This window comes from Capra hircus, chromosome 20 (assembly GCF_001704415.2).
Source record: "Capra hircus breed San Clemente chromosome 20, ASM170441v1, whole genome shotgun sequence".
Classification (NCBI taxonomy): domain Eukaryota; kingdom Metazoa; phylum Chordata; class Mammalia; order Artiodactyla; family Bovidae; genus Capra; species Capra hircus.
Genome location: NC_030827.1, coordinates 66,649,407 through 66,720,897, shown reverse-complemented (window position 1 = coordinate 66,720,897; position 71,491 = coordinate 66,649,407). Strand labels below are relative to the sequence as shown.

The 71,491-nt window shown below is 50.0% G+C and overlaps 1 protein-coding gene across 1 annotated transcript; it reads left to right on the top strand.

Moving 5' to 3' along the window:
• On the top strand, positions 11,875-68,468 carry UBE2QL1 (ubiquitin conjugating enzyme E2 Q family like 1). Its single transcript, XM_018065751.1, has 2 exons — positions 11,875-13,087; positions 67,106-68,468. The coding sequence occupies exons 1-2, from the start codon at positions 12,296-12,298 to the stop codon at positions 67,235-67,237; spliced, it is 924 nt and encodes a 307-aa protein (XP_017921240.1). The 5' UTR covers positions 11,875-12,295; the 3' UTR covers positions 67,238-68,468.

Sequence of the window (71,491 nt, the reverse complement as noted above, 5' to 3'; positions counted from 1 at the left end):
CTCCACTTAAAAATAACTTTTAAAAAATATAGGCTTTTCTATTTAAATATTCATTACTGGATTAATTCATTTAGGCGTGTATACAATTATTCAGTAAAAAACAATGTTCAGAAATGCCATCCCCTGAAAGACAGCAGGGCAAATTTTATCTCATGCTGCTTTTGAAGATATCTGTTGTATATATTAAAATCTCTTTTGCTGTTCTTTCAGCTTTGTTTCCTCAGACGGTGGTTCTCTGTTTGGGTGGTTTTTTCTCAAGCCTTTGGTGGCGTTTCATTCTCTGCTTATGGGATTCTTCAGGAACCCCTGCTCATTCCCCGGGGAAGGCTGAGGCTGAATTTGCTGTCTTCCATGATGGCGGGTGAGGGACATGAACAGAGGAGCAAATTGGCACTGGTCATCCAGAGAGTGTTACTCACTCATTCGGGTCCAACTCTTTGCAACCCCATGGACTATAACCCACCAGGCTCTTCTGCTCATGGAACTCTCCGGGCAAGACAACTGGAGTGGGTAGCCATCTCCTCCTCCAGGGATCTTCCTGACCCAGGGATCGAACCCAAGTCTCCTGCATTGTAGGTTGATTCTCTACTGTCCAAGCCACAAGGGAAGCGTATTTGTCCAGATAAGCAGCTTCTAATTCACCCTAGGACCTCCAGTAGCTCCCATGCTTTCTCCGAACTTTGGGTACATCTTCCAACACTGCCTGTGGTGGCCCAGCCAGGATCACCTCGGTGACTGTCCGGAGTCCCCATCCTATTCTTTATCTTCAGATCAGTTCAGTCACTCAGTCATGTCCAAGTCTTTGTGACCCCATGGACTGTGGCACGCCAGGCCTCTCTGTCCATCACCATCTCCCAGAGATCCCTCAAACTCATGTCCATTGAGTCGGTGATGCCATCCAACCATCTCATCCTCTGTCGTCCCCTTCTCTTCCTGCCTTTAATCTTTCCCAGCATCAGGGTCTTTTCAAATGAGTCAGCTCTTCACATCAGCTGGCCAAAGTATTAGAGTTTCAACTTCAACATCAGTCCTTCCAATGAACACCCAGGACTGATCTCCTTTAGGATGGACTGGTTGGATCTCCTTGCAGTCCAAGGGACTGTCAAGAGTCTTCTCCAACACCACAGTTCAAAAGCATCAATTCTTCGTCATTCAGCTTTCTTTATAGTCCAACTCTCACATCCATACATGACTACAGGAAAAACCATAGTCTTGACTAGACGGACCTTTGTTGGCAAAGTAATATCTCTGCTTTTTAATATGCTGTCTAGGTTGGTCATAACTTTACTTCCAAGGAGTAAGCCATCTTTTAATTTCATGGCTGCAGTCACCATATGCAGTGATTTTGGAGCCAAAAAAATAAAGTCAGCCACTGTTTCCCCATCTATTTCCCATGAAGTGATGGGACCAGATGCCATGATCTTTGTTTTCTGAATGTTGAGCTTTAAGCCAACTTTTCACTCTCCTCTTTCACTTTCATCAAGAAGCTCTTTAGCGCCTCTTCACTTTCTGCCATAAGGGTGGTGTCATCTGCATATCTGAGGTTATTGATATTTCTCCCAGCAATCTGGATTCCAGCTTGTGCTTCTTCCAGCCCAGTGTTTCTCACGATGTACTCTGCATAGAAGTTAAATAAGCAGGATGACAATATACAGCCTTGACGTACTCCTTTTCCTATTTGGAACCAGTCTGTTTTTCCATGTCCAACTGTTGCTTCCTGACCTGCATATAGGTTTCTCAAGAGGCAGGTCAGGTGGTCTGGTATTCCCATTTCTTTCAGAATTTTCCAGTTTGTTGTGATTCACACAGTCAAAGGCTTTGGCATAGTCAATAAAGCAGAAATAGATGTTTTTCTGGAACTCTCTTGCTTTTTCGATGATCCAACAGATGTTGGCAATTTGATCTCTGGTTCCTCTGCATTTTCTAAAACCAGCTTGAACATCTGGAAGTTCACAGTTCATGTCCTGTTGAAGCCTGGCTTGGAGAATTTTGAGCATTACTTTACTAGCCTGTGAGATGAGTGCAGTTGTGCAGTAGTTTGAGCATTCTTTGGCATTCTTGATCTTCATTCAGTCTCAAATGGTCACAGCCTCTGTGGCAGGACGTTCATGTCATGGATTCACTGAACTGCTTTCCCTGACAACCTGCTTCAGTCGGCTCTTGTCTTTCAGGAATGCCTCCGTGTTTCAGGTCCACTGAGGATCCTCATTCTTATTTTCTAGCAGTTATGCTAGTGGGAGTGGGACACAGTGCAACCAACTTGGAAAGGAGTTTAGTAGTTTCTTGCAGAATTAAACAAAGACATAGCCTTTGACGCACTCCTTGTCATAACCTGAAAGAAGTGAAAACATACATTTAAAAAGACTTGCATCTCGGTGGGCACAGAAGCCATATACACAGTATCCCAGACTGGGACCAACCCCAAAGTCCTTTGACAGGAAAATAGATAAACATATCGTGGTATATTCATACGATGAATCAATGAGCAACTGTTATTCAGTTGCTCAGTCATGTCAGACTCTTTGAGACCCCAGGAACTGCAGCGTGCCAGGCACCTCCGTCCTTCCCTGTCTCCCAGAGTCTGCTCAAACTCATGTCCATTGAGTCAGTGCAACGAATACTACTGATCAATACAACAAAATGCCGATACATGCACGACATCCATGAATCTCACCTTGAGACCATATATTGATTATATATCGACTGACAGACATCAGACACAAAAGAGGACCTACTGTATAATTCCATTAATAAAAAGTTCAAAAACAAGCAAAGCCACTTTATGGTAATAGATACCAGAATAAAGGGTGCCTTTGGTGGAGGCTTAGGGCGGGCTAGACACACCATGGAGGGATGGAAATAGTCCATCTCCTAACTGAAGTCTAAGCTACACAGAGGTCCGTCTAGGCAAAGCTATGGTTTTTCCAGTGGTCACGTATGGATGTAAGAGTTGGACTATAAAGAAAGCTGAGCACCCAAGAATTGATGCTTTTGAACTGTGCTGTTGGAGAAGACTCTTGAGAGCCCCTTGGACTGCAAGGAGATCCAACCAGTCCATCCTAAAGGAGATCAGTCCTGGGTGTTCATTGGAAGGACTGATGTTGAAGTTGAAACTCCAATACTTTGGCCAGCTGATGTGAAGAGCTGACTCACTCGAAAAGACCCTGATGCTAGGAAAGATTGAAGGCAGGAGGAGAAAGGGATGACAGAGGATGAGATGGTTGGATGGCATTACTGACTCGATAGACATGGGTTTGGGTGGACTCCGGGAGTTGGAGATGGACAGGGAGGCCTGGTGTGCTGTGGTTCATGGGGTCGCAAATACTCAGACACAACTGAGCAACTGAACTGAACTGAACTGAAGACACACAAGTGCATACATGCTTGAAAACCCACTCAGTCATGCAATAAAAATCTGTGCACTTAACTGGATGCAAATGAACCATCTACTTTTAAAAGTTTGAAAATAAGATACTATTTTTGAGTACCAAATTTGCAGAGTTTATTTTTAATTATTTTTTTCAAAGCTGACATGAGAGCACGAACACATTTATCGTCCTGCACTGCTGGGAAGCTACTGCTGCTAAGTCGCTTCAGTCGTGTCCGACTCTGTGCAACCCCATAGACGGAAGCTCACCAGTCTCCCCCGTCCCTGGGATTCTCCAGGCAAGAACACTGGAGTGGGTTGCCATTTCCTTCTCCACTGCTGGGAAGATAAACAGCAAAAAAGGTTCAGAAGATTCCTTTATATTCTAATGCTTTGAAAATGCATAAGATAAATATAATACATGCTCTCAGTTTCAGCTAATTACAATATTTCACTCACCACCCCTCAGCTGTGTCAGGAAGCAGGACTGACTTTCTCAGAATACTATATTTAGACCCATATTTAGACCTAATATTTAAGGTAACAGTGAATAGAGACACCTTGACACACAATATCAGCTGTCATTTTACACTTCCATACAATCAGAGAGTAACTGTCTTTGCCTCCAGCAAAGATAAAAAGGGCAGGAGGAATGAGATGATTATCTTTGGAAACCTCTCCAGGACCAAGCAGCTTCTTCTTCAGAAAAGAGTGCATGACTCATTTCATCAGTCAAGCATGCCTTCAACTGCCAAGAGAAAAATCTAAATTCCGTAATCACAAAAGCCATCTCAAACTCTTTCTTCTCTGCTCAAAAAGCTAAGTATAGCCCAAGAGGAAGCCTTTGGCGATGTCGTGGTGATGGTTCACGGGGTCTTCCAGGAGGTCCACACGCTGACCCCCTCTGGACTGGACCACCTGACCTTGGGAGGTCATGAAAGAACAGCGAGGGGATGTTCTGCCAACTCCTGAAAGACGCTGCAGTGAGGGAGGAGGGGAGGCAGCGGTGGGCAGCGACGGGGACCGCCCTCCGCAGCCATTCCAGCACTCACGCAACTCTGGGCGGGTGAGCAGCTAAAACCCAAGGGCAATTCCCCCTTTTTGGCCTCCTCAGCACCCCTGTTTCTCCTGTTGTTTCTCAACATAGCATCTTTGTCATCAGTTTTCTAGATTAAATATCTCCTGTTGAAACACTTGGCTTATCTCTGTGTTGCTGATTTGTTGTTGTTGTGATTCAGTAGCTAAGTCATGCCCAACTCTTTGAGACCCCGTAAAATGCCAGCCTCCTCTGTCCCTTACTATCTCCTGGAGTTTGCTCAAACTCATGTCCACTAAGCCAATGATGCCACCCAACCATCTCATGCTGTCGTCCCCTCTTCTCATCCTGACCTCAATCCTTCCCAGCATCAGGGTCTTTTCAAATGAGTCAGCTCATCAGGTGGCCAGAGTATTGGAGCTTCAGCATCAGTCCTTCCAATGAACATCCAGGACTGATCTCCTTTAGGATTGACTGGTTTGATCTCCTTGCAGTCCAAGGGACTCTCAAGAGTCTTCTCTAGCACCACAGTTCAAAAGCATCCAATCTTGGTGTTCAGCCTTCTTTATGGTCCAACTCTCATATCCATACATGACTACTGGAAAAACCATAGCCTTGACTAGATGGACCCTTGTCAGCAAAGTGATATCTCTGCTTCTTAATATGTTGTCTAGGTTTGTCATTCTTTTCTTCCAAGGAGCAGGCATCTTTTAATTTTATGGCTGCAGTCACTGTCCACAGTGATTTTGGAGCCCAAGAAAATAAAGTCTATCACTGTTTCCGCTTTCCCCTCTCCTATTTGCCATGAAGTGATGGGACTTGATGCCATAATCTTAGTTTTTTGAACATTGAGTTTTAAGCCAGCTTTTTCACTTTCCTCTTTCACCTTCATCAAGAGCCTCTTCAGTCCCTCTCCACTTTCTACCATTAGGGTGGTGTCATCTGCATATCTGAGATTGGTGCTCTTGATTCCAGCTTGTGTGTTCCTGACTGGACCTGGACTAATATGGGATTAGTACCTGGAGTGAGTCCAAAGACTGAGATGACCAGCTAACGGCTTAGACTTGAGCACAGTGATGGGATCGGCGCTGGTGGGAAATGGGAGACTGGCAGTGAGCGGAAAGCAGCAGCAGCAGTCCTGCCGTGGCCAGCATCTGTGCTGCCTGAGACGCAGGATGCACTTGAAAGGAAGGTTGGGGAGTGCACACAGCTGTTGCACTTGACCCTGACGGTAGAGACACTGATGACAGTGGAAAGGCAGAAGATGGGGGGCTCTGCACAGTGGGGAGCGAGCTGGTGGAAAGAAAACAACAGGCTCAGAAATCAGAACGCTCAGCTCAAGAAGAGTCAGAGCCGGCGGGACCCTCCACCATGGCCCTAAAAGACCATCAGGACCCTCAGAGTTGCGGCACTGGAACAGCTGAAACCAGCCCCCAAAGCTGCTTCCTGAGGCTGCGGAACCATAAAGGACACGGGATTCACCGCCGTGCCAGCACTCGGGTGTGAGAGCCGGGTCACGGATCGGGAAAGAAACAGAACCTGGTGACTGAGGCTGGGGGTAACTCCGGAAGCTTTGAGAACCTAGAACCCTAACTGCCCTTGCCTGCCGAGGGAGTCTCACCACACCTGAATAAGGAGACTAGCTCCTACGCCAGGAAAACGTTAGTCGCTCAGTCATGTTCAACTCTTTTCGACCCCGTGGCCTGTAGCCCACCGGGCTCCTCTGTCCACGGGATTTTCCAGGCAAGAATCTGGAGTGGGTCACCCTTCCCTTCTCCAGGGGGTCTTCCCGACCCAGACAGCAAACCCAGGTCTCCTGCACTGGCGGGTAGGTCCCCTACCATCTGAGCCACCGGGGAAGCCATTCCCCCCACGCTAATCATACCCAAGGCAGTCCTCCCCGACACTCACCTGCCACTCCTCCCTGCCCCCAAACCAGAGCCCAGCTCACCCCAAGGGAACACGTGTCAGGTCTGACCCAAGAGGAGAGAGCCTGTACTCTGGGAGAAAGCAGCAAAGCCCTGCCCTGTTTTGGCACAACCGACTGCATGCGGATGAGGCATCTGGCTAAGGCACCAGGCCTGGGGTCCAGGCTCCCTCGCCACCACCTCCTGTGAGCCTGGCAAGAGCCTCACTGCTGTGACTTCAGAGTCTGTGCTGTAAAATGGAAAGCTGAGTTTTCAATTAAATGATAAATCCTTCATCATCCATCATGGGTCTTGGGTAAGTACAGAACACTGTCTGGAATATTCCTGGATGTCCTCAAGCTCTTTCCTTTAGAGCTTTCTAGAGCAACTTTCTAGGGAGCACTCAGAGGGTGATAAAGACGTCCTCCCCAGAACCCCGGCTCCAGGAGGGCCAGACTCGCGCACTGTTGTCTCTGCAGTGACCACATGGAGCGGGTGCTCACAGAGCGACGGTGTGGCACCATCTGTCCAGGTTGGAACCTCGGCTTCACTGACCATTCACGGCATCATTTTGGACCAGGTACTTAATTTCTCTATAAAGTAAGGCTAAACATGCTGCCTGCTTAAGAGGTGTTAGGTCCCATCACTTCATGGCAAATAGATGGGGAAACAATGGAAACAGTGAATGACTTTACTTTGTTGGGCTCCAAAATCACTGCAGATGGTGACTTCAGCCATGAAATTAAAAGATCCTTGCTCCTTGGAAGAAAAGTTATGACCAACCTAGATAGCATATTAAAAAAGCAGAGACATTACTTTGCTAACAAAGGTCCGTCTAGACAAAGCTATGGTTTTTCCAGTGGTCATGTATGGATGTGAGAGTTGTACTATAAAGAAAGCTGAATGTTGAAAAATTGATGCCTTTGAACTGTGGTGTCGGAGAAGACTCTTGAGAGTCCCTTTGACGACAAGGAGATCCAACTAGTCCATTTTAAAGGGAATCAGTCTTGAATATTCATTGGAAGGACTGATGCTGAAGCTGAAACACAATACTTTGGCCACCTCATGTGAAGAACTGACTCACTGGATAAGACTCTAATGCTGACAAAGATTGAAGGCAGGAGGAGGGGGGGACAACAGAGGATAAGATGGTTGGATGGCATCATCAACTCATGGACATGAGTTTGAGTAAGCTCCAGGAGTTGGTGATGGACAGGGAGGCCTGGCGTGCTGCAGTCCATGTGGTCACAAACAGTCGGACATGACTGATGAAACTGAACAGGACTGAAGATTAAGTGAATTAAGATTCAGATCACATAGTGCTTGGTATGACACAAGCTAAGAATTGCCATGGAAGTGTTGGCTTTGATGACTGGTGGAAAAACGAAGGCCATCATAGGTCATGTGCCCAGTGATATCAATGATCAACACTATGCTGCCTTGCAGTGAATTGTTTTAGCAAAAAAATGTTTTTGAATTTTGGTCATGATCTCAACACCTCCGTTCAAGGGAATAAACGATGCCCATGACTCGGGTGCTGACATTTTGAGCTGTTCTGGTTGATGCCTTTTTGAGACTAGACTCCAAAAGAAATAGGACCAGCTGGAAAAAATCGATACAGCCCTTTGAGACAAAAAAATAAATAAACGGTCAAACCCAGTTCTGCATCCTTTTATAAAAACTGCCACTGGAGAGAGCTGGCCCCGACATCACCAACTCGAAGGCTCATGGGCGGGTCATTGGCAGTGCAATCCCCGGACCACTGATGACCACCGTGATAACCAGCTTCCCTTCCCCCTTCCCTTTCTTCCCTTCAAGGCAGACTGGCCTCGGCTTTCTCTGCGGATATTCCCTAGCCGTTCCCCTCCCCATCCCATCACTGCTTGTGGACGGAGAAGGACCTCCGGACCCACAGTTGTCCTTAGAGTTTATCTTCTTTTGCTAAATGCTCACAATTCATCTGTCCTAATGGTGTAAACTTAATGTCTGCTGCTGCTGCTGCTGCTAAGTCGCTTCAGTTGTGTCCGACTCTGTGTGACCCCATAGCCCACCAGGCTCCCCCGTCCCTGGGATTCTCCAGGCAAGAACACTGGAGTGGGTTGCCATTTCCTTCTCCAGTGCATGAAAGTGAAAAGTCAAAGTGAAGTTGTTCAGTCCTGTCTGACCCTCAGCGACCCCATGGACTGCAGCCTTCCAGGCTCCTCCATCCATGGGATTTTCCAGGCAAGAGTACTGGAATGGGGTGCCACTGCCTTCTCCATAACTTAATCTCTAATAAGGTAATTTTTTAAAACTTGTTAACTTTTTTTTTCATTGTAACTGCAACATATTCCTTTTCAGAGTGTTGGAAAATCAAATAAACAGGGAAAAATTACACAACAAAGTGTAACCTCTACACACTGCTAGGCTGGGTAGTTACCCAGTCATTCTTCTAACACAGAACCTTCTAGAATCTCCTGGGGTAAGAAGGAAGGGGTCCTTCCCATTGCTGCCTTTAGCATGCAGTCACTGAATCAAGTCTCTGGGTCCGTTGACTAGAGGGTTGAGGGGAGAGTAAGTTAGAATACCTACCTGTACTAATGTGATAATTGTTACCATTTCAATTTTCCTCCTTCAGTCTTTCTCCCTATACATAGCTTTATGTAGCTGTAGCTACATAGCTATAGTGTGGATATAACTTTTCAGTCTGCTTTCTTACTTGAAATTATTATTAAGTTCATCATAAATATTTTCATTTTGCCATGTAATCTCCATAGCTGTAAGGTTATTACTGCATACTGTTCTCTCAAGTGGATTAGGTATAATAGGTAAGATGACCACAGTCTCACCTGCCAGTCAGTCCTGCTTTGGCCTCTTGCTTCAGCATCAGTATTAAATGAGGTCCCAGGTGGCTCAGACGGTAAAGCGTCTGCCTACAATGTGGGAGACCCGGATTCAGTCCCTGGGTCGGGAAGATCTCCTGGAGAAGGAAATGGCAACCCACTCTAGTATTCTTGCCTGGGAAATCCCATGGATGGAGGAGCCTGGTGGGCTACAGTCCATGGGGTCACAAAGAGTCGGAGGACATGACTGAACGACCACTTTTTTTCACTTTCACTTTTACTTAAAAAAAGAACAAAAAAAGCTGCATTCAGGGAATAAATTATATGATCACTCTAATAATCTTCCCAACAGCTGCCTGGGATTTCAGTTAAACCATTCCCAAACCACACAGGATGACACCCCTGCTTCAGGTGAGGCCTCCCCCAAGGCCCGCTAGTCTGTGGGGGGGACAGTTACATCTACAGAGGCTTTCTCACCTCCAGCTCCAGAACAGGACCAATATTCAACCCAAGCAAAAACCCTGTAGCGCAAGGCACTGTCTAGGACAGCTGGTCAACCCCAGCACAGGACTCGGGGTCACGGGGTCGGGGTGTAAGGCCCAGCACAGGGCTGAGCTGGGCCAGCCACTGAGCTTCTTTGAAACAGCTTATTCATCAATAAAATGGGTCAGGTAAAACCTGAGATGCCGTCTCTGGCCGTAAAATGATAAAACATGAGATGCTTGCCTGTCCCCACCAGCATCACCACCAGATCTTCTAGCATTCCATCTTCCCACAGGTTAAATGAACTCAGCATATTTAGAGACAGACCCTGTCATCTTCCTGCTCCACTTCTCTTTAAAAATCAGAGCTGGATAGAATGGGGGTCCCAGAAATGTCCAGGAGACCTGGACAACTACATCGCAGTCAGTTACAGCGAGACTTGGTCACCAGCCACTGGTCTCGCTTGAGCAGAAGCTCTTGCCCAGTCCCACCCACTGAAAAAACAGCCTCCACGGAGACGCACCTTTGTACCTCGTCCCTCTCCAAGGACCATGTCCCAGGGTGCATGCACTTGCCCCAAGCCAGTGAGGACTGGCCAGCACCCTGCTCTGCTGGGAGACAACCCCAGAAAACCCAACCGCAGCCCATCAGATCTGTACTTAGTTCCGGGGTGGTCTGAAAAGTTACTTTTCACAGTGAAAATTTTTAACAATGTGGAAAAAGTGAAAATGGTAGAGACATTTAGAAACAATCATCATGATTATATTAGAATGAACACGCTGGGCAGATGAATTTAGAGGGTCCTCGAGATAGATGAAAGCCAAACTAGAAACAGCGGCGAAGTCTGGAGTCAGCCCTGAGCCATCTGGGTTTTCGGGCGGGTTGGGGGGGGGGGGGTGTGGATTCCTTCTACTTTCAAAGCTCAGTCGGTAAAGAGACTGCCTGCAATGCAGGAGACCTGGGTTTGATTCCTGGGTCGGGAAGATCCCCTGGAGCAGGAAATGACAACCCACTCCAGTATCCTTGCCTGGAGAGTCCCATGGACAGAGGAGGCTGGCGGGCAAGAGTTGGGCACTACGGAGCGACTAGGCGCACACACACTTCCTGCACCGCGGGGCTCGTCATCGCCCCACTCGGTTCCCGATTGCGCAGCCGGGCCACGCACACCAGACCTGGCCCGCGCGGCGGCGCGATCACTGCAAATATTGCCTCCACGGCTTCTCTGGTTGGTCCAGCTTTGGGGGCTTCTTGCTTGAAATTTCACCAGATAAAAATACTTTTCAGTGGGTTCAAGGCAGAAAGAGAGGGGAGGGATGAAAGCAACCAAGTTGAGGGAGGCTTCCCACACTTCCCGCTGCCGGTCCCGAGGTCACCCGCGGGTACCGGAGTCTGGGGCCCGCCCCAGCACCGGCGGGCGCCAGCGTCGGACGCAAAAGCCAGTGATCAGAGGTCCCTTCCTTCCCCTTTCGGAACGCAGGACCCCTGTGGCGTGGAGGGGACGAGAGGAGCCGGGCCGGGACGCAGGAGTCAATTCATGAAACGGTCATCTTCTGAAGTCCTGACTCGAGGCGTGGTGGGGGCGGGGGGGCGGCCACTCTTTAGGGGCTGGCGGCGCCCACGCTCCCCGAGTCCCACTTCCCAGCCCCGATTCTTTGATCGGTCTTTGGGAAAGCGCTGGTTCCGCAGACCCGGGTCCCAGATTGCCTTGTGGGACCCCAGGCTCCATCTGCGACGAGGGAAATCAGTAAACAGGTTGCTTTCCATCCTTTCCCCGACGTCCTCTTCCCCTCGGGATTGTTCGAAGCAGGGGAAGCGAGGTCGGAGGTAGGTCCCCGGTCGGTGGCCGAGCCTGGATCCCGGGGCGGAAAAATTGAGGGCCTCCGAGACCCCGAGTGCGCGCCCACGCACGCCCCTTGTCTCCCTACTTCGCATCCTCGTTTCGGGTCTGCCGGGCTCCCGGTGTGGCCGGCGCGCGCCGTTGTCTCCCCCCAGCGGCCGTGCGCTTGTAGCCGCCGGAGCCGGGCGGGCGGCTGGGGGGAGCGGAGAGGCTCGGCGCAGGCAGGCCCACGGCCCCGCCCCGCGCCCCCCCGCCCGGGCCGGCAGGACCGCCCCCTCCGCGCCGCGCGCGGCTCAGACGGAGCAGCCGCCTCTGCAATGTCAGCAGCCGCAGCGGCAGCGGCGGCGGCGGCGGAGACGCGAGCGGCAGCGGCCGGGGCCCCGCGGTAGCGGCCCGCGCGGCACGGCACGGCCCGGCGGGCGCGCACGGCCCGAGCCCACGGCCCCTTTCGCTGCCTCCGGGGCGCGGAGGCCGGCTCTGCGCGCCCCGGCGCGGCGCTCGGACTCGAAGCCAGCCCCGGCTGCGGCCGCGCACAAAGGACCGCGGACGCCGGGCTCCGGGGACCGGCCGGGGGGGACGGACCACCGCGCCGCGCGCCCTCCACGCCTCCGCTTCCCCGGCGGCCGGAGCCCGAGCCCGAACCCGAGCCGGCCCCATCATATGACAGCGGCGACCCAGCGGCCGGCGAGAGCGCGTGCTGCCCGCTCGCCTGCGCCACGGCCGCCGGCGCCGGGGGTGGCCCGCGCCGCGCCCCGCTGAGTGGTCGCTGGTCGCCGCCCCGCGCGCCCCTCGGGCTCCGGGCGCAGGAGCCGAGGGGAGCCCCCCGCCCGCGCCGAGCCTAAGATGGCCACGCTGCTCCGCAAAATCGGGCTCATCCGCCTGCACAACCGGGACACCGAGGACCCCAAGCACCACCACAACCACCGCGCCGGCGGCGGCGGCGGCGGCCCGCAGAGCGCGGCGCTGCGCGGCAAGGGCGGCGCCAAGAGCGGCGGCCACAAGCCCCCGCAGCAGCCGCACCCGGCCGGGGGCGCGGGCGACGCCAGCCCCGGGCCCGGCAAGGGCAAAGGCAAGCGCGCGGCGGAGCTGGCCCCGCGCGACAAGGCGCCGCCGCCACCGGCGGGCGCGGCGGGGGCGCCGGGCGCCGGGGGCCCCCGGGAGCGGGCGCCGGGCGCCAGGGCGGGGCCGGGCCCGGCGGCGGCGGCGGCGGCGGCGGCGGGCGGCAGCCTGGTGCCCGCGGCGCGCCAGCAGCACTGCGCGCAGGTGCGCAGCCGGCGCCTCATGAAGGAGCTGCGGGACATCGCGCGCCTCAGCGACCGCTTCATCTCCGTGGAGCTGGTGGACGAGAGCCTGTTCGACTGGAACGTGAAGCTGCACCAGGTGGACAAGGACTCGGTGCTGTGGCAGGACATGAAGGAGACCAACACCGAGTTCATCCTGCTCAACCTCACCTTCCCCGACAACTTCCCCTTCTCTCCGCCCTTCATGCGGGTGCTCAGCCCGCGCCTGGAGAACGGCTACGTGCTGGACGGCGGCGCCATCTGCATGGAGCTGCTCACGCCGCGCGGCTGGTCCAGCGCCTACACGGTGGAGGCCGTCATGCGCCAGTTCGCCGCCAGCCTGGTCAAGGGCCAGGTAAGCGGGCGGGCGGGCGGGCGGCTCGGGGGGCGCGCGGGGCGCCCTCGAAACCTGCCTCCAACGGGGAGCCGTCCCCCGGGCGCCTCCGCTCGACTTGCCTGAGCGTTTTCTCCCTTGCCCGCTTTCCCATCCCGTCGCTCCGGGTCTCCGCCTCTCCAGAATTCGGGCTTCCCCTCCCGCACACCCTCCTGTCTCCTCCTCTGTCCTTCTCGCCGATCGTCCCTCCGGCTCTGCCCGTCCACCTCCGGTCCTCGCCTCAAACCCGCTGCCTGCATCCGACCCTGCCTCTTTCCCCCTTGCCCCTCCACCGTCTCCGCCTCCTGCCTCCCTCTCTGCCCCCGAGTCCCCCTCTCTCCTCCCCTCCCGGCCCAGCCCGCCCCCGCCCAGGCCTCCTTCTCCGTGGTCTCCCCATCTCCTGTAGCCGTAATCTCCCCGAAGGAGAAACTTTATACGGTCTCAGCATCTAAGCGTCCAGCCCGGTTCATCGCCCCCTCGCCTGCCACACACACAGAGGTTTTCCCCACCCCCCAATAGCTCAGGGATGCCTTGCGAGTTCGGGCGGGGCGGGGGGTCGTCTCTGCAGAGGGCCAGCTGCCTGCCGCCGAATCTGCTCGCTGGCCCTGCTTCGTCCTCACCGTGCAAGGTGAAAATTCTGCTCTTGACAAATTTCACTGGAGAGGCGGAGGTGTGGTATGAGCCGTTCTGTAACTGACAAGGCCAGACTCCCCCAGGAAACGCCTGGGACCTGCCTCTCACCAGGACCATTGGCTCCTGGGAGATCTAGCTGGCTCCCTCTCTCAGAGCTGTGAACTTCCTTCAGTTTCCTCATGCCCCCAGGGCTTAAATCCATCATCAGGGTTAAAGATTTTTGACTACTGAAATCAGGGGCAAGCTTGATGTCTGAGCCTTCTCTCCTACTGCCCCAGATGGCAGCTTTACTGCAAAGAACCCCCAGAGAACCTGAGAGCGGAGAATGAGTGAGCCTTCTGAAATCCCTTCCCCTAATCCCAGGGACCGGGGAGCCTGGATGGTGGGCTGCCGGCTACGGGTCGCACAGAGTCGGACATGACTGAAGGGACTTAGAAGCAGCAGTAGCTGCAGGCAGAGGTGTGATGGTTTTTCTCTTCCCAAGCTATATGCTCTTGATCATGTTCAGGTTGGTTGATGTTTTCCTAAATCTCTATTGAGCGTTACTAAAAAAAAAAAAAAAGCATAGTTTTATGTGGGTGTGTTTTAGGTTTATGGAGAATCACTGTTCTGTTTGCTAAGTTGCTTCAGTCGTGTCCGACTCTGTGTGACCCCGTAGACAGCAGCCCACCGGCTCCCCCGTCCCTGGGATTCTCCAGGCAAGAACACTGGAGTGGGTTGCCATTTCCTTCTCCAATGCATGAAAGTGAAAAGTGAAAGTGAAGTCGCTCAGTCGTGTCTGACTCCTAGTGACCCCGTGGACTGCAGCCCACCAGGTCCCTCCGTCCATGGGACTTTCCAGGCAAGAGTACTGGAGTGGGGTGCCACTGCCTTCCCCGACTGTTCTGTTTAGGAGGCCCCGAATGACCTCGATGTGATCATTCTACAGCCAGCATCTTAGAAGCCATCAGTCCCCTGTCACCTGCCTCTTCAGGATCTCTCACACTAATCAGATAATGCTTGTTCTGCCCACTTCACCAGAGGCGGAGCCCCTGGGATTCCACGGCAATCGCCTTGGCACTTAATTCTTGACGAAGGTCTGTTTTCACCAAGTAACTATGCTGCTAGTCCAGCTTTCCTGGGGTTTAGCTTCCGCTTGTTTCTTCAGTTCGAAACAGCATGAATGTGGCAGCTTTAGAAAGGCGAGGTTTAATGCTTTAACATCAGAAATTCACCCTGAAGCTTGTGGTTTAGCGCTGGCTCTGATGTGATGGGAGCCTGCGACGAAATACAAGCCACGAGGGTCAGAGGGGGTCCCGTTTATATTATCAGGATTCGTACAAATGATGGGGAAGACTTTTTCACAGAAATGCATCTGTTGTTGGTATCAGAAAGCTCTGCTAATCAGAACTCTCTAGAACACTCTCTTACCATCTTTTATCCTTCACGGTGATGACTTTGGGGACATGGGGTGGAGGAATCTCACTCTGCCTTCTAATCATAGAATCATAGCATTTAGGTTTGGAAGCGACCCCAGAGGTCGCGTGGACCTCAGCCTGCATTTTGAAAGATGCAGGAAAATAAAGATTTCAAATGACAAGTAAGGACTGTTTTCCCTAAGAAGAGATCTGTCTTAGTAAGTTGTTAATAAATATCTGCCGCGTTCACATCAGTGCTGTGAGTGATCCTTCTGTTGGTGCCTGGGCACTTCTGTTAAATTGGGCAAGTCCTTGGGTATATATTTCTTTCCTCTGTACTCCAAATTGAGAATCTTCATACAGTCGGCAAGCTAGAGACCTCACTGTTGCAAGTAATTATCAACATTTTTATTAGTTTCAAAATCTTAGTTGAACTCAGCACCTCCCCCACCTAGCATATTATGTTATACTTAACCTGTTCTAAAGTCTAGTGTGTGAAATATCTGAAAGGAAGAGGAGGACTCTCTCCTCTTTCTAAAATACCAATACAAATTTCTAAAAATACCAATTCAGTACCTTTGCACTTTTCCTGCTGACTTCAGCATCCAAAAGAGTCGTGTAGGATACACACAAACCACTCAAAATTCAGTGTAAGGACCGGAGGAATGGTCGCTCAGCAGTGCCTCAGGCTTCTGTGCGGGGCAGGATCCCGGTAGTGTTTGGGGGCTCTGTGTGTTAGGCGCTTTTCCTGTTTTTGTGAATTTCCTACCTACAGGTTGTTCATCGCACGTACCTTGGTTACCAAATTATTTCCATAGTTAAAGGTAATAGGCTTTGGGAAAGCAATCAAAATACCTGATGAGGCTTTCAAAGACAACCAAGAATGCTACCAAACCAATAATTACTTTAAAAGGCAGAACGGCTCCATGCCACTTACCTTCCCCTCTCTGTTGGCACTTTCTTTTTTAGGATTCGTTTTTCTTACTCGACAAAGTTAGAAAAGGCTCTGTTTCCTCTTTCGCAACTACTAAGCTTAAATTTCTGAATTGGGGATACCCTAAAGTCAATTTTGTTTCTCTGCCTTTAGACACACATGAAATTCTTATAGCACAGCATGATGAAGTTGCTCAGTTGTGTCCAACTATTGGCGGCTCCATGGACTGTAGCCTACCAGGCTCCTCTGTCCATGGGATTTTCCAAACAAGAATTCTGGAGTGGGTTTCCATTTCCTTCTCCAAGGGATCTTCCTGACCCAGGGATCGAACCTGGGTCTCCTGCATTGTAGGCAGACGCTTTACTGTCTGAGCCACCAAGGAAGACAAAATACTTTTAAGGGTCATACTGAGAAGAGATTGGTCTTCTTAATCAACGGGTCATATAAAGAAGAGATCTGCTTCACCATTTTGTGTCGAGCATTAAATGTTTGGGTTTATCATGAGATGTGACAGGTCGGTCATTTCATGAGTCATTTCACGTCACCTGACTGTTGGGGGCCCCATGCTATCAGCATCTCTGTTTTAAATTAACTTACCAAATATTTCTTCTGTATATATTCTGTGTAGAGATGGTGACATACATACCTTGCCTGTTTATTACCAAATCCTCTTCTGACTACAAAGAGACATTTTAGCTAACTCATTTGTGAAATTAAGAGAAATCTCCATGCCTCGGAGGGTCCTGCGTAGGCCATGCCCTGTGTGTACCGGGTCTCACTCCCGGAATAACTGATGATTCTACAGAGGCCCTCTACTTGCACTTGTCTGAGCAGAAGCTCCCCAGAGTGACTTGTTGTTGTTCAGTTGCTCAGTTGTGTCCGACTCTTTGTGACCCCATGGAATGCAGCACAGCAGACTTCCCTGTCCTTCACGATCTCCCAGAGCTTACTAAAACTCATGTCCTCTGAGTCAGTGATGCCATCCAGCCGTCTCATCCTCTGTCACCCCTTTCTCCTCCTGCCCTCAATCTTCCCCAGCATCAGGGTCTTTTCAAGCGAGTTGGCTCTTCACATCAAGTGGCCAAAGGATTGGAGCTTCAGCTTCAGCAGTATTAGAGTCATAGTGGCTTGAGGGTGCATTAAGTCGGGTTCTATTTTCACATCAGTGTGCCTCCTGAGTGTCTCCTTTTTAATTAGTGAGACATCACCCTGGGCAGGGGAACCAGATGGTGCTTGAAAGAGGGTTTCTTACTCCTCCTCTGCCCCCTTGGTGCCAACCACAGGACTCAACCCAGCAGGAGGTTGATGCATTAACAGCAGTGGCCGCTAGCATGTACTGTTTGCTCTGTGCCAAGCTCTGGGCAGCTGAGCATTAGGGCAATCAGCCTACCTGGTCCTGCTGTTCCAGCGGTCGCTGTACAGGTGAGGGAACCTCAGCTCCACGTGGTCAGGGGAAGTAAATGCAGCTCTGTGTACTAATACCAGCAATGACTGTGAGGCTCTGAGCACCAGCCCATGTTGGTGATGGTTGTCCATGATGGCAGAGTCACACCCAGGCCAGCTAGGACCCTGATTATCTCCAGCTGGTGGTTGGAGGTGACCTATGTGGTCATCATTTGTGTCCACAGAGGACAGGGACACAGTCAGCCATCAGCAGAAGAATGAGAACAGTCAGACTGAAACACCTTCAGTTCTCAGTATTTGAACTAGAAATAGGTAAGCGATTCTGGGGCAGTTGAGTTTCCTGACAGCAATCGTTTCTGGAATTTTGGAACGCAGCAAAGTGGCAGGTGTCCAGGCTTGTGAACATATGAAGAAGAAGGAGCAGGCTCTGCTGATCAGCTTTGTTTGGTGATAAAGTGCATCTCGGAGGTCAGCTTTAGCGCTTCAAGGGTTCTGCATCATGGGTGTTCCTGAGTCTGGCGACACACACGCAGCCCATCTTCAGGATTTCTTCCAAAGTACTAGGCCTGGAAGTGGCTCTCTACCTGTTACTGCACAATCTCCATATCTCCCCAGGTGGCTCAGTGGGAAAGAGCCCGTCTGCCAGTGCAGGAGTCTCGGGTTTAGTCTCTGGGTGGGAAAGATCCCCTGGAGGAGGGCATGGCAGCCCACTCCAGTATTCGTGCCTGGGAAATCCTATGGACAGAGGAGCCTGGCGGGCCACAGTCCAGGGGGTCACAGATGAGTCAAACACAACTCGGCGACTAGAAGCAAGCAAACACAATCTCAAAAAGCAGCAAAGAACAGCCCTGTGGGTTCCTAAAGTGTACTGGCATCTGAGCTATTGTAGTTCACACAACATTCTGAAAGCACTGTGTGGGTTTGCTAAGGCTCTGACCCAAAGTACCTCATTCTGGGGCGCTCAAACAACAGGCGTTTACTTCTCGCCTTCTGGAGGCCAGAAGTCTGAGACCAAGGTGGCAGCAGGCTTGGCTGCTTCTGAGGGGAGGAGGATGTTCTCAGGCCTCCTGCCCGGCTCGTAGACGGCCGTCTGCTCCGTGTCCCCGCGTGGCCTTCCTTCTGGCTCTGTGTCCTCACCTCCCCTTCTTTTAAGGACACTGCTCTTACTGGGTCAGTGAAAGTCGCCCAGTCGCATCCAACTCTTTGCCACCCCATGGACTATACAGCCCATGGAATTCTCCAGGCCAAAATATTGCAGTGGGTAGCCTTTCCCTTCTCCAGGGGATCTTCCCAACCCAGGGACCGAACCCAAGTCTCTCGCATTGCAGGCGGATTCTTTAGCAGCTGAGCCACAAGGAAAGCCCAAGAATACTGGAGTGGGTAGCCTATCCCTTCTTCAGGGGATCTTCCTGACCCAGGAATTGAACCGGGGCCTCCTGCATTGCAGGCAGATTCTTTACCAACTGAGCTATGAGGGAAGCCTATGTGTTATCAGATCAGGGCCCACACTAATGACCTCAGTGTGACATGATCACCTCTGCAAAGACCCTCCACACACCATTAGTTACCTTCTGAGGTGCTTGAGGGTAGGACTCCATCCGATGAGTTTCGGTGGGATCACTGCGAAGCCCCATGACAAGCCCAAACAGGAATTAACCAGTTCAGGCTCTTTTCTCTCGAGGCTGTTGCTGGTTTCCAGAGTAACACAAATGACGCCCACCTGTGTGCACACAGGACCGCACTCAGCGGGGTCAGCTTGGAACAGAGACCGTGGCCCCTTTAAAGGGAAGCTCGGAGAAGCGGGCGTGTAAACAGTGACAGCCGGGGCGTGGGTCATGCCACGTGACTCACCCAGGAGAGCAGATTCGAGTGTTTTGGGTCTTATGAGTCACTGTGTCACTGTGCCCTGTGCCCACGTGTAGGTGGCAGAGGTCATCACCCGTGCCGGATGACTCTGCGGCTTGAGGTCTCCGTGTGCTCGATGGTTCGGAGGAAAAAATAGCTTGTTCCACTATCAAGTAGGGCGGGCGGGAGGACATGGACAGGCCTCTGCATCCTAAAATAGTCCCACGCCAACTTGGCGAGCTCCCACACGCCCGCTCCGCAGCGAGGCTGCTCAGCCCGGGGCTGACGGTGCAGTTCATAGCAGAAGTGACTCACTTTACCCTGAGTTGTTGCCTTTTTAGGATCAGCACATATAGAAAGAGGGGGTAAACACCTTTCTGTTTACTTGTCTGATTTATAGGAAACAATGTAAAAGGTTTGCTTTCCTTTCTCAGGGTCAGGAGAGTTTAGGGGCTTTTCTTTGCTTTTCAGTGGGACATGCCAACACAACTAAGAAGCTGAAGTTTGTTTTAACCCAGAGTCCTGCCCTTTCTCATCCCCACGAACAGTCATGTGTGAGTGCAGGTTTAGAAGGAAAGCAGCCTCAGTGGTACCACTCTAGGGGCAGTAAAGGGGCCAGACAAATGACTTTCATGTCCATTTAAAAGATAAAATTTAAAAAAAAGAAACAGCCACTAAGAGTGGGTTCTCTGAGCCACATTTCAAATCCCTTGAGTCCTAGATTCTTACCGGGTTGATAAGGTGGTGGGAAGGGCTTCACTAGTGGTTCAGTGGTGAAGAATCTGGCTGCCAGTGCAGGAGCTGAGGGAGACACAGGTTCGATCCCTGGGTGGGGAAGATCCCCTGGAGGGCGGCATGGCAGCCCACTCCAGTGCTCTTGCCTGGAGAATCCCATGGACGGAGGAGCCTTGCAGGCTACAGTCTGTGGAGTTGCAAAGAGTCGAACGCAACTGAAGTGACTTCGCACACCCACGCATGCAAGGGAGTGGGGAGATGGGATGGGATGGGGAGGGTGACTCCTGTCCTCTCTGCTGGAGGTGGTTGGCCCCAAGTTCATGAGATGCTCTGGGAAGGGAGTGGGGAGATGGGATGGGATGGGGAGGGTGACTCCTGTCCTCTCTGCTGGAGGTGGTCAGCCCTGGGTTCATTAGATGCTCTGGGAAGGGAGTGGGGAGATGGGATGGGATGGGGAGGGTGACTCCTGTCCTCTCTGCTGGAGGTGGTTGGCCCCAAGTTCATGAGATGCTCTGGGAAGGGAGTGGGGAGATGGGATGGGATGGGGAGGGTGACTCCTGTCCTCTCTGCTGGAGGTGGTCAGCCCTGGGTTCATGAGATGCTCTGGGAAGGGAGTGGGGAGATGGGATGGGATGGGGAGGGTGACTCCTGTCCTCTCTGCTGGAGGTGGTTGGCCCCAAGTTCATGAGATGCTCTGGGAAGGGAGTGGGGAGATGGGATGGGATGGGGAGGGTGACTCCTGTCCTCTCTGCTGGAGGTGGTCGGCCCTGGGTTCATGAGATGCTCTGGGAAGGGAGTGGGGAGATGGGATGGGATGGGGAGGGTGACTTCTGTCCTCTCTGCTGGAGGTGGTCAGCCCTGGGTTCATTAGATGCTCTGGGAAGGGAGTGGGGAGATGGGATGGGATGGGGAGGGGTAACTCCTGTCCTCTCTGCTGGAGGTGGTCAGCCCTGGGTTCATGAGATGCTCTGGGAAGGGAGTGGGGAGATGGGATGGGATGGGGAGGGTGACTCCTGTCCTCTCTGCTGGAGGTGGTCAGCCCTGGGTTCATTAGATGCTCTGGGAAGGGAGTGGGGAGATGGGATGGGATGGGGAGGGTGACTCCTGTCCTCTCTGCTGGAGGTGGTCGGCCCCACGTTCATTAGATGCTCTGGGAAGGGAGTGGGGAGATGGGATGGGATGGGGAGGGTGACTCCTGTCCTCTCTGCTGGAGGTGGTCGGCCCCACATTCATTAGATGCTCTGGGAAGGGAGTGGGGAGATGGGATGGGATGGGGAGGGTGACTCCTGTCCTCTCTGCTGGAGGTGGTCAGCCCTGGGTTCATGAGATGCTCTGGGAAGGGAGTGGGGAGATGGGATGGGATGGGGAGGGGTAACTCCTGTCCTCTCTGCTGGAGGTGGTCAGCCCTGGGTTCATGAGATGCTCTGGGAAGGGAGTGGGGAGATGGGATGGGATGGGGAGGGGTAACTCCTGTCCTCTCTGCTGGAGGTGGTCGGCCCCACGTTCATTAGATGCTCTGGGAAGCCTTTAGATTATTCCAGTGCCCACGTGTGTGCCCAGTCGCTGAGTTGTGTCTGACTCTTTGTGACCCCATGGAATGTAGCCCACCAGGCTCCTCCATCCATGGGATTCTCCAGGCAAGAATATTGGAGTGGGTTTCCATTTGCTCCTCCAGGGGATCTTCCCAACCCAGGGATCAAACCTGTACCTCCTGCATTGGCAGGCAGATTCTTTACCACTGTGCCACCTGGGAAGCCCACATTATTCCAATGCCAGGCCCCCATCATCGAAGATTCAGATTTCTCATGGATAAGATCAGGCCCTAGTAGAGTCCTGCTGGAAAATCTCCTACTTGATTGTAATGGATGACCAGGGCTGGACCAGAACTGCTCATTTATTCCACATCCACCATCTGTGGTCCCTCCTCCCACCAGCAGCCAGAGCTTCAGGCGGTGGTGGGTGTAATGAACTCTTACCTGCCCCCCCCCCACCTTGTTTGAACTCACTGTCCTGTGTCCACCCTGCCCAGCCCTCTGGAAGCCCTGCTTGTGTAGAGGAGACCATCACACAACCCAGGCCTGCTTCCCTGGACTAAGGAGTGGAAACCCTGCAAAAAGGGAGCGTGAGTGTCAGAAACGTCCTCACCTCGGATCAGACACAGCTCCAAGGGTCAGGTGCAGGACCACCCAGAACTGTGGATAACTAGCTGGTTCATGCACTGCAGGCATTGAGTGCCCGCTCTGTGCCAGGCACACACTGGGCACACAGTGAATAAAACTTGTGGAAAGTGCCGGTCACCAAGAACTATCCAGTGATTGCTATTCAGTTACTCCATCATGTCCGACTCTGCAACCATGTGGACTGCAGCATGCCAGGCTTCCCCTCCTTTACTATCTCCCAGAGTTTGCTCAAACTCATGTCCATTGAGAAAGAGGTGCTGTCCAACCATCTCATCCTCTGCCACCCTCTTCTTCACCTGCCCTCAATCTTTCCCAGCATCAGGGTCTTTTCCAGTGCGTCGGCTCATTACATCAGGTGGCCAAAGTATTGGAGCTTCAGCTTCAGCATCAGTCCTTCCAATCGATATTCAGGGTCGATTTCCTTTAGGATGGACTGGTTTGATCTCTTTGCTGTCCAAGAAACTCTCAAGAGTCTTCTCCAGCACCACAGTATAAAAGCGTCACTTCTTCATTGCTGAGCCTTTTGTAAGGTCCTACTCTCATGTCTGTGCATGGCTACTGGAGAAACTGTAGCTTTGACTACATGGGCCTCTGTCAGCAAAGAGATGATTATCTAGTAGGGATGATGCGAAACCCGCTCACATGTGTCTGTGATACGCCCAGCAGCCCTGCAGTTACTGCTTGCTTAGTATTTAGAAGAGGCCCGTTCACTGGTGTGTGCAGACTGGACCCCTGGCCATGGCCTGCGTGTGCACTGGGGACTTATGAGAGGCAGGGTTCAGGGGTCAGCAGGGTTTTCCAAGCTCCTGCGTGACTATCCCAGCAGGAACGCTCATTGCAGGTACCTGACTGTAACACTGAGGGTTAGCCTGCTTTTCTGAGTATTGTTTCACTGCTCAATTCAGTTCAATTGCTCAGTTGTGTCTGACTCTTTGTGACCTCATGGACTGCAGCACGCCAGGCTTCCCTGTCCATCACCAACTCCCAGAACTTGCTCAAACTCATGTCTGTCAGGTCCTTGATGTCATCCGATCATCTCATACTCCTCTGTTGCCCTCTTCTCCTCCTGCCCTCCATCTTTCTCAGTCAGGGTCTTTTCCAGTGAGTCAGTTGTTTGCATCAGGTGGCCAAAGTACTGGAGTTTCAGCTTCAGCATCAGTCCTTCCAGTGAATATTCAGGACTGATTTCCTTTAGGATGGACTGGACAACCCCAGATAGAGAGCATCAGGGGAAGAAAGAGAATTGGGACCAACCAGGTGGCGTTGGTTAGGAGAGGAGGGCCGGCTGGGATCTGGGAGCCGGGGGAAGTGGCCAGAAGGTGCCGCTCCCTTCCTGGCGGGTCTGGGGGTGGTCTAGCTCCTCCTTCCTGTCTCCCAGACTGGCTTCTCCCCGCCCTGCCCTGCTGTCTCCCTACAGGCAGGCGTGCCATCCCCCACTTGGCTTCCTGCGGTGCCCGTCCAGCTGCTCCATCCCCTTCCATCTTCCCTGCGGGCCTTGCTCTGGTTCCTCTAAACCCTCACCTGGCATTCTCACGCCCCTGGTCATGACCATTATAGAATACATCCAAACCCCCAATCAGCGCCCACCCGGGGTGTGGCTCTTCCCACCAGGGCCCCTGGGAGGTCCCTCTCCCACCAGCCCCACCCTCCCAGGGCACACCAGTAGGTCTCCCCTTTTGCTGAGCTCACAGACCCACCCCCATCTAGAAAGCTCCCCCATTCATCACTTGAGCCCCTTCCATCCTCCAAAACCTTGCCAAGAGGCCTTAGCTCCCGCAGAAGTCTCCTCCATGACTCTGCCAATAACGCGAGGGCCCTGTTCTCTAATATCTCCGCGTGGTATGGAAAATGTTGATTTCTACACTGATCCTGCTAGACTGCATTACCTATCTGCAGCTCTGTTTCGCGTTCCCCTCACCCGATACCCAGCATATCATATGTGCCAAACAAATGTGTCCATTACCAATTTGCTCAACTGAGCACACACCCCATCCCTTCCACTCGTAGCTATTTGAAATACAGTAAGACTGTGAATTTGCCAGGTGCTTCCTGCGGGCCGGCTGCTGTGCAAATGCTTTTAGTGGGTCATCTGATTAAATCTTTGCAACAGCCCATGGGGTAGGTGCTGTTGTTAGTCCCATCTTAGGGAAGAGGAAGCTGAGGCTCGCTGAGGTTGAACCTGTGCCTGAGGCAGACGGCTAGTAAAAGGGCAGAGCTGAGAGGTCACCAGGCAGTCTGCCAGAGACACCTGGTTCCCGTGGGCTGTCCCACTGGTGGGTGGAGCCCCCCCCAACCCGACCAGGTAGCACGTGCAGCTTGGTTTTTCCTCATGGGTCCCCATGCTCCTCAGGAATAGCTTTGTAAGGATAACATGCTTGGTTTTGCTACAACTCAGAATTAATACACAAGGGGTGGGACTTGATGTAGCCATCAAATCTAATCTAAAATTCCATAGTTTGTGGTACAGAATTATCCACAAACTTGAACAACTGTATTGGCCCAAATTCAACCATCAGGAGCTTGTATCTATTATGTTAAATGGAAGAATGTTTTAATTCTTTCAGACTATAGGAGAGAGAGAATTATTGCTGCTTTATTTCTTCTATACACAAAAAGGAAAGACAATTTAAAGCTTCTGAAGATAACTGAAGAAAGAAATGCTTTCTCAAGGTAATGGTTACATTGGTGAAGCCACACAGGTTGAAGAAATTACTACTTTAAAAATAGTTTCTGTAAAATAATAATTCTCCATCACAATATTTAGCAAATATCCCCAAGATTTTTTATTATTATTTTCTTGATGAGAGAAGGAAATCCTGTCTTTTAGTGGATCAGATTACATTTTAAAAGTGAATTCAGCTCACTTGGGAATTGGAGAAATTTCCCAGAAAAATATTGTTAAGGGGGTACTTGCCATATTTTGATGGTACAAATCAGACATTTCCAAACATCAGAATATGAAATTACAAAATGTTATTATATGGTGATTATGATAAAAAGCAGCTATTCTTGTTGTGCAAATTTGGTCATTTTGTGCACACACACACATGCACACGCACACACACACAACAATTGCTTTTGCCTTACCAATACATATGAATGAGAGTGATTTTGACTATCAGGATGGGAGCTGGTTTTTCTTCCCAAGAGACACCAGCTAGGAATTGCATGTAACTGTACAAAATAAATTTTCATTGCAGTGAGGATTAACCTGTGTCAGTCTTCCACAATCAGAGGCATAACCTACCCTACTCTGCTCCCCTGCCAGTGGAAATAACATGAAGGAAACTTGAAACTGAATTTGTTACAAGCTTAAATTAATTGTAACAAGATGACATGCACTTTTACAATGTAACTTTTAAAAGTCATCCGAATACTAAATGAATCATTTCTTTAATCTCAGTTTGTACAAGAGGACTATGTCTCAGGGAAGCTTCCTCTGTAGATCGCATGTGAGGGGACACACTCCCCTGAGGTTGGAGCCCCTCCAGTTTGGCCTGGGGAAGGCAGAGCCCTGCAAATATGCGGGTTAGGGTCCTCAGGAACCCCTTCATCCAGTGAACGCCTGAAACTAACACAGATGAGCTGCCCATAGTGGCCCCTGTGGTCCCTCCCTTCACAGAACTGCTTGTTTTTCCTTTGATCACTTTTATAATGCATATTAGGAAATATTGTAATCGTAGCCCATAAAAGACAAAGTTTCTCTATAAGGATCAACTGGTAAAATTACATAAAGCGTAAAGTAAATTATTTTAATTCATAACTAAAACTAATCTAATAAAAAGTGACTTTGAACCCTACTGGATTGAATTACAGTGATTTTTGTTTCAGTAATTTTATTTAAAGGATCCTGGCGTCCGCCTTTTCATAGCCAAGAGAGATGGATGCCTTTTGGTTATTCTTGCAAATCAGAGAAGGAACCAGAGGCCCTAGGAGCCCCTTCCTACAACCTCAGATCCCACAAGGCCACCCTTAGCATCTGTGGACATCTGGAGACCCCTCCTCAGAACAGTGCATCAAATGCTCAAAATAAAATTCACAGGGAAACAGTCAGACTTAGAAATATAGCTATTACCTTTTTTAAATGATGAACTAAAATATGAAGTTAAAAAGCAGGACTTTATTGACACATTTAGTATCAAGAGCTAGTTAGTGGGGTCCAGTGGCTGAGACTCCACGCTCCCAGTGCAGGGGCCCAAGTTCCATCCCTGGTCAGGGAACTAGATTCCACAGCCAAATAAATAAATAAAAATAAATATTAAAAAGAAATCTACTTACTGTCCTAACTGGACATAGAAACTGACGACATTTCAAGCTATCTACAACTGTCGCCTGAGTTTTAAATGTCTACAGTTTCCCTTGGTAACAAAACGAGAGCAATGCTAAGTCTGCGCTGCTTTGTTACTTCCAAGCACAGCTAAATGCAGTGCTGAGCGTCAGTTAGGAGTTAATGGAAATAAAGACAGGTTTTGCGTCTAAGTTCATGTTCCTTTGAGGATTCGTGGCCCCTGGAGCCCATGCCTCTAGGTGTTGACAGCTGTCTTGGGAAATAACTTAAATCTTACCACGCAGCTCATGGCCAGAACCTCTGGGGATGAGGTTCAGGAACCCAGCATGTAGCTCAGTCATGGTCTTGTTGGGTGGACTTGGGATAAAGCCATGGGCCTCAAGCAGGGGCTGGCTGCACCCCAACCCCTCCTCCCAAGCCCACTTCCCACCTGAGCCTCAGTTGCCTCACCTGAAAATAACCCCACATCACAGGTGTATTATGATGCTCAAAGGAAATGATGGCCACAGGTGCCTTGCACACAGGAGGTGATCAGTAGATGCTCCTTCTTCTTATAAAAGTAGAATTTTATTGAAATAAATACATAAGAAAAGTACAACCAAAGATCCAGAATTGGTTTTCCACTCAATATCCATCGTAGGAAGCAATCTCCTTTCATAAGTATTAGTATTTCAGAGTGATATTGACATTCAGTTGGTTCAACTTTTTTTTATATTTGACCATAATTTTCTAATATTCACAAAAACTGCATTGCAGCCCCCTCTTTGCTCTCTCAGAACTATCACCTACCCTGGTGGACTCTTGTATCACCTGTTGACCCTCCATCATCAGCTCATTTTATTTAGTTGATTTCTGATAAGAGTTGATTTCTGATTTAAAAAAACCATGATTGTGTTATCCAAGCACAGATTTGAGAGCTGCTTTTTCAGCTTTACAACCTTGCTCTCCAAGAACTCTGTTTGTTAGCAGTATCTTTAAATTACCTTAATTTCTGCGGCTGCTAAGTTAGAAAATCACATTGAAGACTATAATCATTTCACACGTTTATCTTCCCTCAATCACATCTTGGTTGAGATGCTTTATTACAGAATATGAAGTCCACTTGAAAACTTTTGGGCTTCCATTTTGTTTCAAGATGAAAAGCTGAGTCAGAAATCAAATTTTAAATCTTTTCAAGTGCTGTGGTTTCCAGCAGTTATCACAGGTCACACAGAATGAACACAGATTGCCTCAGTACAACTGAAAGAGAGTTTCACTTAGTGGTTCTTTGCCTGACTGATAACCTTTAGGGAAAGTCTTTTCTTCTTTTTTTTTTTTTTTTAGAGTGTATATACATGTATGTTTGTATATATGTATTTATTTGTATATATAAGAATAAATATACATATGTATATATACACACACACATGTATATACATTCTTGTCGCTCATTGGCTATTATAAGATATTGATCGTAGTTCCCTGTGCTATACGTTAGATCCTTGTTTTTTATCTGTTTTATATGTAGTAGCGGTGTGTATGCTAATCCCAAACTCAAGGAAAAGTCTTTCTTTAATGAAATTCATGAGAAGTGTAGTTGAAATGTTCAACCTACCTTTGTATACAGTATATTACAATAATTGGAAGATAATCAACAGCAAACACCCATCTTCTCTTATTGCTTAACTCAGCTAAGGTTCTGAGCATTGGCCTGGAAACTGGGTAAGGCATCCTGCATTTGACAAAAGAGTGACTAGATGGCTTTGGGGTTTCTTCCAGCTCTTAAGACTCTGAGGAATGGAACCAGCATTCTCACAAGGAGAGGGTAATCTATGGTTCATTGGTCCTCCAGGATGTGTATGTTGTTTCTGTTGTACTCCCACTGATTTCCCACAAGGTTAGCAATACTGAAATCTGAAATTCAACCTCTGAAATCACCAGAGACTTGAAGCCCCCTCCCATCCCCAGGGGCTCTCAGCTTGCAGGGTGCATCAGTCTAAGAAGGAGTGTGAGCTGTTTTGTGGAAGTAGAGTCTGTAACAACATCTAAATCAATGTGTGGGCCTGGGTGGTGTTGCCATAACTACCTCTGTAGGTTGGTAATGTTTTCAGCACTGTAGTCAGCAAATAGAAACGGTTCTACCCAGAACCAAACGGTTCTTCTCAGATTGTTTATTTCACGGGCATTTATGTCTCTTTTCCCCTCCTGTAAACTCATTATTTGGTTGTCATTGAACCTTCTGGTTGAGATCATTTCAGTTGCCCTACCCTAAGAAAGGCTTTGCAAATGGCATTAGTGGTAAAGAACCTGCCTGCCAATGCAGGGGACGTAAGAGATGAGGGTTCAGTCCCTGGGTTGGGGAGATCCCCTGGAGGAGGAAATAGAAACCCACTCCAGGATTCTTTCCTGGAGAATCCTATGGATAGAGGAGCCTGGTGGTCTACAGTCCATAGGGTCGCAAGGAGTTGGACATGACTAAAGCGATTCAGCATGTACCCCAAGAAAAAATATCAATAGCCCTCAATCTGCAGCTTGGCCCCAACCATGTACCACTTAGAAGTCTCAGAGGACAGCCGCTCACCCTATTCGGATGAGGAGACGCCTAGCAGCTGTTGGTCAACCCCTGACTTGATTGCCTTTGGGGCTAGGATGACGGCCATTGTCTAACCTTTTCAGGGTGTTTGAAGAAGGAAAGATAGTTGGTCTCATACCATCTCTGTGGCCAAGAGAAATCCGGGGTCTTCAGAGCTGGGTCTTGATCAGCACCCAACCCAGAACAACACTGACAGCCCAGAACTCTAAGCTCAATTCTGGGAGGAGGTGTAGGAAGGATGCAGCCAGTGGGCAGAGGTGAGAGCCACAGGCCTGCATGGAGGAAGGAGTGAGCATGCTGGCCAGCAGGGGTCTCTGATAGAAGTGGACGAGCCAGATCCCCCTCTCGGGGCAGCGCTTGCATTCTGCTTTGCTTCCGACGGAGCACTTCTACTTGTGTGGCTCCCTGGGGATCCAGGATCAGAGGAAGGCCAGCCTGAGGAGCAGGGCAGACTAGCAGACCCAAGGGTACAGTAAGTGCCTGTTTTATTGGGCTCCCAAGGGCAATGTGATTGAACCAGACCGTTACTCCTCAAGTGGGGACTAGGGGCTTTGTGATAATTTCCAAGAGGGATCTTCTCTCCCTTTTGTCTCATTGTGTAGCATCATTAAGTAGGCATTGTCAAATATTCAAGTTTGAGGGCTACTAATTAGAAAGATCACTTCTTAACAAATAGGTGGGTGAAAAGTGGAAACAGTGACAGATTTTATTTTCTGGGGCTCTGAAATCATTATAGGCTGTGACTGCAGCCATGAATTTAAAACACGCTTGCTTCTTGGCCAAAAAGCTATGACAAACCTAAACAGTGTATTAAAAAGCAGAGACATCATTTTCCCTACAAAGGTCCGTGTGCTCAAGGCTACGGGTTTTCCAGTAGTCATATCCAGATATGAGAGTTGGACCATAAAGAAAGCTGAGCGGCAAAGAATTGATGCTTTTGAACTGTGGTGCTGGAGAAGACTCTTGAGAGTCCCTTGGACTGCAAGGAGATCAAACCAGTCAATCCTAAGGGAAATCAACCCTGAATATTCACTGGAAGGACTGATGCTGAAGCAGAAGCTCCAATCCTTTGGCCACCTGATGCAAAGAGCTGACTCATTAGAAGAGACCCTGATGCTGGGAAGATTGAGGGCAGGAGGAGAAGTGGACAACAGAGGATGAGATGGTTGGATGGCATCGCCGACTCAATGAACTTGAGATTGAGAAAATTCTGGGAGACAGTGGAGGACAGGGAAGCCTGGTGTGCTGCAGTCCACGGGGTTGCAAAGAATCACACACGATTTAGTGACTGAACAAAAACAATAACAATTAGGAAGAAGACAGTCCGCCAGGAAGGGCTGGACAGAATGAACTTGTTCCATTACTCCTCGAGGTAAAAGACCACCCTACTAGTGTGCATTCAGGACAGAAAGAGCCTTGTCCAGAATTCCTGTGGAGCAATCCCCGGAGTCAATGGAAACTTTCATTCTGTGCCATTGAATTAAGTCGACCCAAAAAGTTAAAGGAAAACTTGAGATTTTTTCCACAAGGAAACACTTCTAACATGTCAGCTTTCTAAACCTATGGTGAATTTCATAATTTGTTTGGTCTTCAGAAGAACAATGCAGTGTTATTAACTAGTCTTATAAGTCAAGCATAGTTTGAGTGATAGAATTTTTCATAAGTCATCTTTCAGAAGTGTGATGCCTAAATCACCCCATTTGCTCCTTAGTATTTCCCTTTCTTTTTCATGTTATTTTCTCTACATAATTACAGTGAATATTGGTGTATTGTACTCAATCTTCATTTTCCCCATTTCCTGCTAGTCTCATTTATCCCACTACTCTCTGCGAGGCTTTTAAGTCAGTTCAGTTCAGTTCAGTCACTCAGTCATGTCTGACTCTTTGCAACCCCATGAACCCTTTGCAACGCCAGGCCTCCCTGTCCATCACCAACTCCCAGAGTTCACCCAAACTCATGTGCATCGAGTCGGTGATGCCATCCAGCCATCTCATCCTCTGTCGTCCCCTTCTCCTCCTGCCCCCAATCCCTCCCAGCATCAGAGTCTTTTCCAATGAGTCAACTCTTCGCACGAGGTGGCCAAAGTATTGGAGTTTCAGCTTTAGCATCAGTCCTTCCAATGAACACCCAGGACTGATCTCCTTTAGGATGGACTGGTTGGATTGCCTTGCAGTCCAAGGAACTCGCAAGAATCTTCTCTAGCACCACAGTTCAAAAGCATCAATTCTTCGGCGCTCAGCTTTCTTCACAGTCCAACTCTCACATCCGTACATGACCACTGGAAAAACCATAGCCTTGACTAGATGGACCTTTGTTGGCAAAATAATATCTCTGCTTTTTAATATGCTGTCTAGGTTGGTCATTTCCTTCCAAGGAGTAAGCGTCTTTGCAGTGATTTTGGAGCCCAAAAAAATAAAGTCTGACTCTGTTTCCACTATTTCCCCATCTATTTCCCATGAAGTGATGGGACCAGATACCATGATCTTTGTTTTCTGAATGTTGAGCTTTAAGCCAACTTTTTCACTCTCCTCTTTCACTTTCATCAAGAGGCTCTTTAGTTCTTCTTCACTTTCTGCCATAAGGGTGGTGTCATCTGCATATCTGAGGTTATTGATATTTCTCCCAGCAATCTGGATTCCAGCTTGTGCTTCTTCCAGCCCAGCATTTCTCATGATGTACTCTGCATAGAAGTTAAATAAGCAGGGTGACAATATACAGCCTTGACATATTCCTTTTCCTATTTGGAGCCAGTCTGTTGTTCCATGTCCAGTTCTAACTGTTGCTTCCTGACTTGCATATAGGTTTCTCAAGAGGCAGGTCAGGTGGTCTGGTATTCCCATTTCTTTCAGAATTTTCCACAGTTTATTGTGATCCACACAGTCAAAGGCTTTGGCATAGTCAGTAAAGCAAAAATAGATGTTTTTATAGAACTCTCTTGCTTTTTCAATGGTCCAGCGGATGTTGGCAATTTGATCTCTGGTTCCTCTGCCTTTTCTAAAACCAAGTTGAACATCAGGGAGTTCATGGTTCACATATTGCTGAAGCCTGGCTTGGAGAATTTTGAGCATTACTTTACTAGCATGTGAGATGAGTGCAATTGTGTCGTAGTTTGAGCATTCTTTGGCATTTCCTTTCTTTGGGATTGGAATGAAAACTGACCTTTTCCAGTCCTGTGGCCACTGCTGAGTTTTCCAAATTTGCTGGCATATTGAGTGCAGCACTTTCACAGCATCATCTTTCAGGATTTCAAATAGTTCAACTGGAATTCCATCACCTCCACTAGCTTTGTTCGTAGTGATGCTTTTAAGTCAGTAAGTCACAATATTTACAGAGGTAGCGTATTAGAAAATATTTCAGAATGCTCTAGAAGGTTTCACTCTGAGGTTGGCTGAGTGAACCCTTTGAACCCTTTAAAACGTATTCCTTGCAAACCTTAAGCAGGTACCGTGTGTTAAGTTTAACATACAGTGATTCCAGCATTATTTTGACTTAATAAAACTTTTACTGTTGTACAAACCAGAAGAATGTGCAGCAGACAGTCTGGGGAAAGGGTTTGGTAGCAACTGAAAGAGGAGAGAAGGCCACAAGTGAACAAGAGGGTAGAGTTTCCTCAGTGCTGGGCCTTGGGTGGGGCACCCCTCAGTTCTTTATGCTGTCTGTTGCTGCTAAATTGCCTCAGTCCTGTCTGACTCTTTTCAACCCTATGAACTGTAGCCCACCAGACTCCTCTGTCCGTGGGATTCTCCAGGCAAGAATACCGGAATGGGTTGCCATTTCCTCCTCCAGGGGATCTTCCCGATGGAACACAGGGATGGAACCTGTGTCTGTTACCTGTCCTGCATTGGCAGGTGGGTTTTTTACCATAGCGCCACCTGGAAAACCCTCTTTATGCTGGTATAGACTGCAAGGTTACCCGTTCTGACACTGTACTGCCCTCAAGCCATGCTCTAGCCAGGGGAACCAGGTGCCAGGCCTTGATCCAAAGATCTCCTCAAATCCAGTTAGGCTTACTTAGCATTTGTATTATGATTTTATACTGAAATTTTGTTCCAGAAGATTCTAAATTTTCTGTGGACTCTCGGGATTAAGCGGAGTTGGGGAAACACATTCACCTGTAGACCCAGATTTCAGTGATGCTTACTGAGCTGTGATGACATTTGGTATTTCCTTGGCATGCAACCAAATTCTCTCCCCAGTATAGCATGGTTTAAAATCCTGTGCTGGGAACACTGAAGGGCTTCCCTGGTGGCTCAGACGGTAAAGGATTCAACTGCCACGCAGGAGATCTAGCTTCAGTCCCTGGTTTGGGGAGATCCCATGGAACAGGGAATGGCTACCCACTCCGGTATTCTTGCCTGGAGAATCCCATGGACAGAGGAGCCTGGCGGGCTACAGTCCGTAGGGTCAAAAAGAGTCAGATGTGACCAAGCACAAGGCACACGCATAGGAGCTAAAGCTATGAGAGACTCGAAATCCCGCATCTCACGAAATTCCCAAGTCAAGGTGGTGAGCCATCTCATCAACGGGAAAGTGCCCCAGTCATGTCCTGTAGGACTGCTCAGCGTGCAGAACGTTCGTGTGTCTGTAGGGTTCCGAAGGCCTTTATCAGAAGTGGCTGATTTCACTGTCCCCTCTGTGAGGGTTCTTGTCCAATTCTGGCTGCCTTTCCCAGTCAGAGCTGAAGAGGATTCATCATGTGGAAGTCAGGACAAACTCCTGCCAGCCCTCCCTGGGGGCTCGGAGGCTCTGGGGTCTGCAAAGGCGGCCTTTGCAGGTCTTCCCCCTGGGCTGCGCAACCCCGCCCCAAGTGCGCGCGCGAGCCTCAGGCCACCCTGAGCCAGACTAGCGCCCCCACAGTGGGAGCATCTCCCTAGAGGAGGAGCACCTTCCCCCGGGGGGAGCACTTTGGTGCAGCTCGCAGGGGGCTTGTGGGGCCATGGGGACTAGCCCAGCCCTTTCGCCTAGTAGACACCCCACAGCTATTATAGAATGAAGTTGAGTTGGTGACCTTCCAGTACCCAAGACCATGAATCATCAAAGAAAGATTAAAGGTGTTGAGTGCACTGTAATTACAGTCTCAGTAAAGTGGACATTTTTAGCAACAGACACTCCATCAAGATGGTATTTCCAGTTGACACTGAGTATCGAAATAATTTCATCCCCTGCAATGTGAGCATTTCAGGTGATATGAATGTTTTGTTTGCCCTCTAAACACCAAATGTACTGATCCTGGTGTCTTAGTAAATGAGAATTCCTCTTATGAACTTTTTAATCACATGCCCTTGAAGTGTCCTCATTCGATTTGCCAGAAAACACACCAGGGGGACACTCATGCAGGCTGGCATTTAGAGTCTAGGAAAGAGTGAGCGCGGGTCCTGCCCACTGTCCTCAGATGATCAGTCCACACCGAGGGCTGGCTCTTTATTTTGTCAAGTAAGTTTAATGTGAAAGAGCTTCCCTGTAAACGTCTATCTGTCTGTGGTCTTAGCCTGATTGGGGTTTCGATGAGGCCAGATCAGTTCATTCTGTTCTCTTCCCCTCCTTCCTCTCAGCAGTGACTTTCCTTACTCGAGCCTGCCCTGGGCTGTGTTATTATGGGAAGGCTGCTGCAGCCAGCAAGCACCACAGTCTGGGTGGCCACGCAGCAGACGTTTATTTGTCACAGTCCTGGAGGCTGGAAGTCAGATCACGGTGTCCGCAGGGCTGGTCTCTTCTTGGTGTGTAGACGGCCATCTCCTCAGTGTCCTCACGTGCCCGTCCCTGTGTGTGTGTCTCTGTCCTGATCGCCTCCTCTTCGTAATACAGCATCTGAAGTGAGAGTCGCTCAGTCCCATCCCACTCTTTGTGACCCCATGGACTATACAGTCCTTGGAATTCTCTAGGCCAGAATCCTGGAGTGGGTAGCCATTCCCTTCTCCGGCGGAATCTTCCCAACCCAGGGATATGAACCCAGGTCTCCCGCATTCCAGGCAGATTCTTTACCAGCTGAGCCACAAGGGAAGCCCAAGAATACTGGAGTGGCATCAGTTCAGTTCAGTTCAGTCAGTCGCTCAGTCATGTCCAACTCTTTGCGACCCCATGGACTGCAGCACGCCAGGCCTCCCTGTCCATCACCAACTCCTGGAGTCTACCCAAACTCATGCCCATTGAGTTGGTGATGCCATCTAGCCATCTCATCCTCTGTGGCATAACCCTGATTATTTAAGAATGTATTCCCATTTCAAATGGCACCGTTCAGCAATGTAAAGCCACAATTACGTTTGCACGCACCTAATACAAGGACACTGGTCAGGTGGGATCAGGGCCCTTCAGTGACCTCCCTTCACCTTACTGACCTCTGTACAGACGTTGTCTGCAGTCACGTTCTGAGGTGCCGGGGGTGCGGGCTTCCACATAGAAATGGGGGACACGGCTGAGCCCGAAGCAGAGTCTTTCTTTCACACCGTATCGGAGCCGCTTGTTCTCCTCCCGTGACCTGGATTTCCGGTTTCCCATCTTCCTGTCGTCATCCGGAGGCCCCAGCACCTCCTCCGCGGCTGCCTCTGGAGCAAGTGTCTGGATGCTTCTCACCTCACGCCCGCTCCTCCCGCAGCGCCCCGTGCACACGCCCCTCCTCATAGGCAGGTCCCTGTTTTCTTCACTTGCTCAGAATGCCTTGGTTTTTTCCTTTCCCTAAAGATCATAATTGGCTTGATTTTTCATGCTTTTCTTCTCTTCCTGAGTCTTCCTGGCCCTGTGGGCTGCGGCCTTCTCCCCCTGCTTTTATCAAACCGGGGACTGAGGGCCCGCCATCTCCCTGCTGCTCAGCCCAGCCCCCTGTTTTTCTCCTGCACCTTGTGACTTTTGCCCCCCTTTTCTTTTCACAGTGTTTAAACATCTCCCCACCCCTGCTCCCACATGGGTCCCACTGCTCTGCTTGGTCCCTGCTTCGCTGTCCAGCCATCACTGCCTCCCATGTCCCCATCCACCCTGGACCAGCCACCCACCCTTCTGTTTCTCTCTGGGTCGGTGTTTCCTCTCCTCCACTTTGCCCAGGTGCTGTGCCCCCTTCTCCTTCTGAGCATCTCCATCAGCCCTGCGAGCAGGTGTCCCAGAAAAGGGGTGCTGTGCCCTGTCATCTGTTGGGGGGGGGGTCTGCAGAGGCAGAGGACCCTGGGCAAAGCCAGGGTGCAGAGGGTTTGCTGTCGGGAAGGCAGTGTGGACATGCTGGGTGGACTGAAAGGGAGAGATGCTGATGGGCTGATGATTTATTTGAAACCGCAGCTTGAGATTCAGCCATCCTGGAAGGCCACATTAATGGACCAGTTGAGGTCAAAATTAGAGTGAGTATGCTTTAATCAAATTGATTTTTATGTTGATACACCCAAATTGTTGCATTTTTTTAAAAATCAAAAGCGATATTTATTGTTCTAGATGTCTTTACCAAACTTAGGTGTAGGATGCTTTCTGAAAACCCTCATTTCCATTTTTATGGTAATTCTATTCACTCAGTCTATGAGAAAACAATTCTTCATTGGTAAATGTATTGATCGTGTCTGAAACAAGCCCTTAAGAGTTTGGGGGGATACATCAGATGCAAGGTTTATCAGGGAGAACTGTTTACTCAACCATTTGCACTGTGCCTGCTTTCTTGCTTTATTTAAAAGTAGAGGAATTCATTAAAATATCCCCAAGCATCTCTACCAGCCTGAGGACAGGCCAGGACAGCCCTTCTTGGTGACAACTCCTGGCAGAAGTGAATATAATTTATACACAGAACCACACTTCTCCTTCCAGCGTCTTGAATGCCTTGTTCAGCTCCAGGCCGACTAAACAAGCCCTCCCACCTCTGGTTCCGTTGGTACATGGAACTCTGCAGGGCAAGGCAGGCTTGGTTTCATCACCAACATTGACAGAGGTCAGGAACACTGTACAGACTCTTCCTGAATGAATCTCTTCAATCACAATTATGTTCGTCTGCGTGTCCAGATGAAACGCTTTGCAGATGACGGACACTCAGCATCTTTTCCACGACTGATTGCCAAGACCAACTGATCCCAGAGATGTTACACAAGCAGAGGGATTTTTCCATAAACTTCACAAATATCAGAGTCTAACAAAGTGTCATAAGACTGAAGCCTTAATGCATGTAAGCCAAGGCGTCTTATAAAATAAAAATTCATGTTGAGAGTATTACGGTAATTTTCTTACTCAAACAGCATACACTTAGATATTTACATTTTAATTTAGAAGGATATTGCTGACTTTCACAGGATCATAGTTAAAATCATCTGTAGGCTTTTTTCCCTTCCACTTAATGCAGTTAACCACAAAAAGCCAATTAAATGAAAAACAACAAATGGGTGTTCTCTGTGGTAGCCAGCTTTGATCTTCCCCCATGATATCATGATTTATTAGAGAAGTAGATGGCTCTAATTCAGTTCAATTTAACAACACTTGTTGAGTTGGAGTCAAATGCCCTTATGAGATTAAAGTAGGACCAGGAAATGTTTTTTTTTTATTTTTTTTTAAATTTATTATAGTGAAATATAATTGATTTACGATGTGCTAGTTTCTGCTCTACAGCAAAGTGATTTACATATATATGTACGTATATTCTGCTTGTATATTCTTTTTCATATTCTTTCCACTATGGTTTATCAGAGGATGTTGAATATAGTTCCCTATGTGATACCGTAGGACCTTGCTGTTTATCCGCCCTGTACATACTAGCTTGAATTGCTAATCCCAATCCCCCAACCCATCCCTCCTTCACCCCTCTGCCCCTTTCGCAGCCACATGTCTGTTCTCTCTGTCTGTGAGTCTGCTTCTGGTTCACACATAAGTTCATTCGTGTTGTGTTTATCCCACAGGGCTTCCCCGATAGCTCAGTTAGTGAAGAACCCGCCTGCAATGCAGGAGACCCCAGTTCGGTTCCTGGGTCGGGAATGTCTGCTGGAGAAGGGATAGGCTACCCACTCCAGAGTTCTTGGGTTTCCCTTGTGGCTCAGCTGGTAAAGCACATGCCCGTAATGCAGGAGACCTGGGTTTGATCCCTGCATTGGGAAGATCCCCTGGAAAAAGGAAACGCTACCCACTCCAGTATTCTGGCCTGAAGAATTCCATGCACTATACAGACCGTGGTGTCACAAAGAGTCAGACACGACTGAGCGACTTTGGCTTCAGACCCCACATACAGGTGATATCCTAGTACTTGTCATTCTCTGTCTGAATTACTTCATTTAGTGTGACCATCTCTAGATACATCCTTGTTACTCCAGATGGCATTGTTTTTATGGCTGAGGATTATTCTGTTGTATATACGCACCACATTTTCTTCATCCATTCACCTGTGGATGAATGGGCTTCCCAAGCGGGGCTAGTGGTAAAGAATCCACCTGCCAGTGGAGGAGATGTAAGAGACGTGGGTTCAGTCCCTGGGTTGGGAACGTCCTTTGGAGGAGGGCATGGCAACCCACTCCATGGAGAATGGGAGTGTTCTTGCCTGCAGAATCCTGCAGACAAGGAGCCTGGCGAGCTACAGTCCATACAGTCAGAGAGAGTCGGACACGCCGGAAGCGACTTGCACAGCACAGCCTCTTCTTTATCCACTCATCTGCTGATGGGCACTTAGGTGGCTTCCGTGTCTTGGGTGTGATAAACAGTGCTTCTGTGAGCATAGGGCCCCTTGCATCTTTTCACATTAGAATTCGCATCTTTTCCGGGTGTGTGCCAGGAGCAGGATCGCTGGCTCATATGGCAGCTCTATTCTTAGTTTTTAAGGAACCCCCGACTGCTCTCCAGAGTGGCTGCACCAGCTTGCATTCCCACCAACAGTGTAGGTGTGTTCCTTCTTCCAGGAGACGTTTCATGATACTCAGGCAAGAGCCCGCATCCGTCCATGACAATCAGAGGCCAACAATGAGCGAGCTGCCGAGGGGAGCCAAGATTCAGGCGTGCTTCTGTGCCCGGCGCTGAGTCCAGAGGCTCGAAGGTCCTTACGGGATAGCACACAGCCTGATGCCTTTGCCCCCTACCTGAAAGACGGCCTCTCAGAAGACTGCCCTTCCCAGAGGGCGGCCAGCTATGGCCTTTGTCCACTCAAGGCAAGACTTTGATGACATGCTTATATGATGCTATTGCAGTTTTTATCATCATCATCATCTTTTTTTTTCTTAATTCTTACCATGACTGTCAAGGACTCAGTATTTCCTGAAGGGGCCAGGAAAAGCATAGCTTTTGTGATAATGTGCAAAATTTTTAATGTTCTACATTGTTTTATCTAACATGTAAAATTCTGAGCTTTTTTCTGATTATAGACAGTATTACATACTTATTGTACAAAATCCATCCAATAGAAAGTACAAAATAGGGAATGAACAGATCCGGAATTCTACCTGCCAGAAATAATGATTTTTTTACACACACACACGCCACACATGCACACGTGAGCTCACACACACACCACACACACATGCACACACACACACAGTTGCACCAGGGTAACAGCTTCGCAGTAATGGCATCGTGCTGTGTGTGTGATGGTCTGAAGTCTGCACGTCTTTTCTCACCAGCGCACCATGCACGTGTAAACAGTAGGTCGCTGAGCCCAATCAGGTCGCTCTGCAAGGCTGCCAAGCGCCCCAGGTGTGGAGTCGTGGGCTCCAAAGCTGTCCACAGAGCAGCCTTCTCTCTTGCCATTCTTGTGCATCGCAGTCACTCACCTGCGCTTGTGTTACCGTGAAAGACCCTCCCAGAAGCAGGGCACTGGATCCGAGGGGGTGGGCACACATATTGATGGGACAGTGCTGTCAAATTGCCTGCCATCAAGGTCACTCTAGGTTGCGTCCCACCAACAGCACGAGCTTGACACCTCTCCACACCCCTCTACTTGTTATTCCAATGCATACTTCCTGGTCTCATTGACAAAACAGATCTGGTTCTTTCTTAAACCCTACACTGAACTGCCTCCCTATTTATTGACTTATTTGCCTTTGTATTTGTCTTTTTTAATCGAGGTCTAATGTATTTTCAATGCCATGTTAGTTTCTGGTTATAGCACAGTGATGCAGCTCTGCATATATATGTATACGTACATTCTTTTTCAGATTCTTTTTCCTCATAGGCTATCACAAAATATTGAATATAGCCCCCCGTGCTGTAAAGTAGGTCCTGGTTGTTTATTTTATATATTGTTGTTCAGTTGCTCAGCTGTGTCCAACTCTTTTCGACCCAGTGGACTACAGCACGCCAGACTTTCCTAGCCTTCACTATCTCCCAGGGTTTGCTCAAACTCATATCCATTGAGTCGGTGATACCCTCCAACCATCTCATCCTGTCATCCCCTTCTCCTCCTGCCCTCTGTCTTTCCCAGCATCAGGGTCCTTTCCAATGAGTCAGCTCTTCCCATCATGTGATCAAAGTGTTGGAGCTTCAGCATCAAGTGTGTATTTGTTCATCTCAAGCTCCTAATTTATCTGCCCTCCCTTTTCCCCTTTTCTAACCATAATTTTTTTTTCTATATCTGTGGGTCTATTTCTGTTTTGTAAATACATTCATTTGTATCTGTTTTTTTTCCTCACATCTAAGGGATATTATATGATATTTGTCTTTCTCTGTCTGACTTCATTAAGTATGAAAATATCTAGGTCCTGCAAAAACATTTCTTTTTTTAAACTGAGGTATAGCATCTGTATTCGTTTGCTAGGGCTGCCATAACAACGTACCACAGACTGGGCGGCATTTATTTTGCCGGCGGCATCATTCTGGAGGCTGCAAGTTCAATATCAAGGTGTGGGCAGGGTCAGTTTCTGCTGAGGCATCTCTCCCTGTAGGTGGGCATCCCTCTGTGCCTGTCTGCACCCTAATGTCCTCCACCCATAAGGACCCCAGACCTATAGGACTAGGGCTTGCTCCGGACTTCCCAGTTCTTCCCAGGTGGAGCTAGTGGTAAAGAACCCGCCGCCGATTCAGGCAGATGTAAGAGACGCAGGTTCAACCCCTGGGTCGGGAAGATCCCCTGGAGAAGGAAATGGCAACCCACTCCAGTATTCTTGCCTGGAGAATCCCATGGACAGAGGAGCCTGGCGGGCTACAGCCCATGGGGTCTCAGAGAGTTGGACACAACTGAGCAACTAACACTTAACACCTCACTAGTGACCTCATTAACCTTGTGCATCTGTGTGCTTAGTCACTCAGGCATGTCCAACTCTTGCGACCCCGTAGACCGTAGCCCACCAGGCTCCTCTGTCTGTGGGATTCTCCAGGCAAGAATACTGGGGTGGGTTGCCATTTCCTTCTCCAGGGGATCTTCCCCACTCAGGAATTGAACCCGGGTCTCTTGCATTGCAGACAGACGCTTTACCGACTGAGCTATGAGGGAAGCCCTGATTAACCTTAATTACCACTGTAAAGGCCAAATTTCTAACTAGAAATAAGGGCCTAGATCAGCTGAAGAGCTGAAGACCTGACGGGGTGAGGACCTGCTTCCTGGATCGCTTACATTCTGGCCCCTGGCAGCTGCTGGCTGGGCCACCCCTGTCCCCCGGGCTCTCTGGGGAGCATCTGGCCTCCCTCGGAGGGAGTTGGAGAGAGAGCAAGAGAGTGTGCCCGCAGCAGAGGCCCCATCCCAGAAGGGACATCCCATCAGCTCTGCCGTGATCTGTTCCTGTGACAAGTGACAGGTCCTGGCCATACTCACGTCACAGGTCACCAGGGGCAGGAACCCCAGGAACGGGGATTTGGGGCCACCTTAGAGGCTGCCCATCACAGGATGGGCCGTCTTTGCTGATCTGGTCAGTAAGGCTTTGATTTCATTACAGTTTCTAAACAGTTGTTATTGACATATGGGAAAACTATCAAATTGCACATATCCATAATGTATTTACATAGATGTACGTCTGTTTCCATCTCATTTTTACTGTGACTTCTTTCTTTCGGCCTCATGTGCAGAGAGAATTGGGTTAATCATGGCCCACCCGTCCTCTCTCTCTCTCTCATCTTTTATTGAAGAAAAGATGGCTAATTTTGCAGCAGTTCAGTTCATTGGTCTTTTCACAGCAAGAACTGTGTGTGAAGACCCGTCTCCTCACACTTACATCACAAGATACACCCCTGTATGTTCTTGCAGCAGCTTTATAAGCCTGTCTTTTGCATTTTGAGTGTGGTCCATTTGCTTTGTGGGCGATGAGAAACCCAGCTTCTCCGTGAACTGCAGGGGCCTGGCCGTCTTCCACTGTCCTTTACTTTTTTGCCTTCATCATCGTGTACAGTCCCCGCATACATGGGGTCCTTGTGGGCTCCGCTCACCCATCCCCCTGCTCTGCACGAACATTATTCTGTCCTAGGAACACAGCCTCCTAGCTTGCTACTCTGTGCAGCGTAGGTAGGACAGGACCCCCTCTTTGCTCCTCAGCCCTTTGTGGATCATTCATGTTCGTGTAAATTGTTTTCAACTGTTTGTCAAGGATTTTATCACACTAGGGAGCTCTCGTTGCTGCAACAGAGCACACCCGGAAACCTCAGGGTCCATGATGAGTACGTGTTTCCTGCACAAGGCCTGATGGGGGCTGGCGCCACTTCCCGCCACGTGCCTTCTCCATCGGGAGCACGTGAAGCACGTTGTCAGATTCCTGGCCACGGAGGACGGAGATGGCTGAGCGCAGCAGCTCCTGCTGGCCTACCCGCAACAGGTGTGCCAACCTGTCACTGTCCACTGGCCAGAGGTAGCCACACAGCCACCACTCAATGTGCAGGAGGTGGGAACACAGGGCAGGAATGCCCCCTACCCCATCAAGTTCCTCAAAAACAGCCACGTGTCAGGCTCAGCAAATTGTACACGTTAAATACAAATAGCATTGGCCTGTCAATCATGCCTCACAGGGGTTGAAAAAAATTGCTAAGCCTTTAGGATTTTCTGCGTAGGCAATTCTATCATCTGGAAATAACGAGGTCAACAGGCGATTGCATCCCGGTGGCATGAAAAAACTCTTAATACCATGAGAGGCAGGCCAACAAAGCTGGAGCCAAACGATCATTTTTTGCCACTTCGAATATCAAGATCGAACAAGCTTGATTTTTGTATTTTTGTATCACAACACAAGCCAACATGAATACCACATGACAAAGCCAGGAAATTGTGAAAAATCGCCCTGTAACATTTAAAATATCACTGCAAAACATACCTGGGGTTACCTTTCCCATTCCCAGGAAAAGGGCAGTTTTGATAATTTAATTCTTTCACTCCCTTTGATACCTAATTAGCACCTCCGAAATAAACCCTATCCCAAATTGTCGATTGTACATGTAACCACTGCGTGAGCTGTTTTCAGTTAAAGTGGAAGAGGAAATTTGTCTTCTGTAAGCGCTGGCTTTGTTAAAGATGCTTATTGGAAACCTCTGATCGGAACTGGTATGCTGGCTGGTTTCAAGTCTCCAGGGACTTCCCTGGTTGCTCAGATAATAATGAATCTGCCTGCAATAAGGGAGACCTGGGTTCGATCCCTGGGTTGGGAAGATCCCCTGGAGCTCCAGTATTCTTGTCTAGAGAAACCCATGGACAGAGGAGCCTGGTGGGCTAAAGTCCGTGGGGTCGCAAAGAGTCAGACACGACTGAGCGACCAGCAGTTCACTGCACGGCTAAGAGGATGTTGGTCTGTGCTCACGGTATCTGGGTGGGACCGTCCACCACTGCCATCTGTGACACCATGGAGATGACCCCTCCATCAGGAGCGCTAGCCCTTAGGCTGTTACTTAGGACGAGAGCAGGCACGGGGTAGTATGGTGAGAACAAGGTTTTCTGTCATCAGATAAGCTTGGTATATCCTGGCTTACTCAGAGCCATTACATTTCTTATGCTGATGATACGGTGATATTTCTTGTGAAAGCTGAGACGCACATCGGTCCTACAATGCCAGGTTTGGTGCAGTGAGCTCCAAGCCTAATTCCAGCAGCTGGCTTGGGTCGCTGTGGGTGCATGCTCAGTTTTCAGTTGGCCCACCCCTTTGCGACCCCATGGACCGCAGCCTTTGGGTCGCTGACCAACTCCTGTCTACCTCTGCTGACACAGAGAAGCGATTCGCCCCTTCATTCTCCACGGGATCATTTGCAAAATTACGACCGTGCCCACCTCCCAGGGGAGGATTAGATGAGCTGATGCGTGAAATGCCATGTGGGGCACCCATGTCCCACTTCCCCCTGGTGTTCTGGCCGGGACGCAAGGGAGCCTTTACCGCATCCGTGCTCATGACTCTCCCGGATCCCTGCTTCCCCCTCGGGGAGCAGCTGGACCACGTGCGGGGTGCAGGGTGAGTGGTCCTGTGATGCCTCCATGGAGGCCTTGGGTACCCAAGACCATGAGCTGGGATGCCTCAGCCTCACGTGTCCCTTCCAACACAGTGAGAAGGGGTTTGTTCCCCTCCAGTCTGTGCTGTGTGTTCACAGGTATATGAATATGTATCTGTGGGCATAAAATACATAATCACAGCTGACCTGAGCTTGCCATACAGACTAACTCCATACATTATATCCATGGTTAAAATTAGGTATCCAGGGGACTTTCCTGGTGGTCCAGTGGTTAAGGCTCTGCGCTTCCACTGCAGGGGGCCTGGGTTCAATCCCTGGTCAGGGAACTAAGATCCCACATGCTGGGAGGTGTGGCCAAAACATAAACAAACAGGCTCCTCTGTCCATGGAATTCTCCAGGCAAGGATACTGGAGTGGGTTGCCATTCCCTTCGCCAGGGAATCTTCCCAACCTGGGCATTGAAGCAGGGGTCTCCCACATCGCAGGAAGATTCTTTGTGGTCCCAGCCACCAGAGAAGCCCATTGGAAACTTAAGTTTCCAAAATGGAAAAATAATTCTCTTAAGTTACAGTAGACTAGCAACTGACAGCCAGCGTGGCTTTCTCACGCTTCCCACCAAATATTTCAAAGCAGAGTAAAGCCAGTCTACTGGCCCCAGGTTGTGGTGAAGCACAGCACGGTGCTTTTTGCGAGGCATCCACCATGGGGCAAGGAGAATGGGCAGCCTGCAGTCAAAAGGCCCAGAGTCCCCAGTGGCATTCAGGGAAGGGTTTTGAAGACAGTGTTGAGGGTGAGGGTCAGAGGTGCCTGATCAGCTCAGGGACATGTTTTTTGACTGGTTGGTGGTGAGGTGGTTGTTGTTGTTCAGTTGCTAAGTTGTGTCCCGCTCTTTGTGACCCTATGGACTGCAGCATGCCAGGCCTCCCTGTCCTTCACCATCTCCCAGAGCTTGCTCAAACTCATGTCCATTGAGTTGGTGATGCCATCCAACCCTCTCATCCTCCATCATCCCCTTCTCCTCCTGCCCTCAATCTTTCCCAGCATCAGGGTCTTATTTTCTAATGAGTCAGCTTTCACATCAGGTGGCCAAAGGATTGGAGCTTCAGCATCAGTCCTTCCAGTGAATATTCAGGACTGATTCCCTTCAGGATTGACTGGTTTGATCTCCTTGCTGTCCAAGGGACTCTTGGTGGTGAGATAACCAAATACTGGGAGTCAACCTCATCAGCCTTCTGGCTCCAGCGGCTCTGGCATCCCCATGCTTGTGGGGAGCCTACAGGTAACTTCTTCCACCTGGTGGGGGTTTTAGTATCTGAAAAACAGCTCAAGGGTACAGCTCGGAATATTATCTACAGTCCTCAGGGAGGAACTAAAGGTCCTTGGCTTTGTTTTATGGCTGAACTGTTATTGTTTTGTCTTACTTGACTGTTTTCCTTTGCGTCCTCATTGTTTGACTTCTCTGATTAAATTTCTTCTTTGGAACTCCTAGAAGGCCAAGAAGGCTAACGTTTTTCTACAGACAGGAGGCGGGGGACACAGAGGGGTGGGGGCAGCCTGTCCCTGGGAGGGGCCACGCTGTCCTTGTTCTGTTCAGCCGCTCAGTCGTGTTCGACTCTTGGTGGGTCCTGCTTGGTTTCAAAAACTTAAATGATGGTTCTTCAGAACATTTGATTATACTGTTGTTTACTCAGAAATCTTATCTATAAGAATTACCTTATTTAATTTGTGTTACAGTTTAGATGTCTTGAGAATATATTTGTATAGTTTTTATTAGGCTTAATAGCAAGTCTATCAAGTAAAAATTTCACGTATCTGCAAAACGCAGTTTGCATTGGGTGTGCAAACATTATCTGTCGGATTTGTTTTTCCTCAAACGCTTTGTCCTTATGAAAAGTATTAAAGTGTTAGTGGCTCAGTCGTGTCCAGCTCTTTACCACCCCGTGGACTGTATCCCTCCAGTCTCCTCTGTCCATGGAATTCTCCAGACAAGAATACTGGAGTGGGTAGCCATTCCCTTCTCCAGGGGATCTTCCCAACCCAGGGATAGATCCTGGGTCTCCTGCATTGCAGGCAGATACTTTACTGAGAATCTGATTCTTCTCTGAGAATTATCTTAGAACTATCTGATTCTTACCTGAGATTCTTGTCTGACAATTCTCTATCTGAGCCACCCGGGAAGCCCACTGTGCTTATATAGAGGCATGGTTCTGCCCTCTGGGGCTCCCTCTTTTTTTTTTTTGCTACACCAATTGTTATTGTGTACAATTATATTGACCAAATAGTTACCCAACTTGATCTTTATATAAAGAAAACAAAATTAATTGGACTTGCCATGGTGTAGTCTTTACATTGAGGTTACGTAACAATGTATAAATCAGAGACTCCTTTTGGTCCCATTGTGGGGTTGGGTAGATCTAGGAAGCTGCTGCTTACTTACATAGTGCGGGAGGGAGGTTTACAAATCAGTGGGGTCCCAGCTCTAGCCTTGACTCTGCATTTCTTTCGGTGTGAACCCTGCTCCCCACCTACCAGCATCCCTTTCCACCTTTTACTGTAGAAGGTGATAGTTTCTGTCTCTGCCACGCCAAGAAGCAAGACATAAATGAGAAAGGTCGGTTGAAAATGATGTAGAAACCATAGCAGGCTTTGCAGGGATCGCTGTCAACTTGTAGAACAGGTTTCGTTTACACAACGTTATGAAGCAGAAAGTACCCACAGGTCAGGCATCAGTCAACCTAGCACCTCTGTCTCCATCATGATGCCCGCCCTTTGGCATGGTCTGGCAGCCGGCTTGTGACACGCCCGTGTCCCCAGAGGGGAGGGGAGGGGAGGGGAGGGGAGGGGACGTTCCGTGTCTGCCGTTTTCAGCATGCACACAGGTTTTGAGAAAAGACAAGCCCCCTACCCACTATGTGTAACAACAGACCCGTATCCTCCCGGGAAGGATTGGAGGGAGGAATACGCTCCTTCCGCTGGCCCCAAAGTTCAGTCCCTTTGTACAAAAGAGGAAAATTAATTTGGGCAGACAATGAAAGGGAACAAGTATAACCCTGATTACCGTGAGAGGAGAGGGTGAGGCTAGGAGAGGATCCAACAGTCTGATACAAGAAATAAAGCGATCCTTTCTGTAAAAGGGACTGGCACAACGGGGTTGATTGCCTTTAGAAATCTATTTAACATTTAAATACAATTGTGAACTGCTCAGTTAAAGATTGGACCGATATTGTGCAAACCTGCTGATACCCTAGGCATGTGTGGGTGGGAGCCACTCAGTCTTCATGTTTGCATCAGTGAGGATTGCTTTACCTGGTACAGCAGATCCGTGGTGGGCAGGGAAAGTGAAAATGTTAGCCAGTCAGTCGTGTCCGACTCTGCAACCCCAAGGACCGTAGCCCACCAGGCTCCTCTGTCCATGGGATTCTCCAGGCAGGAATACTGGAGTAGGTTGCCATTTACTCCTCCAGGGGATCTTCCCAACCCAGGTCTTCTGCATTGCAGGCAGATTTGTTACCACTGAGCATTCAGATTCCAGGTCCACCTGCAGTGTGACCACAGGCTGTTTAACTCTGAGCCTGTTTCCTCCTCATGAGGGTGGGTATCGAGATCTCTCTATGGTGTGGATTAAGCGAGCTGATACATGTCACTCTGTCAGAACTGGGACCAGCCAATGCTTTATGTTGTTGTTCGTTGTTCAGTCACTAAGTCATGCCCAACTCTTTCCAACCCATGAACTGCAGCACACCAGGCTTCCCTGTCCTCCACCGTCTCCTGGAGCTTGCTCAAACTCATATCCATCGAGCCGGTGATGCCATTCAACCATCTCGTCCTCTGCCACCCCCTTCTCCTCCCGCCTTCAATCTTTCCCAGCATCAGAGTGTTTTCCAATGAGTCAGCTTTTCACATCAGGTGTCCAAAGTATTGAAGCTTCAGCTTCAGCATCAGTCCTTCCAAGGAATATTCAGGGTTGATTTCCTTTAGGATGGACTGGTTGGATCTCCTTGCAGTCCAAGGAACTCTCAAGAGTCTTCTCCAACACCACAGTTTGAAAGTATCAATTTTTCAGTGCTCAGCCTTCTTTATGGTCCAACTCCCCATACATGACTACTGGAAACACCATAGCTTTGACTATATGGACCTTTGTGAGCAAAGTGATGTCTCTGCTTTTTAATACACTGTCTAGGTTTGTCATAGCTATCCTTCCAAGGAGCAAATGTCTTTTATATCTGTGGCTGCAGTCACCATCCTCATTGATTTTGGAGCCCAAGAAAATGAAATCTGACAGTATTTCCACTTTTCTCCGTCTATTTGCCATGTAGTGATAGGACTGGATGCCATGATCTTCATTTTCTGAATGTTGAGTTTTAAGCCAACTTTTTCACTCTCCTTTTTCACTTTCATCAAGAGGCTCTTTAGTTCTTCTTCTCTCTCTGCCGTGAGGGTGGTGTCATCTGCATATCTGAGGTTATTGATGTTTCTCCCAGCAATCTTGAATCCAGTTTGTGAGTCATCTAGCCCGGCATTTCACATGATATTCTCTACATAGATGTTAAACAAGCAGGGTGACAGTACACGCCTTTAGGTACTCCCTTTCCAATTTTGAACCAGTCTGTTGTTCCATGTCCAGTTCTAACTGTTGCTTCTTGTCCTGCACACAGGTTTCTCAGGAGCCAGGTACGGTGGTCTGGTATGCCCATCTGTATGTTTATTATATTACAAAGCATGTGTTGGTTGAAGATTCGCAGCGAAGTTTAGAAAAATCACTGATTGAATTCGTTTCTCTACTTGCTATAGTTCTGACTTAATCAAAAAGAAAAGATTCTGTAGCACCACCCCTATACAAATAAAGAGCTGAAATCAGAACATCCCTAAAGCAATGGCCTGAAAGCAGTAATAGCCATCCCAGGTGCTTATGGAAAATCACTTTCTAAATGTTTATTAGGTCAGCCAGAATCAGCCCGTCCGTTTCCTAAGCTTTTCAGGCAGAGACTAGAAATGTGAGTTTAGAAACGACTTCCTTTCTTGATTGCAATCTTGAGACAGTTTTCTGGTGAGAGAACATGGTGTTTTCTAGAAAGATGCCCACCCCTTCCTTCTCAGCACAGAGTAAGCTATTTCATCTGTTACCTTTGCCCTGCATTTTCTTGCAAACAGAAAAAGCAGGTGCTGGGCTTCACTTGCACTGGGCCCAGCACCTGTGTGACATCCTGCCTGTGGCTGGATGGCAGTCTGCAGCCCTGATGGTTTGCAAGCCTTATCCAGGTGTTCATAGCACGTGGCCACAATACTGAGTGCTGGGTGGTAGGGCTCTTCACACTCCTAGTGCTTTCTTCATTTAACGATAAAATAGCATAAGGAAGGCAGTGTAGGGAGCTGGGGAGCAGGCTGGGCGGCTGCGGGGAGGCAGGGGACACAATGCAGGGGCAGAGGCCCCAGCGGCGGAAGTGAGACGCTGGCATGCGATGGGCGCTCACGGGGCAGAAGCACACAGGCTTGAGCACCTGCCCTGGTTATGGGTGCTGCCTCTGAGTTACGGGTGCTGGGTTTCACCCCAAGACCCTCCAAAAAGCGCACCTGATGAAACACTCTTAGTTTTTAAGGTCAGGTGCACTAGGATTCCTGTGTTAGGATGTCTTTGCACCATTGACCTGGCTCAGAACAGTCCGGGGTCCTCGGAAGTCAGGGTGGGGAAATGCCTGCCCTGGTAGGGTACTGGGGGGGTGTCTGCAGTCTGGGTGGGGAGGGGGGGTCTGGGTGGGGAGGGAAGGCAGGGGGCTGGTCCCACTCTCACCTCCCTTCCTTCCAGCCTCCCTTCCTCTGCCTCTGCCCCAGCACTGCACCTCATTAGCACCTCATTATCAGCCAGCACACAAAACTGTCAGAGTCAAGTTCTCCGGGAAGATACACCAGGCGTGATTCAAGTTTACTACAAGCTGCTTGCTTATTCAAGGTTTTTCACACATAGATGGCCACTTTTTCCCAGGAAAGAAAGTTCCGTGTTTTTTAAAATTGAAGTGTAGTTGATTCACAATGTCATGTTAGATTCCGGTGTACGCACAGTGACACAGTTTACGTTTCATATACATGTAAATTATATATATATTCTTTTTCAGATTCTTCCCCTTATAGGTTATTACAAAATACTGAGTGCTACCCAGTAGGCTCTTGTTAGTTATCTGTTTTATATACAGTTGCGTGTATCTGTTGGTCCCATCCTCCTTGGTAAACATAGACTGGTTTTCCTTTACATTTTTACCGTAGTATAGGTGATTTACGACGTTGTGTTAGCAAAGTGAATCAGTTATGTGTATACCTGCATCCACTCTTCTTTAGATTCTTTTCCCAAATAGGTCATTACGGAGAATTGAGTAGAGTTCCATGCGCTTTCCAGCAGGCCTTTATTAGCTGTATATTTTATGTATAGTAGGGTCATATGTCAGCCCCAGTCTCCCAGTTTACCCCTCCCTCCTGCTCCCCAGTGACCATAAGTTTATTTTCTACATCTGTAACTCTATTTTGTAGATAAGTCCATTTGTAACTGTATCTATTTTGTAGATAAGTCCATTTCTGAGGGAGATAAGTCCATTTCTGAGGGAGATAAGTCAGACAGAAAAAGACAGATACCAAGTGATATCGCTTATATGTGGAATCTGAACTATGGCTACATAAGTTTGTTTTCTGTCTGTGGGTCTATTTTCAAAACACCCCATGTTAAGGCCATGGAGGTGGGACAGGGCTGTTTGGCCAGGGCCCCCATGTTGACTCATTGTAGGATGGAACGGAAACCTGGGACCCCCCCAAAAAATAGATACAGGTGCATCCTGAAAGCATGCAAAACCCACCCCAGACCTCAGCCAGTGCATGCAGACGTGCCTAGAAGCAGAGGTGCCCCGCGCGTGATGCGTTCCTGGTGACGCTTGTCTGACTCGCTTGTCTGGCTCTTCCCATTACCTACAGCAGTGTTTCAAGGCTCATCCTGTTAGCGATGCCCACCCACCTACGAGTCTCCTTATTTTCCATTTTTACAACCAAAGCACCATTGTCTTCACTGGACTTAGGTGCCTCCATGACGGCTGCCGTTCCTGGGGCAGGAGCGCCCCACCCTCCTCGCCATAGGGAGAGGTGAGGGGTCAGAAATCGCTCCGTGCCCATCCTCAGGGGTGGCCTCACCTGTGAGCCTGGGGACCACCAGCTCACATCAGTGCTGGAGCGCCGTGGTGGCGTGAGGGGGCAGGGCCAGCAGGACAGACCCTCCCACATGGCCCCCAACCCCAGTCAGCCCCCACAGCCTTCTGCCTCAGACTGAGTCTCCTTCCGCCACGCCCACCACTTCCCCCCGGCCACCCTGCCTCTGAGCACCCTCCAGGAGAAGGCAGCCTCACAGACAGCCCAGCTCAGGCCATGACCCCCGCCCCAAGCCAAAGCGATGTCGCGGGAGCCAGCATCCCAGGCCAAGTTCAGGGGCTCCTGGTTTCAGCCCCACTAGGGATTCTTGGTCACTGCCCTGGCTCCCAGCCCTCACTGGGCTTCTCTGGTGGTTCAGATGGTAAAGCATCTGCCTGCAATCCAGGAGACCCGCACAGTTCCATCCCTGGGTCAGGAAGATTCCCTGGAGAAGTGAATGGCAGCCCACTCTAGTATTCTTACCTGGGTAATCCCATGGACAGAGGAGCCTGGTGGGCTACAGTCCATGGGGTCCCAGAGATGGACAGGACTGAGTGACTCCACTTTCACTTTCTCCCAGCCCTCGCTCGGGGTGACCTGCAGGTGTGCTGAGCTGGGGGGGGGAGCGGAGCTTGCAAGGAGTCTCCCACTTTCTCCCCCAGGACAGGAGGACCCCAGCCCCCACTCACCTCCTCCCCCCCACCTTCAAAACCGGAAGGGCTGGCCCAGCAGGCCTCCTAGGCTGAGCGAGGGACTCTTGCGGGTGCTCCAGACTGAGAAACAGCTTCCCAGAAAGCTGGTAGTTTAGTCCTTCAGTCGTGTCCAACACTTGTGACCCCGTAGACCGTGGCCCTGCAGGCTCCTCTATCCATGGTACTTCCCAGGCAAGAACACTGGAGTGGGTTGTCATTCCCTTCTCCAGGGTAGCTGCCCAACCCTTCTCCAGGGATCAAAGTCAGGCCCCCTCACTGCTGGCAGGTTCTTTACTGAGCCACCAGAGAAGCACCAGAAAGTTGGCGGGGTTTGTGCAACATAGGAGGGAGGGAGGCACACACTATTGGGTGAAAGATAAGCTCAGGAATGTATTGTGCAAGGAATACAGCCAATGTTTCATAATAACTGTCAATGGAAAGTAACCTTTAAAATGGTATGAACAATAAAACATTCTTTTAAACTTATGCAGAAATACAAAGTAAAGAGAAAATGGGGAAGTCAGAGAAAAACGGATCAGAAGGTTGATAAGTTGGATGCCCGAGGTGTCCACGCAGAGGCTACAGTGGTCGCCCTGGTGACTGTGTCCAGCAGGAAGTGACCGGCACCTGGAAGGCCAGGGGAGGCTGAGCTGCGGACTCCAGGGTTCCCGCCCAGGACATGATGTGTGAACCAGGACGTGTGCACCGGAGACCCAGTCTGCGTGGCTCTTCAGAGACAAACCGTGTTCTGGGTTGCTGTCCGAGGCTTCATCATGTCCCCATCTCAATGACTTCCATCCTCACCTAGCACTTTGAGAAAGAGAACCTAGCTGACCACAGACCCTGCCTTCTCAGACCCATCCCACTGGAAGCAGGTGGAAGGCAGGCGTGGGATCTCTCCAGTGAGCAGAATTGAAATTTCACGTCATTAGGAACACCACGGCTTTCCTGAAATTCAGTGAAGTAGTGAAGAGCAGGTCTTCCTGAGTAGCTCACGTGGTAGAGAGTCTGCCTGCCATGCAGGAGACCCCGGTTCGATTCCTGGGTCGGGAAGATCCCTGGGAGAAGGGAAAGGCCACCCACTGCAGTATTCTTGGGCTTCCCTGGTGGCTCAGATGGTAGAGAATCCATCCGCCTGCCATGTGGGAGGCCTGGGTTTGATCCCTGGGTGGGTAAGATCCCCTGGAGGAGGAAATAGCAACCCACTGCCGTATTCTTGCCTGGAGAATCCCATGGACAGAGGAGCCTGGCAGGCTGGAGTCCCTGGGGTAGCAAAGAGTCAGACTTGACTAAGTGACTAAGCACAGACACACACACAAAGTAAAGATTAAAGTAATCCACAGTCTTCATCTGTGTCACATGTCGGGTGTGGGGGCAGAGGGTTGGCCTGATCCTGACCCAAGAGGTCCGGTGGGTAGGAAAACACTCCCGAGCCCTATTCACTCACCAGGATGCTGAGCTGCCCCTGTGAGAAGGCTGATGATTGTGATGGAGCCAGGTCAGGGGAGCGTGACCGAGCTGATGAAGATTCCCCGCAGGGGTCTCCCAGCAGGGCAGAGGGTCTGCTCTCCGGCTTCTCCAGGCGCCAGGATCCGCTCAGAAGCAGCAGCCCCAGAAGCAGCAGCTGTGCTGTGTTAAACGGGCCCTCCAGCTTGGAGAAGGGAACACGCCGTCCTCGACTGGCCTGTGGCCAGCAGCTCCTCCCGCGCCGTGTGTAGCAGACGGAGACCACAGATGCCGGCGTCCCGGGGAACAAAGCCCCTGGGGGGTGAAGGCGCCTGGCTGACCGAGGTCCCCAGAGTCGGGCAGGAGCCGAGGTCCCCACGACGGTGGCCGGAGGGCCAGACGCTTGGTGCTGAAGGCAGATTGGGTGCCCTGATCAGCTCAGAGCGTGCACGTGGGGTGAGTTCCAGGAAGAAGGGTGCAGAGGGAAGGGGACGGAGGAGCTCAGGGAGCCTGGCGCCCTGTACCCAGCAAGAGCAGCCAGGCTCGAGCATCCTGTGCAGCGAAGGGTCGGTACCTGGTTCCCTCGCCAACTCCCAGGAGCTGCTGTGTGTTCTGAGAGCCAGCCTGGCCTGGGATTCAGCTGGGGGATCCGGTGTGACTTTGAGCACGTGGTTGGCGTCTCTGTGTCTGTTTCCTCACCTGTGAATCAGGGTTGATGGGCTGACGATAGCAGAGCCCACCTGGTGGGGGTCCGGGGACCACCCCACACCCCACGTAAGGAGTCTATGCAAGCCGGGTCCTGAGGGCAGTGCCCAGCGCAGCGAGGACGAGCTGCTGCCACCACCACGACTGCCTTTAAAGAGTGAAGTCCAGCTGCCTCTGCCTGTGTCTCACACAGCTGGTGAAACCCACCGGGACCCAGTTGCTGAAGCAGAACTATTGGCAGAGCCTCCAGAAAAAAATAATTCTGAAGCAATTATCTTACATAATTGAAAGTCTGATCATCACGTTCCTTTTTCCCTGTTTGCTTCTCCTAAGAAAATGCAGTCTGTCTTAAAACAGATCCCATAATTGCTAGAACTTTATTTAAAATGTAGAAGAAAGAGATGCTTATGTTTTGCAAGAATCAAAAATATCCATGAACTGCGCCTTTGGTGCTGCCAGTGGCCTGAGGATGGTTTAACGGCTGTCAAGTCGTCGCTTCTTATCTGCGAGGGACACACTCAGCCCCCCAGCAGACGCGGGAAACCACGGATCGTACAGAACACTACACTGTGTCTTTTTCTCTGTGTGCACATGCTGGACAGGGAGGCTTCACGTCCCGGGTGGGACTGCGGGCGGCGGTCAGGCACACCTCGTTTCACTGTACATCGCAGATGATGTGGCTTTTTTCTTTTTTAACGAATTCAGGGCTGCGGCAACCCTTCATCAAGCAGGCCTATCAGTGCCAATTTTCCAACAGCATTATTTTGTACGTGGGCTCCCCAGGTGGCTTGGACAGTAAAGAATCTGCCTGCAGTGCAGAAGACCCGGGTTCAACCCCTGGGCGGGGAAGATCCCCTGGAGAAGGAAATGGGCACCCGCTCCAGTGTTCTTGCCTGGAGAGTCCCGTGGACAGAGGAACCTGGGGGGCTATAGTCCATGGGGTCACAAAAAGTCGGACGCGACTGAGTGACTAACATTTTGCACTTAATGCTGATTTTTTAATGTTTCTATTGTTTTTTTACACACAATGCAATTGTGCACTTAATTTACTAGCGTGGTGTGTAAGCACAGCCTTTATATGCACTGGGAAACCAGAATATTCGTGTGACTCACTTTAAGATACTCGCTTTATTTCAATGGCCTAGAGCCAAACCTGTAGTGTATCCAAGATCTGCCCGGGCATGAGATTTCGTCTCGCTGTTCAGAACAGTCTGCGATTTAAAACTTGTGAATTTTTATTTCTGGAATTTTCCATTTAGTATTTTTGGACCATAGTTGACAAGGGTAACTGAAATCACAGAAAGAGGAACAGTAGCTAAGGGGCGCCATGGGGTTAAATAACGTCGTGGCTTCACTTTAGTTTCTATTAAATATTATCCAGGTTTATATAAAAGTGATGCTGACTTTGTCATCCTGAGAGGTTCACAAAAATCAAGAGAGACTATCTGAAGACATTGGTCATTTAATAATTTGGAAACCACTTTAGAGACTGTGGTGGAGACTCTGCCCGCCCAGAAAACCTTCCTTCCTGACAGCAGTGGCCGCGCGTCCTTGGCCCTGAGGAGGGTCAGTGCTGTGGAAAGCTGGCCTGTGGTCCTGCCGGGGAGGGGATGCGAGTCTGGCCAATTGCATACACGCATCCACCCCTCCAGGGCTTCCCTGGTGGCTCAGACGGTAAAGAATCCGCCTGCAGTGTGGGAGACCTGGGTTCGATCCCTGGGTGGGGAAGATCCCCTGGAGGAGGGCATGGCAACCCACTCCAGTATTGTTGCCTGGAGAGTCCCATGGACAGAGGAGCCTGGCGGGCTACAGTCCATGGAGTTGCAAAGAGCAGGACACGACTGAGTGACTAAGCACAGCACAGAGCATTCTCTCGTCCAGACATTCCCAGTGTCCCACCCACCAGGCCCATGCCAAGCCCTGGCCATCTCCCTCCCCTGGTGTCTCCAGCAACCCGCACAAGCTCTGCTCTGTTTATCTATGGGAAATACAGTTTACCTATGGGAAATACACTCCTTTGCACGTCAGCAACTTTGATGGACCCAGTGTGTCTTTGAGCAGGGATTCTCAACATCCGGCATCTAATGCGTGATGATCTGAGGCGGCACTGATGCCATAATAACAGAAAGAAAGGGCACAATAAATGGAATGCACTTGCAGCATCCTGAAACCGTACCCCACCCCAGTCCCTGGGAAAATCGTCTTCCACGAAACTGGCCCCTGGTGCCAGAACGGTGGGGGACTGCTGTCTTTCAGGGTGGGTCGACCACAAGAGCAGTGCTCCTGGTGTGTGTGCGGCGAAAGGCTGTGTGCTGATGGGGAGAGAGTCCCGGCTTCCCCCAAGGTGTGCCCGGGTTCGCCCAGTTATCTTTCCTAGGCACAGCATCACCTGCTGGCGCTCTGCCTGCCTCGGGTGGACACATGCAGCCTCGCAATGCTCTGTGAGGACGTTTCCAGTAGAGGGACCACAGCGCCTTTCTTCAGAGGACGTGTAGCCACGAGTGCACACACACAAAGCTTCATGCCGCTCCCTGAGCGGAGGAGTCTGGGCTTGCCCCCTGCAGCCACCGAGGGCGGGTCCATTCCGTCCAGCGCCACGAGCGCACTGCCCCCAGTGTCCTCTGTTCCAGTGGGATGTTCTCGCGACCTGCCGTGAAAGGCACTTTTCTAACAGGCTCTGTGTGTCTTAACTATGAATTAGTACCCAGTGTCAGAATTAGAGGACAGACCTTGTGTCCTCAAGGTGTAACTTCCAGAAAGATAGACAGCTTTTTTGTCACTGAGATGAAAGTTTTGAGTTGATCATTTCTAGAGTCTGCCTCACAGTCTTTTTTTTTTTTTTTTGGTGGTTTGTATTATGAAAATAAGACCTTTAATATATCGTAGAATCTTTATGGGCTTCCCAGGTGGTGCTAGTGGTGAAGAACCTGCCTGCTAATTCGAGAGATCTAAGAGATGCGGGTTTGATCCCTTGGTCGGGAAGATCCCCTGGAGGAGGGCATGGCAACCCATTCCAGTAAACTTGCCTGGAGAATCCCATGGACCGAGGAGCCTGGTGGGCTACAGTCCATGGAGTCGCAAAGAGTCAGACATGCCCAAAGTAACTTAGCAGCAGCAGAATCTTTATAGTATTTTGCAGTGAGGATATAGAGGCTTTTTTTTAATTGAAGTATGCTTGATATAAAATATTATTTAAGTTATAGGCATACAATATAGTGATTTGCAAATTTTAGAAGTTACAGTTCATTTACAGTTATTATAAAGTATTGGCTGAATTCCCTGTGATGTACAGTATGTCCTTGTAGCTTATTTTATACCTAGGAGTTTATATCTCTTACTCCCCCGCCCCTATACTTCCCCCCGCTCCCCTCTTCCCACTGGTAGTCACTAGTTTGTTCTCTTATATCTGTGAGTCTGTTTTTTTTTTAAATATACCGGTTTGTTTTGCTTTTTAGATTCCACACATAAGTGATACCACACAGTATCTGTCTTTCTCTGTCTGACTGACTTTACTTAGCACAGTGTTTTCCAGCTCCATCCATGTTACTGCAAATGGCAAAATTTCATTCGTTTTTATGCTGAAGACCCTGCCGCTGGGAAGGGTTGAAGGCGGGAGGAGAAGGGGATGACAGAGGATGAGATGGTTGGATGGCATCACCGACTCAATGGACGTGAGTTTGAGTAAACTCTGGGAGTTGATGATGGACAGGGAGGCCTGGCGTGCTGCAGTCCATGGGGTCGCAAAGAGCGGGACACGACTGAGCGACTGAAGTGACCGACTGAATGTTCCATTGTTTATGTACACCACATCTTTATCCATTCAACTGTTGATGGAAACTTAGATTGTTTCCATGTCTTGGCAATTGTAAGTAATGCTGCTATGAACTTGGGGTGCGTGTATCTTTTTGAATCAGTGGTTTGCAGTTTTTTTCTTTTTTTTGATATATACCCAGGAGTGTGTTTGTATGGTGTTCTATTTTTAGTTTTTTGTGTCTCACCAATGATGTTCCCAATAAGATCTGAGAGTAAATTACAAATAGCTGGGGCGGGGTGTGAGGATGGTGTGACGGGAGACACGCTGGGCACGGATTCTGCTTAAAACCCAGAAGGAGGGCACAGGGACCTGAACGCCCAGCACAGGGGCAGGCCGCGGGGGGCGCTGAGCCTCTGTGCCCTCGGACACGCTGGCTGCCGGGAGGGAGCCCCCCAGGTCCGGCAAAGCCGTGTCCCGCGGGCCCAGCCACGGGGCCACCTCTCTTGGCCCCGTGCCCTCCCAGGCCTGCTGGTCCTCACCTGGTGGACTGCGGGAAGCAGCTGTGCCTTGTGGAGCCCGCTGACCAGCCCTGACCACCACGCTGAAGTGGAGCGTTGTCTGTGGAGGTTTAGTGAGAGGCAGTGTGTGAAAGCGGCCCCAGCACTGGGCGCAGGAGCTGATGTGAGCCGGACATGGAGCGGCTGCCCTTGCACTCATGGACAGCGGCCACACGGGCGAGCAGGGGCTTTCATGGCTGCCGAAACGCAACACCTTGGCAGTCCAGTGGTTAGGACTCGGTGCTCTCTTTGCCACGGGCTCAGGTTCAATTCCTGATCTGGGAGCTAAGATCCTACAAGCTATGTGGTCCAGCCAAAGGGAAAAAAAAGAACCATTTCCAGCACCAGCTCGTTACCTGCTCAGGTGGCCGCACGGCACGTGCCCACAGCATCATTCTGCCCCCTCACTGCCTGCCCTTCCGAGCCCCTCTGCCCCGCTTCCCTGCCGTGGCTGGTGCTGGGTGGGGTCCCTGACGGGCAGCGGGCTCCCCCGTAAACTGACCATCCTCCAAGTATGAGGCCTGAGGCTTCCCTCCAGGCGACTCCTGGATTCCAGTCAGCTCAGGGACCCTCACATTTCTCTCCCTGCAGTTTAAACAACATCACTGTAGCCACACACATACATGCATGCACATGCAAGCCCACATGTGAGCATTTGTGTACATACACGCACATGTATATATGTGTACACGTGCATACATACACACACACACACATTCTCAGACCCATGGCCAAGGTGGAATCAACTCGGCCCATTTCCAGCCCACGTCAGCCTCTCCCTGATGCCTCACTGGACCACATCCAGCGGGAGTGCCTTCCCCGCTGGCCAGCGGTTTCAGAGCCGCCCTTTGATTTGGAAGAGCATTTCTCTGAAGTGGTCTCGTTCACTGCAGAGTCTCATCTGTCCTTTAGAACTTGTAAGCTGACCTGCTTTGAATGGCAGAGCTTCAGAGAGAGGTGAGATCACTGCCGTCTTTCCAAGCGGACCTCCTTCCAAATCCGCGTGTTCCTGTGTTTCCCTCAAGCCTAGCACAGGCCCGGTCTGAGCGTCTCCTCCACGTGCAGCGTCCTCGAGAGAGTCTACACTGAGCACAATACACGCTTGAAACCCACATCGGGGAGGTGGGGTGCACAAGTGCTTTTAGACTAACAGTCACACGTTCGTTCTAAGACTTTAAAAACAAATTACAGCCGCTCTGTAATTCCACACAGGAAATGAGTGAAGGAGCCTCAACACTTTGCATGAAGAGTCTGTAAGTCCCTACTAGTTTTAAAGGAGCAAAGCTTGTAATTCATGGGCAAGTGAACCACGAAAATGTCGTGAAAGTATGTTGGCAAAGAAGAAAAATAGAAGAAAATCTAACCAAGTGAGAAATGTCAAATGAATATGTTTATGTCAACCAGTTAAAATGATGTTAGTGAAACGGCTAGGAAAGCAGCCCTACAAATACAGAATACTGGGCTTGCCTGAAGATGTTTTTGTGACCGGATAAGCCATCATAATATCCACACATTTTTTTTTTCCAGGAGGGCAGAACGGAGCTAACTTTGCCAAACAATAGGGATAAGATCGTCTGTGATGATTTCAAAGATGAAAATCCGTAGTTATTGTGTTCATCTTGTGCCTGACACTGAGCTGAGCATCCTACATCTGTTAACACATTAAGTCCCTATAAAACCTCAATGTCACATAGCACTGTTATTATGCTTATTTTCCAGGTGAGGAAGTTGCAATTCAGAGAGGTTAATTAACACATCCAAGGTCACACAGCCAGGAGGTATTGGAGCAGGGCTTTGAGGCCAGGCGTATTGAATTCTTCACCCCCACCCGTCGCGTGCGCACCCACACACACACACCCCCACACACCCTAGCTTCACCAAGTGTCTTCCCATCCTTTTCTGAATACAGCCATGTCTTTCAACCTTCACTTTGCAGTCCCTTGTCCTCACCCACCATGGCCTGGCAAACACTTTCCACCCGTATTTCAAGGCTCAGTTCAAGTGTCTTCAGACGTGGAAATCTTTCTGAACCCACAGACAACGAACCCTACCTCTTCTCCTTCCCTCTCCCCAAGGTAGACCCCACCCTCCCTGCTGAGCTATAAGTTCCATGAGGATCAGAATCGTTTCCAATTTAGAAAACCCTGCAGTCCCAGTTGGAGGAGGAAATGGCAACCCACTCCCGTATTCTTGCCTGGAGAATCCCAGGGACAGAGGAGCCTGGCGGGTTACATTACACAGGGTCACAAAGAGTCAGACACAACTGAAGTGACTCAGCACGCAAGCATGCAGTCCCAGTAACCAGCCCAGTTCGTAAGTCCGGGAGGACTTGGGCGACTGTTTGCTGAATGAATGGAGATGGACCGTCCGCCCCTTGCTCAGGGCCATCTTTATTCCATACACCAGTGGCTCGTGTTCGGGGCTGATTTTGTCTCTCAGGGGACATCTGGCGATATCTGGACCCCCTTGCTCAGGGCCATCTTTATTCCATACACCAGTGGCTCGAGTTCGGGGCTGATTTTATCTCTCAGGAGACATCTGGCAATATCTGGAGATGCTTTGGATGTCATAGCTCATGTAGTGCCACTAGCATCTCCACGGACGCTGCTGAACATCCTCCTGTGCACAGGACACCCCCCAGCAAAGAATCAGCCAGCCCGTGTTGCTGGTAGTGCTGGGGCTGAGAAACCCTGACGTACCCCCTCCTGTCTCAGCACCGACAACACACTTCAGCTCTCTCCCCGCGATGAATCTAAGGCCCTGCTGCAGGGGCCGCAGTCCCTGTCTTTCTACGCCCAGGATCCAGCATACTGAGTGAGCGAATGAATGAGCGAGAGGTGAGCAGGAGACAGAGACAGGCAATTCAGCGCGCACACTGGGGTGACAGCAGCCGCAGCAGACCCCGCGGCTGGTGTGAGGACCTGAGTCTGGGGTCACCCGTTAGCTCCATGGAAATGTTCTCATGTTGTTCACTGTGATTGACACACTCCCCCAAAACAAACAAACAAAAAAAGCCGTGAGCAAAATAGAGAGTTCAAACCAAGCACCACCGAATGGCTGTGCTTGGCAGATGTAGCCCCAGGGAGCTGGGTGCTTGTGAGCACGGCTCGGTGTCAATATTACAGTGAGATTTTGAGCTTTTTAAGGTGATTGGGGCAGAACCCTATGGTTATGTATAACTGTACATTTACAGTCGGGAGCAAGGCTGACGGTCATCAGGAGAGAGAGGGTACTTTTCTAAGCTCTTAGTGAGAGCACAGAACTATCATGTAGGCTGAGTAAACTCCAGATCAGGTCCTTTAGCATTAAAGTGGAGGTGTTTTAGGGAAAAACAAGAGTTATTGGAAGGGAAATCTCCAGGAAAGACTGTCTGAGTATTAGTTACATGGAAATGGATAAGAGAAACCATCAGGTTAGGAAAATAAGAAAACCTGTTCTTAATTCGTTGTATACACCTTAAAACTCTCACCATGTTTTGAAATTCAGTAGCTTATCTGGCGTTCCTAGTGCTGCTGTGAAGTGGGTTTTGGCCCTGATCTATAGAGGGACGCACAGAGGGTCGGGGAGCAGGAAACAGCAGCCCACTCCAGTCTTCTTGCCTGGTGAGTCCCGGGGACGGGAGCCTGGTGGGCCACCGGCCATGGGGTCATACAGAGTCAGACATCACTGAAGCGACATAGCACGAACACAGAGGGTTAGAGAAGTCAGGCTGCAGTTTCCCCCAGAGTCCAGACTCCAGGAGACTGCTCCCTGGAAGGAAGAATGGGAGACGCAGCATCACCAGGTGCCAGAGAAACACAAAGCAAAACCACAGTGAGGGCTCACCTCACACTGGTCACAATAGCCACCATGAAAACGTCTACAAACAAATGCTGGAGAGGGTGTGGAGAAAAGGGAGCCCTCAGACACTGCTGGTGGGAATGCAAACCGGTGCAGCCGCTATGGAGCAGTGTGAGTGAGTGAGTGAAGGCCAGCCATGTCCGACTCTTTCCAACCCTGTGGACTATATATACAGTCCATGGAATTCTCCAGGCCAGAGTACTGGAATGGGTAGCCCCTTCTCCAGGGGATCTTCCCGTACTAAGGATCAAGCCCAGGCCTTCCACATTGCAGGTGGATTCTTTACTGTCTGAGCCGCCAGGGAACAGGAAGGAGGTTCCTTGAAAACTGAAATTAAGCTAGCGTATGATCTAGCGAGTTCATTCCTGGGCATATATCTGGAGCAAACTCTAATTCAAAAGCTCTTTAATTCATGCACCCCCACGTTCATAGCAGCGCTGCTCACAATAGCCCAGACATGGGAACAACCTAAGTCTCCATGCACAGGTGAATGGATAAAGATTGTATATATTAATATATGTACATGCATGCGTGCTAAGGCCCTTCACTCGTGTCCAACTCTTTGCAACCCCTTGTGGACTGTAGCCCACAAGGCTCCTCCATCCATGGAATTTTCCAGGCAAGAATACTGGAGTGGGGTCCATTCCCTCTTCCAGGGGTTCTTCCCAACCCAGGGATTGGACCCATGTCTCTTGCGTCTCCTGCTTTAGCAGGTGGGTTCTTTACCACTAGCGCCCCCTGGGAAGCCCAATGCATGCACATGTATGTCTATATACATATAGTAGTATATATATACAGTGGAATATTACTCGACCATAAAGATGAATGAAATATTGCCATTTGTAACAACATAGATGGACCCAGAGATTGCCATTCTAAATGAAGTCAGAAAGAGAAAGATGTTAACACCATATAATATCATTCATATGTGGAATCTGAAAAAGGTGACACAAATGAGCTTATTTCCAAAACAGAAACTCGCAGATACAGGAAACAAACTTGTGGTTACCAAAGCAGAGGAGGGATAAAATTAAGAATATGGGATTTACATACACACACTACTGTATATAAAATCCATAATAAACAAGAACGTACTGTATAGCACAGGGCACTGTACTCAATATCTTGTAATAACATAAAATGGAAAAAATATATGTCCATAATGCATGTATTCAGAGAATTAATATAAATGTGTGTGCACATATATATGTATATATGCATATATAACTGAATCACTTTGCCATACACCTGAAACTAATACAACATTGTTAATCAGCTACACTTCAATTAAAAAACTGAAGAAGTTCCCTGGCAGTCTAGGGATTAGGATTAGGTTAGGATTCATTGCTCTCACTGCCTTGGCCTGGGTTCAATCCCTCATTGGAAAACTAAGATCCCACAAGCCACATGGCACTGTCAAAACAATTAAAAAAAAAAAAAAAGAATGGGAGTTGGTTCAATGTCAGAGTGGCCTGGACCATCAAGGGGCCCGGGGTGGACAGAGTGCCCCTGACCTTCCCAGTGCAGTGGGCTCCTCATGGACATTTCAGCAAGCGTAGCTCAGCCACCCTGGTTTTCAAGCCCAGTGTGTTACTAGGCGATGCTTAAATAGCCAATCAGAGGAGGACAGGCAGTCTGTGCAGGGGTATCTCTTAGCTGCAAACTCGGCCATAAGACGCGAGGCGAGAGGGAGGTGCTGGAGGCCAGCTGAGCGCAGGGGAGATGCCGAGACCCCGGCTGCCACACACGCGCTCTGTCTCCCACGGGCTCTGTCTCCCAGCTGCTGAATTGACTGGGTGCTGGTGTTTTATGTCCATAATTCTTCTCGGGGAGAAGAGGTTACAAAGACTGGTCTGTTCGTTTGGAGTTTTGTCTGTTGTTCTCTGTAACAATTGGGACTTTCACAAAGAATGAACCAAGTGTATGTTCACGCCGAGAGCACAGGAATATTCCAAGATTATTGTGAGCTGGTATTTGTCCGGCTGCCGTTAGTTCAGAATTCTCTAGTCATACCATAAATTTTCAGTATCATAGAAAAGAATGATAGACATGGTTAGAACTGGCGTTTTATGGGAAAGAAATTAGCTCTTGATACTTGTTCCCACTTATGTGGAAATTGATACTGACATCCCTGCAAAGATACAGTTGCCTGTATTTAAGGAAATAATGCTGGACTTTGATCTTGGCTCACACAGTGACGATTATAAATGTCTTAGCTTCTCGTGGTCCCTTTGTATCGTATAACTACCTCCCATAAGCAAAGCAAGAGAGGCACGGGGACGTTTCTAGCAGTCAGAAAACGGTGGTTTCCTGCCTTCTTGTCCCGTTTTCCTTCACCGTTTAGCAGCTCATGTGACATGGCTGTTTCCGTTCAATCACCCAGTCGTGTCTGACTCTTCTCGACTCCATGGACTGCAGCACGCCAGGCTTCCCTGTCTTTCAGCATCTCCTGGAGTTGGCTCAGACTCATGTCTATTGAGTCGGTGATGCCATCCAACTATCTCGTCCTCTTTTGCCCCTTTCTCCTCTTGCCTTCAGTCTTTCCCAGAATCAGGGTCTTTTCCATTGAGTCAGCATCAGGTGGCCAAGGTATTGGAGCTTCACTATCAGCCTTCCGATGAATAGTCAGGGTTGACTTCCTTTAGCAGGAGATCAACTGCTTTGATCTCCTATTTGATGTGGACCAAGCAGCTAATCGGAGAAGGAAATGGCAACTCACTTTAGGACTCTTGTCTGGAAAATCCCGTGGACGGAGGAGCCTGTTAGGCTACAGTCCATGGGGTCGCAAAGAGTCGGACACAACTGAGTGACTTCACTTCATTCACTTCTTAGTTTATCACTGGAGAAGGAAATGGCCACCCACTCCAGTATTCTTGCCTGGAGAATCCCATGGACAGAGGAGCCTGGCGGGCTGTGGTCCATGGGGTCCCAGAGAGTTGGACATGACTGAAGTGACTGGGCATGCACGGAGCAGCTAATTAGAAGAGGTGGTCTCGCCCTTGACTGGCAGCTGAAAAAGTTCAGCCAGAGACATGGCCAGAGGGACAGAGCAACGCAGGGGCTCCGGAGGCTGACTCCTCGGCTGTGCGTGGCTCTGAGTCTCCCCTGCTGGAGAAACAGCAAGTGTTGGGAAGGAATGAGAAGCCCTGAATTTAGGTGTGTGACACAGCCTCCCATTCTCAGGTCGTAGGGGTCGGTGCCATCTCCCCCGTGGATTCAGATGTCTTCCCAGGGGCTTGTCAGTGGGTTATCAGAGCTCGGGTGGGGGATCTCACGCTCCCAGCCACACAGACGTGGGGGGCTGCCTTTGCGGGGGGGGACAGGTATGCGGTGAGGCCCTAGGCATGAGTCCGGGTTCCTGTCCGTGTCCCCTTACACAGGTGGCGCTTGGGCATCACATGTCAGGAATGCAGAGAGACTGCCCAGAGCGCATCGGTAGTGAACGTTTGCCTGTTGAGAACAGCGTGCATGTCTTCACTAGTGGGTGAAACTGTGGGTGTTTCCCACCGACAAAACGTGTGTATGAGATGCTCAGGATGAGAAGCGGATCTGCCAGGACAGGCGAGCGAAGGGAGGTTGGGTGCAAGGACGTGTGCCTGAGGCTCAGACAGCGTTTCCGCTGACGGGCTGTCACGTGGGGGCTGGCCGAGCCTGGGGCAGTACGAACAGCAACAGCTTGTCTGACGGGGAGTCCGGCCCTGCCCCGCTCCTGTGGTCCTTCGTCCACCCATCCCCACCACCGCCAAGGTAAACCTCCCTCCCCAGGGCTCCCCGAGGGGGGGAATGGCCTGAGCCCCGGCCACTCAGTGGGGTCCCCTGGTTCCTTCTCATGGTCTGGAGCCTGTGGCCGTGCCAAGATGAACCAGACCCTCTGTTCACTGCAGCCCCACGTGCTCCGTCCTTCAGACCATGGCCTGCCTGGGCACTGAGAGCTGGGCAAATGTCTCCCCTCGCCCCCCACCACCAGGGACTGTGTAGGGGAAGTGCCAGCCTCTCCTGAACCCCTCCCTGGGAACCCTCAGGGCCAGGCTTCTGCCTTCGTGTCAGTGGCCCTTCTGTCTTCTCAGGAGCTTGTTCCCTCGCAGCATGAAATACAAGAAAGTCGCTTATTGCTCCTGAGCTTGAATGTGAAAAGTCAGAGTTTTCAAGTGTGCGTGTGTGTGAATGCATAAATACACACATTATACATAAACGCGTTATCACTAAGTTGTAATTAAAGGCACCCTGAGGCGGGAGGGAAGAGAAGTTAGAATAGCATTTTTGCCTCCAGCGCGACGCGCTGCGTTCTGCTTGGATGCTCTTTTGATAACGCTGGTCCTCCCAGAGACCGCCTGCCAGCATCCAAGGATGAGCGCCTTCCAAAGACCCCAGCGCACCCGTGTCTCTCCCTCCCCTAAAAGCTTGCCTGCCACTGGACTCCTGCATCTGCTTGGTACCAAAGCCGTGATGTTCCCTATCTCCTTTCATCGCGGACTTCAGAAGTCCCCGCCTCTGTGAGTGTTCTTCACAAAGAGGGCAGTAATCGGGATCACTGCTGGGCTCTAACCTGCTTTTTATCTTTTCCCTCTCACCCAGGGGCGGATCTGTAGAAAAGCTGGCAAGTCGAAAAAGTCCTTCAGTCGCAAGGAAGCCGAAGCCACCTTTAAGAGTTTGGTGAAGACTCATGAAAAGTACGGCTGGGTCACCCCGCCCGTCTCTGACGGCTGATGTTCGCAATGTGTACTAGACGCTTAAGCTGCCTCTCCACACACACACACACACACACACACACACACACCTGACATCTCCTCTCCACGCTGAGCACCCTTCTTCCTTTTCATAACTCCAGCCTTCGGAACGGAATCCTGAATGCCAAGGAGACGCCTAAGTTATTTATGATCAGATGTGTTTACAGAGAGAAGGAGGGGGAGCCAACGCTGTTCGGGATTAGGTTTCGATGATAAATGAGCGATCATCTCTAGGTCACTTTAGAACACACGTCGAGATGGTGACGTTCCCCGCCCGCCTGCCCTCCCCGCCCCGCCCGCACCCCGTCATTGGGCCTCTAGCTTCTTCTCCTGACAGCAGCTCCAAAGAGCAGGCAGGAAACTCAGCTCCCCTCGCTCGACCCGTTGACATGCCCCTAGGAACGCCGTGCCCCGTCCGGTCCCCGTTTGCTGTGCCCCGTGTCTCTTTCTCTCCCCGGCAGGTCAACGTCGTAACTTGAAGACGCGTCTTTCTGTGGCCCCGGGTCATGACATGTAGACCTCGTTTGTGCTCTATGACCACTGGTTCATGAGAACAAAAAAATTTAATATGGCCAGGTTTTTGGGATGGAAAACAGCAACCGCCCCCTTGGCCAGACCGTGATCCCAAGGCCGACGCCGAAGCGCGTGCGGTCCGCAGCTCAGCCCACGCCTGTGGGTGAAGGTGGGGTGCTGTGGCCACAACGGGGCACACAGGTGCAGACGCCGGGATGGGGGGCGCTCAGAGAAACGGTGTTGGGTTGCGGACGGGGTCTCTTCCGACATCCTCAGACGCTCCTACGACGTTCGTGTTCCTGTCTCCTCTCTGCTGGTCGACCCACCACCGAAAGCAGAACACAGTGCCCCATTCGCTGAAGTCACCTGACCCATGTCCTCCCGTGTGCTCGTGACAGGGAATGCCAGGACTGCCTTCGGAGACCCGGTGACGGTAGGACAATTTGCATGGCCCAGTAGTCACTTGTGTGTCCCCCAGGCCACAACGCGTGAGCACCCTCGCTAGGATATAAACTTCTGTTATTTAATCTCCCCACAATTTCAGTTTTCTCTTCTGTTAAGTTACTTAGACCTTTCCAAGAAGTTCCATGAAATGAGGAAACCACGGTTTCTTATAATATGCGGAAAGAAGTAAAATGTTCATTCCAAGTGGAAAAATCTTATTGGACACATTTTAAATAAAATCACGCATACCTGAATCTGGTCATTGTGGGCTCTCCTTCCACTGAAAGTATTTAATCTATTTTCAGGCTTTCCAGGTGGCGCTAGTGATAAGGAATCCACCTGCCAATGCAGGAGACGCCAGAGACACAGGTTCGATTCCTGGGTTCATAGTTCAGATGCTACACATGCCAGGGAGGCATTCTGCCACGAGTTGCAGGAAAGGAGTCTCAGGAACCCATGGTCTTTTAAAAAATCCAGTGGATTGGAATGGTCCCCAGAAGCAGCCAGAAAGACAGTCGGAAACTAACTGGAAGGACTGATGGGTTATTTGGCCAAACCCGGATGTTGCCAGTCATAGTTTAGCACCATGAAGGAAGAGGAAACGTCTTTGCTCATTCTGTTAAATCCTTCAGGCAGTTTCGGGTGCTTGGCGCCCCATGCACCTGTCCCACATGGTCAGAGATCTGACACCAAACCTTAAAGCCAAGGGCATCTCCTCCCAGTAGGGTTTGTCCTTACCCAAATCTACTCTTTATTGCTGCTTCAATTATTTCAACCATGTTCTTATGGCCCCAGATACATACGCAGTTCTGTGCAGCTAAGACGCTTGACCTCTTCAAGTTCCCTCTGAGTAAGAGTAGTCATGAAATTCGATGACAGTTAACTTGAAGCGTCCATTCACCTGATCCTCCACGGCAGAATTCTCCATCCTGGAAACGTGACATCCAGCCGACGGTCCCTGGGCCCCTGGGCTCCAGTCTGTAATGGAATCACACGTGGGAGAGTGAGGGCCAAGGGCAGAAGCGCTGGTCAGGGAGAGCACCTCGGTTTCTTTCTTTCCAGAAGTCCCCGCTTCCAGTTGTAAAATAAAAGTAACTTTCTACTGGGAACGTAGGTACATATTTGACCCAAAGCTGGGTCACTTGAGTGCTGCTCATTAGCTGATCGAACAGCTTGGCCATGGTTGGTTCAGGTGCAGCCAGGTGGTGGGCAAGGTGACGGCCAACAGCAATGGGGAGGGAGACCATTGGCTTGTCTGCATTCCAACCTGTACAACCTAGACTTCCTGTGCGTGGTGTTTCTATTAGGTTTGTTAGAAACCAGAAGTTATAGAAGAAATACCTCTTTGTTAAAACAAAAAAAGCTAGTCTTCACTTAAATTGGGAAGACGTTTTTATTTTAAACAGCAGCAGGGAATAATTTAAAACTCAACTATTGTTTTGACTCTTAGAAGCAAGAATTCCCTTTTCTGGGGGCTGGAGGCAAACATGGCAGGGTTGGCCAAACAGCAGAGGCTGGAGGGGATGTTCCGTGATGACCCTGCGTGTGGGTCCTGCCTGCCCTCTGGGTTGGGCTGGCTGGGCTCATGTTCCCATGCGGGCCAAGAAGCCCATCCCTCTGCAGGCGGACATCAGGGAGGAACTGGACGGGCCAGCACATGTTCAAGGCCTACCATCTCCACACCCCTGCTCACAGACAGGAACTTGAATCCAGCCGGTGCCCACAGAACCGAGGGAGGAAAAATGCAAACCCCCACATGCCTCCTTTCCAGCCAGCGCTTTTCTTGGACTGACTGCCCAAGCCCCTGGGTGTCCCCTCCACAGCAGGCCGAGGGCTGTGCGTGGGACCTGGGTGTAGCTTATGGTCTTTCTGAAGATCAGAAATGACTGCTGCTTAGGAAATTCTTTGGCTTCTCTGGTGTCTCAGATGGTAAAGAATCTGCCTGCCTTGCAGGAGACCCAGATTCAATTCCCCGGTCAGGAAGAACCCCCTGAAGAATGGGGTATTCCACTCCAGTATTCCTGCCTTGAGAATCCCATGGACAGAGGAGCTTGCTGAGTTACAGTCCATGGGGTCACAAAGAGTCAGACATGACTGAGTGACTAACACTTTCAGTAAGTTCTCTGTGATCAGTAAGGTTCCACACACTCACACAGAGTCTCTGGAAGACAAACAATTTCTAAAAGTCATTACTCAGGAAAAAAACAGGGTTTAGACCTCAAATTTTTTCAGCCCCCAACTTCATTCCATTTGTCACAATTCAGCTTATTTCATGAGCGGAAACTTGGGCCTCATGAAAAAAGACCCGGTAGAGAAAGACAAACGCCCACAGTGTCTGTGTGACTGGTGAGTCGCGTCATCTGCTTGAGCCTCAGTTCCTTGGGCTGTTGCTTCCCTCATAGCCCCGTCATAGGGTTGGGAAGATCCTCTGGAGAAGGGGTAGGCTACCCACTCCAATATTCTTGGGCTTCCCTGGTGGCTCAGATGGTAAAGAACCCGCCTGCAGTACAGGAGACCTGGGTTTGATCCCTGGGTTGGGAAGATCCCCTGGAGAAGGGAAAGGCTACCCACTCCAGTATTTTGGCCTGGAGAATTCCATGGACAGAGGCGCCAGGTGGGCTACAGTCCATGGGGTCTCAAAGAGTCGGACAGGACTGAGTGACTTAACACAACCTTATTCCATGAGAGGAAACTTTGGCCTCATGAAAAAGACTCGATACATAAAGACAAACGCCCGCAGTGTCTGTGTGACTGGCGAGTCACACCACCTGTTTGAGCCTCAGTTTTCTGGGCTGTAGCCTCCTACCAGGCTGGCATGAGAATGGACTTGAACAATGAGGGGAAATGCTTGGGAAGCAAAAAACTGTCATGTGAACTGGAAGTGTCATGTTTAGAGTACGAGGAAGTGTATATTTCAACGCACTTGGATGAAGGCTCAGATTGAGCAGTTACAATGGCTCGAACGCAATCAGCTTGAAATCCTACGCTGGCTTTCTGTCCTCAGCCCCCTCCTTTAAGTCAGTCAAGCACATTCAGTGAGCATCTTTCCAGCCACTCAGACACAGGCGATGTAGAAGTTAAAGACGCAGCTCCTTCCTGGAGGACTTCAGCAGACAAGAATAGCACACAGACAGCTAAATGCTAAATTGCATTGCAGCAGTTATGGCTCAGAGGGTTCCTGGCCGATCACCAGGGAAGATTTCGGAGTGAGTCAGCTTTGAGCTATGGCTGGGCAAGAGGGAAGGCCGGGGTGGGGCAGGGTCTCCATCCACACTGG

What these genes read in the sequence shown, in the direction of transcription:
- UBE2QL1 (XM_018065751.1), top strand. Translation starts at nt 12,296, where the DNA reads ATGGCCACGCTGCTCCGCAAAATCGGGCTCATCCGCCTGCACAACCGG. An exon ending in CCAGCCTGGTCAAGGGCCAG is followed by an intron (nt 13,088 to 67,105) that starts GTAAGCGGGCGG and finishes CCTCTCACCCAG; the next exon opens with GGGCGGATCTGTAGAAAAGC.